We start from the raw sequence: 60,948 nt of genomic DNA, 5'->3' as shown, positions 1-60,948 counted from the left end.
GCTCAGTAGTTGTGGTTCGCGGGCTCTAGAGCGCAGGCTCAGTAGTTGTGGCACGTGGGCTTAGCTGCTCCGCGGCATGTGGAATCTTCCCAGACCAGGGCTCGAACCTGCATCCCCTGCATTGGCAGGCGGATTTTTTTTTTCTTCCATCTTTAGAATATAACATTTATTGCTTAGATGGTTTGATACAGAACAGCTTTTCTTCTCATTTTGAACTTGGAAGTACTATACAGCTGAACACAAAGCGGAACGAAAAGTACCAAAACCGAACTTGTGATTCTGTGTTCATGTGGTATAAACCAGTTTTGTACATAAAGTAGCAGCAGTTTTTAAGTTCCCTTTAGAAAAATATGAATTCTACACATTTATTATTGTTTCCTGTTTAATGCATGGGCTGAAATCACTAGGATCAACTTCCTTCTGGAGGAAAGAGAGGAACATAGGGTGGAAAGAATGGTGAAACTTTCTGAAACTGGCATCCGACCGTCACATAGCTTCCCCAGGGCTGGTGGAAAAAACAGCCCTTTGGGTTTTTTGTTTTGTTTTCACAGCCAGGAGTTTCATGTAGTGATTGAATCTCAGCATCGTGTCCATAAATCACAGAGAAAAACAAAAGAGAGAAACGTGCACCTCAAAAAACTTTTCAGAAGATCCATATATATATATATTTGTAAAAGCCCTGAGAGAAGGAGAAAGAGAATCAAACAAATGTATAGAAACAAATTAGCTGGACATGCAAACTAAGCTATGATTCACCCAGAGTTTAAACAAATCACAAATTTCACAGTTTAATACTGGGGGAGGGGACAGAACAACAAACAAATGATACATCTCTCAACCTCACTAGTAAAATGTGGCAAAACCTTATCCACTAGGAGGGTGCAGATGAAGGCTAAATAAAGCTTTCAATCAATAGTGATTGCTGCGAGCAGCAGCCCCGGCTGTGCTGCGGCCTGGTTGGCAGGCGGATTCTTAACCACTGCGCCACCAGGTAAGTTCCTATACACATACCTTTTGTTCGTTTGTTTTTATTTTTTATACAGCAGGTTCTTACTAGTTATCTATTTTATACGTATTAGTGTATATATGTCAACCCCAATCTCCCAGTTCATCCCACCCCCACCCCCCAACTTTCCCCCCTTGGCGTCCATATGTTTGTTCTCTACATCTGTGTCGCTATTCTGCCTTGCAAACCGGTTCATCTGTACCATTTTTCTAGATTCCACACATATACATTAATAAACGATATTTTTCTCTTTCTGACTTACTTCACTCTGTATGACAGTCTCTAGATCCATCCACGTCTCTACAAATGACCCAATTTCGTTCCTTTTTATGGCTGAGTAATACTCCATTGTATATGTGTACCACATCTTCTTTATCCATTCATCTGTCGATGGGCATTTAGGTTGTTTCCATGACCTGGCTATTGTAAATAGTGCTGCAATGCACATTGGGGTGCATGTGTCTTTTTTTTCTTTTTTTTGGGCTGCGTTGGGTCTTCGTTGCTGCACACGGGCTTTCTCTAGTTGTGGTGAGCGGGGGCTACTCTTCGTTGCGGTGTGCAGGCTTCTCATTGCTGTGGCTTGTCTTGTTGCAGAGCACGGGCTCTAGGCGCACAGGCTTCAGTAGTTGTGGTACGTGGGCTCAGTAGTTGTGGCTCACGGGCTCTAGAGCGCAGGCTCAGTAGTTGTGGCACACGGGCTTAGTTGCTCCACGGCATGTGGGATCTTCCCAGACCAGGGCTTGAACCCGTGTCCCCTGCATTGGCAGGCAGATTCTTAACCACTGCACAACCAGGGGAGCCCCGCATGTGTCTTTTTGAATTATGGTTTTCTCTGGGTATGTGCCCACTAGTGGGATTGCTGGGTTATATGGTAATTCTATTTTTAGTTTTTTGCTTCTGTTTTAGTTTTGGTTTTTTGGCTGCGAGGCATGTGGATCTTAGCTCCCCGACCAGGGATCGAACCCGCACCCCCTGCCTTCCAATGAAGGTGAAGTCTTAACCACTGGATCCAGGAAAGTCCCCATCTACTTTTTTTTTTTTTTTAATTTTTTTAAAAATATTTATTCATTTATTTATTTATTCATTCATTTATGGCTGTGTTGGGTCTTCGTTTCTGTGCGAGGGCTTTCTCTAGTTGCGGCAAGTGGGGGCCACGCTTCATCGCGGTGAGCAGGCCTCTCACTGTAGCGGCCTCTCTTGTTGCGGAGCACAGGCTCCAGACGCGCAGGCTCAGCAATTGTGGCTCATGGGTCTAGTCGCTCCGCGGCATGTGGGATCCTCCCAGACCAGGGCTCGAACCCGTGTCCCCTGCATTGGCAGGCAGATTCTCAACCACTGCACCACCAGGGAAGCCCCCCATCTACTTTTTTTAACCTAAATAAAAAGGAAACTTTACCTTGCCTTCTGTGACTCGAAAACCAATGTCACTTGCAATAAAGGCTGCAATAAAGAAAAAGTGAACCATGAAAATAAACACATAACTGATAAAGTAAGAAATGTCTGTGCACAGCCTCAAATCTTCCCATGCATAATTCGAGGAAACAATGTCCTAGAACATCAGAGGCTTTGTCAAACGTAAACAAATCTGGATGCTGGCTGAAGTGGTAAAGAGAGATTTTAATCAGTAGTAACTATTGCAATAGGGAAGAGACACCAGCATGAACTGAACTCAACTTTAATTTGAACAGAAATAGCTGGGTATTTTAAAGTGAAAATGAAGAAGGGAGGGAGGCATCTGGGGGCTCAGTAGAGTGAGAGAAATGAAAACTTACCAAAGGTCAAGTGTAAATGCAACTAGGCCAGTGGTGTCTGCTAGCTGGTATTATTGAAGTTAGAATTCTACTTTCTCACAGAGACTGGGAGACAGAGGCTCTTCCTCAGGTGTCCTCAGGTGTTGGCTGGAACAAACAGTAAAAATTTTTGGCAGCCTTTTCTCAGGCAGGCACTTTAAAGGGGGGCAGTGTTAGAGTCATCTTAGGGAGGCAGCCTTGAGCTATTAGAAACTATGCTAGTGGTTGTTCAAGTCTTTACAGGCCAAGGTTGAGGCCTAGTTGAGAAGAGGGCTCAGAGGAGCCTGGCTAGAGTTTCATAAAGGAGAGAATCTTTGTCAGCTTCTTCAGCTTAGATAAAAGTGAAAAGAACATAATGCATCATCGTGTGACGAGACTATGTGCCAGGTGCTTCAGGAGCTTATGAGGTAGATACTTTTAATATTATCCCCATAAAAAGGTTGAGGAATCTAAGGCTCAGAAAGGTTAAATCACTTGCCCAAGGTCAGGCAGCCAGAGGTAGCAACTGGAACCTAGGTCTCACTGGTTCCAGAGTTCATAGGCCCATTCTATGCCTATAGGCTCTGACCACCCACAAATGCCCTTCCTGCCAGTGTCACTGGTCCAGACTATTGAGTCTGGATAAATGTGTGGTGCAGGGCAGTGGTTCTCAGCTCTGGCTGCTCAGTGGAATCACCTGGGGAGCTTTAAAAGTACTGATGCTTGGGTTCCACCCCCAGAAGTTCTGATGCAATTGGTCTGGGGTGCAGCCTGGACACTGGGATTTTTAGAAGCTCCCAGGTGATCCCTATGAACAGCCAGGTTTGAGATTTGGATGATCACTGTGTGCTAGAAGCCTTCACAGTGATCATCCCATGTGATCCTTGCAAGAGCCCTGTGAGGAAGGCAGGCAGGCAGGCAGGTAGGCGGCAATGACCATGTCCTGCTGATGAGGAAACAAGCTCAGAGAGGCTAAGGCTCATATAGTTATTAACATCTGGGGATGGAATCAAGTTTGTGGACCTCCAGCTCTGAGTTCTCTGCCAAAGGTTACTGCTCTTCAGAGGTCTAATTGAGAGGGAAAAAGCAACGTCTCCAAGAACAGAAATGAGCAGCTTAATTTCTCTTGCAAGTTAAAAGTCATTTCTCACCCCCGCTGAACACGTGGAGGAGGGGATAGTACTTGCCTCAGCCACAGGACCCAAAATGAGGCCAAGGGATCCCAGACAGGTGAGCAGTGGCCAACCCTCCCTGACAGTGTACCATCGGCAGAAGTCAAGGCTGGGCCGGAGCAAGAAGACCTGCAGTTCTCTGATAGCGCTGCTTTCCACGCCCACGTTCCTGCAGTGGGTGGTGATCCTTGCTACCAGGCACCTACTTACTGGGAGCTGGGCACAGCCGAAGGAAGTCAGGGACCTGTTACTGTACCAGGCAGTGAGGGTCCTGCTGCAGCCTCCAGAACCGCTCTCCCACCCCACCCCCACGCCCATTGCACCATGAGCCTGGTCCAACCTTGGTGGTTCGGAGGGGAGGGGGCACTGCCCACCTTTGGGAGACCTGGGGGACGTCGCTGCTCACATCTAACGGGCGTCACTCCCCACATCTGGGGGACGTCAAGGGTTCCCAGTTGTGGGCAGTTGAGAGACCACCGTCCACAGCTGAGGCCAGCAAAGCACCACTGTACGTATCTGGAAGGGCTTAGGCTCACCTCAGCCTTGAAGATGCCCCGGGGGGCGCCAGCAGCTTCAGGAAATGGCCTCGGGAAATGCGACCCCAGCACGGTAGAGGGCCCCTACCCACTCCAAACCCCTCAAAAACGCAACAATCCGAGGCATGCCTCAGGGCGCATCCCGGACATGACCAAACAGAGGGCGGCCACACCCCCAGGGAGAGGCCGGGTGGGGACGGCGGGGAGCAGCCCTCCCAGTAGGGTTCCCGCCGACGCTGCCCTCCAGGCCACCCCATCTTCGAGCCAGCCGGACCCACGGACCCACGCAAGGGAAAAGAGCCGACCCCGGGGCGGCGGGGCGGCCGTCGGAAGGCGCCCTCCACTCCGAAGCCGTCTTCCAAGCCCCGCAACATGGCCCGGGGCGGCAGTCAGAACTGGAGTTCCGGGGACTCAGACGGCAGGCCGGAGGAACAGGCGACCGGGTGAGCCGGGGGGTGGCGCCGGGCCGGGGCGTCGGGGGCCCGGGCCGCTAACCCGCCGCAGCGCCCCAGCCCGTCAGCTCCAGGCGCCGCCGGAACCTCCGCGAAGGTTCTGGGCCTTTGTGGCGTCACTGTCTCCTTGTGGAACCTTCCGCCGGCGCCGAATAAAACCCGCCGCGGAGGAGCCGGCGGCTCGAGTGCGGCGGTGCCGGGTGAAGAGGGTAGTCGGGCGCAGGCGGGAGAGAGCCCCGGGGGGCGGCGGCCGGCGGCGGCGGCGGCGGCTGCCGTGACCGTGACGCGCGGGCGGGCGGCGGGGGCGCGCTGACCGTCCTGCCCGCCCCGCTCCGCAGAGAAAAGATGGTGAAGGAGACCCAGTACTATGACATCCTGGGGGTGAAGCCCAGCGCCTCCCCGGAGGAGATCAAGAAGGCCTATCGGAAGCTGGCTCTCAAATACCACCCGGACAAGAACCCGGATGAGGGCGAGAAGGTGCGGGTCGGGCTCGCGCGGGGCCAGCCGTCAATTATTCAGCCCGGAGCTCGGGGGCTGTGAATTATTGAAGGCGGCGGGGAACCCGAGCCGCGTTTGTTGGAGAGGCGGTCGTCAGGTGCCGCGCACCACGCCGCGGGGCCGGGCCGGGGCCGGGGGTGGTCCGAGGCGGAGGGGGCGCGGCGCGGTCAGTTGGAGGGCGCTTCGCCGAGCCCCAGCCTCGCCGGGCTGGGCATCGGGGCTGGTGCCGGGGCCCGAGGCGCCGGGACCCCTCGTGAGACCCTGCGCAGCCCATTCATTCCTCCCTTCGCTCCACAAGGGCTCCTCCGAACGCCGGGGAGGGCCGGGACTGAAACGTGGGGGCCCAGTTCTCCTAGGGTTTGCGGGCATTCCTGTCGGAAAGGCAGCCAGCAAGCCAGGAAACTGAGGCACACGCGACCAGAAGAAGTTGTGTACTTGCTGGGGACGACCGGGGTTGAATTATTTTTGTGCTCATATTCCCTGTTGATGCATAAGCCCTAGAGGTGAGTTTCTTTAATCTGAGTTAGTACCTTGGACAAACCCGGTGTCCTTCTTGAGAATGGCCGACTGGATTTGTTCTGTGTGCCTGTCTCCTGCCTGATCAAGGTTGTCAGATATTGAATAATCACCTTTTCTTGATTAAACAGGGACATGGAGATCTTTAACCCGACACATCATTTTATATGAACATTACAGGTTTTCTGTGACAAATGACCCGCAGTGGATCCTAAGTACCAATAATAATAGGCTGAAAAATGCTCTGCATCTTAGAGGCCTAAATTAAACTTCTTGATCCTGTTCACAGGAAAAGAGTCAACCAGCTTTTTATGCCCAAGGAAGCTCATTACCCACCAGAATAGGTGATTAGAAAGATCAGGCATTGATCCTTGGGAAAGCTTGTTGGCCTTCCCACTCCTCCTTTGACTTGCCATTTTCTTATAAAACTTGGGATATCCTAGATGGCTTTTGGGAGGTGGGGCTTTTGTGGTAGCTGATAGCAATGACACCTGGGCCACTTTTGAAGCCATAGATTACCTGTCTAGCATTTAGACTCGTGGAAACGACTGTAGTATCAAAATACCTGTCTGTGTTAGCTTTTCCAAGCTGGAGAAACCTGCCTAAAGAAGGTTGGCTGGGTGGCAACAGTGATAGGATATTTATATTTAGCCACAGGTGCCGAGTGTCGCTGTCACAAGTTTAAAATGCTTTTCTGGAAGACCATTTGTCTGTTACTCGTGTTCTTTCTCATCTATATTTAGGTGGCTTACTGTAGCTTTTAAAGTCACTGGCTTTCTACGTAGCGTTGGTGATTCATAGATGTGCTCCCTAAATTCATTGTAGGCTGTTTCTGAGAGTAGCCTTTAAGGAGAGCGCACCCAGGCTTCTAATTTCACGTTTCAGAGGCGGCACGTGGGAAAGCCTTCTGACCCTGGTTCAGGTCAGATCTCATGGCACTCTCCAAGAGTAAGTCATGGCTGTGTGCCATTGGAGTGAGTCTGCTCTTGGTGTTCTGAAGCTTTTTTTAAATTGGACTTAACCGGTACTACATTTCTGTAGGTGTTGCCCTGCATATACCTGCCTGAGCAGAGGTGGTTGATTTGTTCTAAACTAATATTTATTTATAGCCAGATACTGAATTAGTGTCACTTGAAGTGTCTGGCGGGTCCCTTTCAGCTTAGAGGTGGGGGGTTCTGTGATGTTCCAGGAATACTTTTCCCTTCCCACCTTCCATGAAGGGGATAAAACCCTTTAATTTAGTTCTCAGCTAAAACTTCTTCCAGCCTCTGACCATAGGCTGAACCACTGGCCTAGTCCTCATCCTAATTTAATTATGATTCCTTGTTTGCTACCTGTATTCCCTAGAAATGAAACGGTTTGAGGAGACTGGGGACACAGTTTATAGAAACTGCTGTAAAGTTCCCTAGAGAGGACTCATGCATTCATTCACTCACCGGATACCTGCTGTTTGGTCCTGCTGTGTGCTGGGCGCACTGTGTAGGCCTTTTCTTTTTTGTGCAAGTTTCTGTGTAGTTCTTGTCCACTGTATCTGTTCATAGGTGGAACCTTTTTATTTTTTCCCCCCAAGTTTGTCACTGTATTAATGTCTCTTCAAAAACAGACTGAGCCAGTCCGTTCTCCCTTGCTCCAGGGCAACTGAAAAGGCTGTTGGGGTGTTGGTCTTTGTTTTGTGGCCTGTTGTCCTGTGTTGCTAAGCATTGGGTGGCTGGTGTTTGTTGTCAGGTGTTCTGTATAGAGTCTCTACTTTTCTGCAGCTGGTTTTCTGAAAGACACACGGGCAGCGGGTCAGTAAGTGAGTCCCTTTCAGGGGCCGTGATGGGGGTATATTCTTGGCTATTAACCCCAGCCAGCTTTTGAGATGAGTTTGGTCTTTTGGCCAATTTTACTGTAACTTTTAGTTTGAATAATAGACTTTTAAGTTAAAAAATCATAAAAGAGAGCATAAAAGTGCAGAAAATTTCAGAATATTGAGGAAAACCCACCAAGTACACATCACCCTAACTGCTGTCCTTGTATTTCTTTCCAGGCTTTCTCCAGGGTGATTGTACATGGTCATCCTGGCACATAGGGTTTTTTTTCCTCACCACTGAATACTTTAAATACTTTCCCCAGTTGCTACATAGTCTCCAAAGCCACTTTTCCAGATGCGTAATGATCTTATTAAAGGAACTGTGGCAAATTATTACAGTCTGAAAGGTGAGCTGGTCAGAGTACTAGTCTCCAACTGTGAGATGGGTGGGGGTCAGGCAGGGACTGAATTAGACTCTGGAGTGCTGAGACCCACCCCTACCCCCAGGGTAGTGGGAGCCCCACCCCTTTGTGAGGTGTGGCCTCTGGTTGAATGCCCCAAGTGACAGGGCATTCCTTTTCCTTTTTAGATTAATCATCCATTTTGTTAAGTGCAAGAGTCTTTCAACTATCCAGGGTGTTTCTAGTGGACATTCTCTTGAAGCATGTTTACCTAGTACAGACGGGCCCAGAGACTCCCTGGGGGCAGCCTGGCCTGGTTGCTTTCGGATCTTCCCTACCGGGCACCTAATCCCTACACCTTATTTTCCTTCTGTGGAAAGGAGTAGTGGTGAACGATACCTACTTCTTTACAGAAATGGTGGGAAAATCAACGTACCAAAAAACCTAACTACCTTGAGTATGATTCTGATGTCTCTAAGACAGTTTTTTAAATTACCCAGTTGTTAGCTGTTATTTATTAGCTATCATTTATTATTTATTAGCTACTTATTAGATCTCTATCAGGGATCTGTAGTACAAGAGAAAACCTAGTGTCTGTCAGTTTCCATATTTGTATATTCAAAGCACTTTTTTTTTTCTGTATGTTCTGTATTTTTTTTTTTTCTTCCTAAACCATTCCCCTGGAGGGTGAAGACCCTATCTCACTTATTCATTTCTCAATTCCCAGAATTGAGCCATTCATATAACAAGTATTTACTAGGTACCTTCTACATGCCAGACAGTGTTCTGGGTTTGGGGATATGGCAGTGGACAAAGCTGACCTAACTACCTGTCCTCATGGAGCTGACACTGCAGTGGGGACACCATCCCAGCAGTAAGTGCCCTGGTTTTGGGGAACAGCAAGGAGGCCAACAGCGCAGGAGCAGAATTGCGGGGAGCTGGAGGCAAAGGTGTCATTTTGGGCTTGTAGACCAGAATAAGAACTGGCTTTTACTCCAAGTGAGCCGGGCCCCTTGGAGGGCTTGGGACAGAGGACTGACGTGATTGGCTGGCAAGTTCTGGCTGCTGTGCGGAGAACAGACTGAAAGCTGAGGTGAAGGCGGAGGATGGGAGTCCAGTGAGGAGGTTACTGGGCTAACCAGGCCAAAGAGGGTGTCCTCCGCCAGGGCGGGCGTGGTGGTGGTAGTGGTGAGAAGGGATGGATTTTGGATATTTTATATAGTGTTTTGATTTTATGTTAAAAACTTCCATATATCTGCAGAAAAGGTGAGAGTGGTACAACGAACACCTGCCTTTCTTTCACCTACCTTCACTGATTATAAATAGGTCACCACATTTGCTTTCCCTATATTATTATTATTTGCTAAAGCTTTTGAGAGTAAGTTGCATACATCATAACCTTTCAGCCCTAAATGTTTATCCTTGGGAAAACAACATCCTTGTACATAACCACAGTACATTTATCAAATTTAAGAAGTTTAACGTTGAGAAAAAAAATCCCATTTTTCCAGTTGTTCCAATGTCCTTTGTAGCAATTTTTTCCCCAGTGCAAGATCCAGTCCAGGATCCAATCCAGGGTCACACACTGCATTTAGTTTTCCTTTCTTTTAGTTTTGCAGAATATACTTCTATTTGGGTTTTCTGATTCTTTTCTTACAGTTGGATTCCAGGATACATTTTTGGCAGGCATGTGACACATGGGATGTTCTGACTTAGGGTACTGGAGATAGACATTTGAAGGTAGCACCGGAAGGATTTGTTGACAGATGAGGTGTGAGGGAGAGGAAATGAGGTTTTGGAATTGCTAATAAGTGAGCTGTGGGGGAGACTATGGGAGGGGCAGGACTTTGGGGGGGAGATCAGGACAGATTTGTGCACAGTGTCTGCAGCCTGCATGCGGATGGATGCTCACAGGATGTCTGTAGTTGAACTTTATGCTAGTAACCTAGGAAAGCAGCCCTCCTGAGCTGGAAAGCAGCCCTCATGGGCTTTATCCAGTTGTAGGTTAAGCCCTGGCCTGGTCTCACTACATCTTAGCTCCACTCTACTTCTTCCTGTCTGGTGCAGCCTGAGGAGGAAGAAACTCCTTCTTACTGCTCTGCATCCTTATTCTCTGCAGTGGCCCTGCCTCTCATCCCTTAGTAATGTTTGCCCTATGTATCCCACTCTACAAGGGGATTAAATGGAAAAGTCAGGTTTCAGATAACATATAGACCTGCTAGTTTGGGGGGTTGGGTGTAGAATCCCTCTGTCATTGCATTTATGTGGTGGGTTTGCATCATGAACAACTCAAACCTTCTCTTTTTAATCTCTCTTTTTTTCTTTTGAAGTTTAAGCTCATATCCCAGGCATATGAAGTGCTTTCAGATCCAAAGAAAAGGGACATTTATGACCAGGGCGGCGAACAGGCAATTAAGGAAGGAGGCACAGGCAGCCCCAGCTTCTCTTCCCCCATGGACATCTTTGACATGTTCTTTGGTGGCGGAGGACGGATGGCTAGAGAGAGAAGAGGTAACTGCTTTGAAAGACGTTAAGCAGTTTTATAGTTTCCAAATTGTTCGTGTTGCTGGAATCAGGACGGATCATGCCTTAAAAGGGTGTAGTTGTCATGTTTGGGGATCATTAGCTTTAGTTCATCGCTTGTTTAGTCTACCTGGAATCTCTTAGTGCATTTAGCAATTAATTGCCTGACACCTTCCCAACACCACATATAAAGGAGCAAATGGGGAATTCCCTGGTGATCCAGGGGTTAGGACTCGGTGCTTTCACTGCTGGGGCCTGTGTTCAGTCCCTGGTCAGGGAACTAAGATCCTGCAAATGGTGCGCCCCCCCACCCCCCAAAAAGAGCAAATGGCGGTGAGGAGAAAGGAGGAAGTTCAAGTTCATCTTGCCCTCTTTTTCTCTTTTGTTGGGGTCAGGTTCCATTTATGTTCCTAAGGGACATAAATGGCACCTCCTGTGGTTATTAGTGATAACCTCTGCCGAGAGTGCTCTTCTCCCCTCCTGCACGCTTCCTCCCATGCCTCCTGACTTGGGCCAGGGCCCGCAGGCTCTATTTCTGGCTGGTGCTCTGCCATGTGCAGTGTGGCCTCATTTTCTCAGCCTGCTCAGGAGATTTTCTAGGTAACAAAATTTACCCCTTGATGTTTGAACATCTTTGTAAAAGAAGCTACTTTGCCTCTCTCTTCAGAATGCATTAGGACTAGCAGCTTCGTCCCCAGAGGTGAATTGAGGGACTTAGCTCTTGGTGAAATGGCCCCAGGCCCCTGTTTTTGAGTTCTGGGTTTGTTCTTCCTAATTTTTCTACCTCTTACCTCCTGCCAGGCTCTGGACTGTCACCTCCAGTCTCTGGAGGTGTCTCTAATAGCCCCCTTCCCCTGTCCTGCTTACGGTTGATACTCTGCTTTGGACCTCAAAACCAGATAGATAACCAAGCCTATTAAAATCCTGGGTGAAATCAAAATAAGCTCTGCACTGAGGTTTAAGAAGGGTGGTTTGAGGTCAACGAGAGGCCCCTGGATAAATAAGGCTCTACTTGTTCCCACATTATAATTGACTTTGAGCTTTGAAAAGCTTGGCTGTCAATTCTGTGAATACAGTGTGCTGAAAATCACAAAGTGTTTATTAGGGAAAAATCCTTACCCTGTTTTCTGGGTATGTTGCTTGCTCATATAATTGACAGTGTGGATGTGATTAAAACCTTGGGTATCTTCTTGCCTGGCTCTCTCACTGTCTTGAGATGAACAACTTCACGCCCTTAATTAAGTCATCTCTCAAAGTTGACAGCCAATAAACAAGGACAGCATCTCAGTGACCTCGAGAGCCCTATGGGCAGCAGAGAGGGACCTGATACTGTGGGTCCTGACAGGCTGGCATGGTGCCAGAGCAGACAGACTCCCACCCTGAAGATGAAAGGCCCACTGTCCTGGATGCACAGACAAGATTTCCACAGATGAAAGAGTTCCCACTTGGCCACAAGACATAGAAGGGCTCAAAAAGTAAAGGACGTTATGCTCGAGGAAGAGTTTCAGTTAAAGGTCCAGAGACTGACTTCGTGCATCATCTATAAGGAAAGGGCTCCTTTCATGGGGAGAACCTAGTTAACCAATCTCATTGGTTAACATTGCCTTGGGTTTCCTCACTGATCTCTCATTCTCAGATTTGTTTTAGAAAATAAAGATGAAAGTCTTTGTTGACATCTATAAATGATTGAATAATTAGCTCATAGCTAGAAAGGGTATTAGTTCTCATACTGGCAAAGGGCCAGAAGGATGGGCCAGATGTAACAGAAGCAAGCATTGCTTCCCACAGGGAAGGGAATGAATGACACAGGCATACTTTGAGACTTCATACAACTAAAGGTCATATGGGTAGTATTTAATACAGTGGTATATTCAATACAGTATTACTAATTGGTCTTTGTTTTTCCCTCGGTAAGGCAAGAATGTTGTACATCAGTTGTCTGTAACTCTTGACGATTTATATAATGGAGTCACAAAGAAATTGGCTCTCGAGAAAAATGTAATTTGTGAGAAATGTGAAGGTAAGAATTAATGTCTGAATGAGTCTCATAGTTCTGGTCCCTTAGATCTGGAAACAATTCTTACTGTTTTACAATTCAGAGAAAAATAATTTATCTTTTTAAATGTGAAGGTCAGAGATTGCAAACAGGTAGCCTGAGGGCCAAATCCATTTCATTTGGCCCTGTACATTTTTTATTTGGACTGCACATTTATTTAGTATGTTGACAATTATTTTAAAAATATAAAAATCAAGAATGGTTCACTCAACCTAGGGGTCAGCAGACTTTTGCTGGAAAGGGCCAGATGATAGGTACTTCTGGGCTTCGTGAGCCATGCAGTCCCTGCCGTAACTATTCAACTCTTATTGCAAAAGGAGCCATAGACAGTAAACAAGCAGATGACATACCTGTCTTCCAATAAAGCTTTATTTACAAAACCAGGCAGCTGGCCATAGTTTGCTGTCCTTGATCTAAATGTAAATGTAATTAACGTAATTTTTAAAAATCTGATTTTTCAAGAAAAGTCAGATCTGGTGACTTGGTCACACACTGTCCCACAGAGAAGTGGCTGGGCTGGATAGCCACCCTTGTGGACAGGGCTGTTTTCTCCAGTCTCCACTGGTCACACGTAGGCATGGGTGTTCTTCCACCCTGGGGTGGAAGAAAACACATTTGGTGAAGTTAAAGCAATGAATTTGTCTTGGTATAGCCAAAACCACAAATGTTTGTGCTTACATGTTAACATCTGGATATTGTCTGCTTGGCTGGAATCATCCAGACTCTTCCACATGGCTTTTCATGATTGTAAATAGTCAGAATTCAAACCCCAGTGTCCAATTTTGTGGCTCATTATCCTTCTGTGGAGGCACCCAGCAGAGATGCTTCTAAGGGACGAGCACAGCCTTGTTCCTGTCTCCCCACAGGCGTTGGTGGGAAGAAGGGATCTGTGGAGAAGTGCCCAGTGTGCAAGGGGCGAGGGATGCAGATTCACATCCAGCAGATCGGGCCGGGCATGGTGCAGCAGATCCAGACCGTGTGCATCGAGTGCAAGGGCCAGGGCGAGCGCATCAACCCCAAGGACCGCTGTGAAAGCTGCAGTGGTGCCAAGGTCATCCGAGAGAAGAAGAGTATCGAGGTGCACGTGGAGAAAGGTGAGGCTGCGCAGCACTGGCGCCCCACGCTGGTGGACATGCATCTCAGGTGCTGATTGTGGGGCACAAGGGTTAGGTATCGGGGAAATGAGACACAGCACAACTGGTATTTAAATGCCGTTAGAATGTGCCGTCAGTTCTTCCAATTCCCAGGGCATCTTCCATGGACCCTCCCTGGCTTTGTTTCCATCCGTGTCACCTGCCAAAGTTTTCTTGCTTACAAAACCTCTTTGTAAGGTTTTCCAATGCCCTGGAAGTCACTTAACCTTGATTTTGGTTAATTGCCCTCTCTTGCCCTTCTCAAACCATTACTTTAGAGTCACTGGGAGTGTTATTCCTAATGGCTTTTGTCGCTCATTGGCCGTAAAAGCTTATCTAAGTCTTCGTAGCTGGATGTCCCTTTTCTCCACACATTTCCCCTCTGTTGCAGCAGATTCTCCCAAATCTAGCACCTTCCTCCTGCTGTTCATTTTGCCTGGGGCCATCATTTTAGGGTCTTTTTCCCTCTTAGTTGTTCCCCCTGATCATTCTGTGGCTTCCTAACCCAGCAAATGTATTTAGGTGAGAGACCAAAGTACACAAATCAACACCCAACCAGCACACATGTTGAGGGACTTGACACTGTGCCTGTGTGCCCAGAGACTTATCAGAAGGCCCCCAGAGCCCAGTGCTGCTTGTGCGTCAAGAAGCAGGCGGTGACCTGCTCACAGTGCGCTGCCAGCTGTGGCATCGCACGGCCAGGAGGGCGGGGGCTGCGCGGTGAACTTGCGATGTGGCGGCCTCGTTTCCCACTCTCCCTGCTGCACGCTTGGCTGAGGACCCTCGTTATGCTGAGGGGAGTGAGGCCTCTTGGTCAGTGGTAATCCCAGCCCCAGGCCTGCACGAGGTTGGGAGGTTAGATGAATAAAGAACCCCCAAAGGGCTCTCTGTGAGCCTTCTTCAAAAGCTTTGTCGGAAGTACGGTTTTTAAGAGAAATGGCTAATCAGAAAGGGATGATGTTTCATAGGTATGAAAGATGGGCAAAAGATACTGTTTCATGGAGAAGGAGATCAGGAGCCTGAGCTGGAGCCTGGTGATGTCATAATTGTGCTTGATCAGAAGGATCATAGTGTCTTTCAGAGACGAGGCCATGACTTGATCATGAAAATGAAAATTCAGCTTTCTGAAGCCCTTTGTGGCTTCAAGAAGATGATAAAAACACTGGATGATCGAGTCCTTATTATTACATCCAAATCAGGTAATGTTTCAAATGTGTTTCGTTGCAGTTCTTCTGTATGTTTGGCATAATGATGCTGGCAGCTTAGCCTGGTTTCGCATTCAAGGCTGACTTCTGTTGCACAAGTTAGTGTGACTTGATTTTCTCTAAATTTAAAGTCATCACTAGGGACTTTTGAGAATTTTATGAATTTCTTTTATAGTTTCCACGAAAAAAATTCAATTTTGGGGAAAGAGCCTCAAAACAGGAATCTTGGGGATCTAAATTTCTACCTGGAACCTGCCAATTTAACTTACATTTTTTAAAAAATTAACTTTTGTATAATAAAACACAGCTGATAATAGATGGTGTTTTTCTATCAAATGGTGATCTGTGCTGATTCATCCATGTTTCTCTAGCCCCCGTGTTGTCGATTACATGTGAGAGACATTTTAAAATAGAATTTTCCTGAAAAAAAAGACATCGTCTGCCAGCTTATCCTTGGCGGCTTCTAGAGAACTGCCCATCTGCACACAGGCACAGGAGCTTGAGGGAGCTGCCTCTGGACCCAAAGGGTTCTCAAAGGCCTGAGAGCTCAGCCTGCCAGCACGTGTGTAGATGCCAGGCTCCCAGCTCCCAGGAGGGCTAGTGTTCACTGCAGCTGAGTCCATGTGGGCCCCAGAGCACCTGCCTGGAAGGGGCTGTGAGGAGGCCCGGCAAATTGGAGAAGGGAGAGAGGCCAGGCTGGGGCCCTCAACTTGAAGCTGCCTCCGAATAGCACTTCAGGTCAGTTGTCCATGTCAAAGAATGTCTGGACAGGTGCGGTGGTGGCTGAGCCACCCAGACATCCGTGACCCCATCACTGGCCGTGAGCAGTGCCGCTCTGGTCCCCTCGCTGGCCACAGGGTTAGGGAGTGACTTCTCCTGTGGGTATCTGAGGTTTAGGCTAGAGGGGTAGGCTCAGAGCTGGGGTGGGAGGTAACCAGCCAATAACGCTGTCCGAGGGCAGTGTAATTAAGACCCTGAAGTCCAGTGGAGTGAGCCACCTTGCCTCCCCAGCCTCCATCCAGGGCTTTCCTGCCTCTGTGTCCATTTCTCTCTTCCCCTTTCTGGCCTGTTCTCTTTCTCTGCCACTTTCCTCTTTGACTTTTTCTGTTTCCTCTTTTCTGGGTGTAAGTGAAATGGAGTTATATATCCAAGTCTTGATCAGAGGTTTGTTTTGGGTTTTTTTGCTTTTGTTTTTTACTTTTTATTTGGAAACAATTTCAAACTAACAAAAAGTTGTAAAAATGAAAACAGTATGAAGACCACGCATATATGATTTGCCTATTGTTAAAATTTTACCCTGTTTGAGTTTTCATTTCTGTGTTTGTGTATAGATATACTTAAGGATTGAGGAAAAGCACTGCAGTATAATGAAAATATGCATGAAAATTTTAAATACAGCACCTTCCTTTAGATTCCATTCTGTAAGCCTCCCAAGGTACCCAATTCCTCCCCTCACTTCTGTAGGAAAGTTTGGGGATCATAGTTCACACAAAGCCCTAGGCCACAGGCTGTGAGTGGGCGTGTGCCCAAGACCCCTGGTATCATGTCCAAGACCCCCTAACATTGTCTCAGACCTGATTCCAGCCCTTCGGGGAGCATGAGCTGGGCAGCATCTTTGGGGTGCTGTGTAACTTCTCTGCGAAAGCTCGTCCTTGGCCGAGCTCCCTGGAGCAGGGGCCCCTGCCATGGGATTGGAGCCCAGTGTTCCTTGCTGCCTCCCAGCTGATCCCAGCCACAGGGAAACTGGGAGCCAAGGACGCAAGACGGGAAGTGAGCCCCAGAGGGAAGGAAGTCGTAAACCCCAAGAAACCCATTTCCTTGCTTAGTTATAAGGAAGGGCAGGGTGTCCAGAAAACCTTCTGCTGGAGATTTCTCTTGTGCTTTTTCTTTTTGCTCATTTATCTGTTTTTGAGTCCTTTTCTTTCACCTCTTCTTTTCTTGTTTTGGCTTATTTCTCTTTCCTTCATTTCTTCTTCTCTCTTCTGCTACTGAAGTGCCTTCCTCGCCAGAGGCCTTTAGGCTGTCTTGAGCATGGCTGAGAATCAGGAGATTAAAGAAAAAAGTGCCTTAAGAGTTTCACCAGGGTGTGATCCCCCCGACTGAAGGCAGATATGTACCTCACGGAAGAGCTGACTCACCATCTCTTTCCTTCTCTTACACGTGGTTGTCCACGCTTGGTCCCACGGTTTCCCTGCCCCCCAGTGAGTTAGAAGCAGAAGCCCGAGGAGTTGTGCTGAGAGCAACAAGAAGTGTGACACCTGACAGGAACAAAGAGACAGAAAAGCTATTAAAAACAAAACAAAGGCCATAACAAGCCCAGCAGCCTGGGGCCCTTTAGCTAATGGGCTCCTCCTGCAGTCAGCAGCTCTGAGGGCCACATGTGAGTCACAGCCCTGCACTGAATGACCCCCAAGGAGAGAGTCCTCCACAGCCTTTATTTTAAAAGCTCCCATGAGATACTTTAAAAGATTTCCTCTTGAGAGAGTTCATCCAGGGGAGTGGGATGCTGAATAAATGTTTGGGCTCCCCCCAACCATTTTTTCTGAACATTTCTTTCTTTGTCCATTTTCATTACTGAGCTGAAGAGCATACTTTTTAAAGAGACCCTTTTATCCCTTTTCTTTCCATGTTTGGAAGGAAATGATATTTTTAGATTTGGGGGCGAACCAAGAGCTCTGGGGGGACTAAACTCCCATGATGCCTTTTGAAAAAGTGTAGAATGTAAGATCCAGCAAGTGCAAGCCAGACCAGCTCCAGCCCACCAGCTCATGGAGACTGCCTGTGGCCGGAGCCACCTTGTGAGCCCCCCACCCAGAAGGCTGGCTCTCCTGCCAGGTGGGATCTGGCTGGACTCTGAGGCCATTCCTGCTCCAAGCTCTGCTGGAGTCTGTGAGGAGCAGACTCCCCTCCCACTCATGGGAAGGTTGCAGTGACAGCCTGACGCAAGAGGCAGGCTGACAGCTATCAGCCCTGTTTACCCAGACTGAGTGTTGATTCCCAGTTCACTTTTTTAAACCAACCTTATGATGGAGGCTTCAGCCCGCTCCTCCTTCAATACACTGCAGGAGCCCAGTGCGTGGGTCACAGAGGGTTCCACTCCCGCCCCCCTCCCTCTCATCCCCCTCACCCAGCCGGTTCCTCTGACAGGCATCATTCTGGTCGGGACCAGCTTTTTAGTCAGATGCCCCATGACCCCTGCCTTTGCCTGCTGCTGTGGGGGTGATAGTGTCTGCCCCAGGCTCTCCCAACAGGGGGACTGACCTCTCCCGGCTGCCCTCCATCTTCCTGTTTCATAAGTAAACCTTCTCTGCGGCAGGTGAGGTGGTAAAGCACGGGGACCTGAAATGTGTGCCCAACGAAGGAATGCCAATCTACAAAGCACCCCTGGAGAAAGGGACGCTGATCATACAGTTTTTAGTAAGTGCATGTGTTTTATTCTCATGGGACATATAATTAAATGCCTTAATTGGGGAGGGAAGAAACAACTGCTCTTTCCCACCTCACCCTTTACAGGTTACTTTTCCTGAAAAACACTGGCTGTCTCAAGACAAGCTTCCCCAGCTGGAAGCTCTGCTCCCTCCTCGACAGAAAGTCAGGATTACAGATGACATGGATCAGGTGGAGCTGAAGGAGTTCAATCCCAATGAGCAGAACTGGCGCCAGCACAGGGAGGCCTACGAGGAGGATGACGACGGGCCCCGGGCCGGAGTGCAGTGCCAGACGGCATGATGCGGCCCGGCGCAGCGTGGCCCGGCCGGACTAGCACATGATGAATGTAAAGTTGGCACAATGAAAATGGCATCGCTTTAATGGCCTCGTGTTTGGGGTGTCCTGTGTATGTGTTCAGCATTCTCAACTGCTGAGTGTCTTTTTGGTTTTTCTTTTGTTTTTCTTTTGGTTGTAACGTAAGTTATCGGTTTATATTTAAATGTTTTAAGTGTAAATCACTCTAGTCTGCATATGGAATCTGTTTATTTACATTTTCAGGATATTTTTGAGATGCCAGTGACCGCACTGACACTTTGTGCTTCTAGAGGCTTTGCCATAATTCAGTTCCACCAATAAAGCACAGCCCAGACAACAGCACTCAGCCCCCTAGCAAACCTCCAGGCATGAAGTGGGCGACCTGGCCCAAGTCTAGCTCTGCGGTTTCTTTCCCTCCCCACCTCCCTCATAATGGCAAAGTTACTGAGGGCATGATCTCAGGGCTGCTCATGTGACATTTCTGAATCTAGATTCTAGATGCTTCTCCTCAAGAATAAAAGCACATCTGTGGGTTGGGCTTGGCTGCAGTGCCTGGTTCACGCTGAGTGGGCTGCAGGGCCAACTTGGTGCCTACCTGTGTCCTGTGCCCTTGAATGCTTGGAATGGGGTGTTGAGTGTGTCTGATCATCTCTCTTGGAAGCTTCCTGAACCTTCCAGGCCTTGCGGTGAGGACAAACCAGGGTTTTAAATGAAACGCTGATAAAACTGTTTGCCTGCGCCCCCCGCACCTTGTTTTTTGTTGTTTGATTTTCTGTTGACAGCCTTTGCAGTGCTCTCCCACCAAAGTGCTTACTTGTAAAGATAACGAAACCATCCATGTCCGCAGCAGCCTCAGTGCAACGGAATCCACGGGAGATGCTGGTGGTTCAGCCCCGTGGCACAGCCAGCTTCCCTGTCTGACCAGTGATCCTGGATGACTTGAGGGTCTGGAAAGGCAGAGGACATCTCAGTGTTTTCCACCTCATTCTCCCAGATTGAACTCCCTTCCAAAGGATGGTTCCTCTCCTTGCACAGCCATATCACAAAGGGCTTCCTGCTCAAGGGATAATGTTTTAGTGAGAACTGAAGTTCTACTCTGGACCGCAGTCTGTCTGGACTACCACTGTAAATGATAACTTGTTGGGAGGGATATTATTCATTAACTCCTGGCAGGTAGACTACAATTTAAATTTAGGGTTACCTCAACCTTTAGCCATTACTGCTCCTTTCCTTCCCACAACAGTCGTGAAGAAAAACTCCTGCCTTCTAAGCTGCTGGGTTAAAGCAGAGGCCACTTTTCAGATCCACCCTTTTTGGGTATACAGTATCTGAGAGTTTGACTCAGACCAGGGACCTCCTCAGGAGGGCCAAAGGGTAGATGAGACCCATGGCAGGTAGGTCCAGCGGATGGACCAGGCTCCAGCTGGCTAGTGGGTGGGCATAATTTGCTCAAAATAGGTATAGGAAGAGCCCACCTGTCCCACTTTGACCATCAGTCAGGAAAGACATAAAACCTATTCTTCCAACTAAGCCTATATGAAAATCAATTGACAAATGGACCACAACTCCAGGGTGTTCTGTTTCTGTGCTGTGACTTCCTAATAAATTATTGCTAGAAAACTGTCTAGTTGATGATGAGGCAAAATTACATTCAGCTCCTTGTCATGTAAAGAATTTGGAGGGTGTTGCTTAAAATTTATTCCACCTGTATATTTGTCACTTTAAAATTAAAATTGAGCTGGTATGAGAGACAGATGGTTTTGTTTGTTTTTTAATTTTCTCGAGCTCCAATGACCAGTGCTAAGTGCCAGTTTGCCTCATATTGGTTGATATAACAGAATGAAGTTTCCACTCTTCACGGAGCTTATATTTTGGGGGTGGGGATAAATACAAACATCACGCAATGATGACAGCAGTGAAGAAAGAGTAATGGGAAAGGGACCAGGAGAAGGCCTCTACTGGGAGCTGACCCCTGAGCAGCTACCTGAAAGCAGTGAGACCTCTAAAGGTCTGAGGAAGAAACATTCTAGGCAGAGGAAATGGCCAGGGCTATGTGGTTACAGGAGAGTGAACAAGGCAAAGAGGCAGGAGAGAGAAGCGAGGGGCTACCTAAAGAGCATGGGCTTGATTCTAAGGGTTATGGGGAGTTTGGAAGAAAAGCACAGGACCTGACATGAATCGTATGAAGTTATGATCAGTAAAAAGCAACAAACTTTCGAGGGTTAGCTACTTAACACCTTTCCCATTACACGCAGACCATGTCTCAAGTGGGCCGCTGAGGAGAAAACTGAGGTACACGTACCTCCAGGCAAGAGGTCAACCAGAGTAAGTACAGGTTTGAGCCTGTAGACACTGTTAAGGCAGTAATACCCACCCAGCAAGTTACAGCTTCTCTAAAATTAATAGGGTGAAAAAGAGTGTGACGGGACATTTTTTAATCTATCAAATAGAAGAATGCCCAGATAGGACTACAGAATGTTCCCACCCAGTCACATATCCTGTTTCCTTCAGGATCCCATTCTGAAATAGATTTAGCTTTCCTCTTACAGCTTCTGCATGACTCATTCCTTGGAAGAGTGAGCCTGAATTTCTGTACTGGAAAGTTCAGTAAGTGCCTGGATGTCTTCATTTCTGAGGCAGATACTCGGTTTCACATAATGATGCTGATTCCTCTCACTGTTCTACCAGTAACAGGGCAAATGAAAAGGAAGCATGTTCAAGAACATGGGTGTTTGCATTAAGAACACTTTATGTTACAGTATGAACGGCATTTCCAATAAAACATGAAAAGATTTATACTGTATCTACAAAATTTAAGTGTTTGCTACAATAAATGCTGTATTTCTTTTAAACAAGCCAGAAAGGTAAGGAATGTCATGATCAATCTATACATTCTTTCTGCAGCATTAGCCTGGAAGATTGATGTTTAAATCGGACAATCGTAGATGTGAATTTCCTGATCATCTCCGACAGACACAATTTTTGAGCCATTTCCATTGTATTTTACTCCCCAGACCTGTAAATAAAAAGAAAAAACAATTCCACTAACACCTTTATTCTTTATGAACGAATATTCCGTACATCCGTACTCTATTCCCATTATACTGAATCTAGGAAAACACTGAGGTGAGGATGTTCCCGTGCCTTCTGCCTTCCTCTAACCAGGGATCTTCTGTTACTACTGCTTGATTATCATTCCACTCACCTCCCAACTCAAGAAAATTTCATTTCTAAACACAAATCAAGATATCTACAAACCTTTCAAAGACTCACAATCTAGCAAGTGACCTAATGTTGTGAAGATGGAACCCACAAGGGACCAGCATGTGGTCTCATTTATGTTTCCAGGAAGGAAAAGGCCCAACTACCCTGAGGTCACTGCCTACGGGGATCATTGCAAACTGTGCTCCTCACCTACCTCCTCGTGCTCACCACCCCCACGGTCAGTACTTCTCACTCTCTTATTAGAGGCCTATGAAACCTGCCTGTCCCTAGGAGCTAGACAACTTGGCGTCACACGTCATTGCTTTCATTTGCTATGTACTGAATTAACGGATTCACACCTCCTTCCCAGACAGAACTGATGTGGCAGGAGTTTCATCAGGTCAGCCTGTCACCCTACCCCTGAGTTGGGTGTTCTAGCCCTGATTTCAGTGTTGTGATTGGGCCAGGTGATGGCCTCATTTCCACTCCAAACGTCTTCCTCTGAGGACAGCACCACACACTGACCTTCACGTGCAAAGCAACACAGCCAGCCAGGACTTACTCCCTGAGTAAAATGTTTAAATCCAGTAGTGGAATGTCAAAATTAAACCCCCTCAACTTTGTTGGCAACAATTTAAGATTAAATGTAAAAAAGCATGAACAACTGTTAACTTCAAGCTGCATTCCAAAGAGATGCTATGAGATCACCATAAGAACATGTAAAATATTAAAAGACAACTTTATACTGCCATGGGTATTTTATTTTTTATACTACTTCTCCAAGGCCCTTGCTATTCAAAGTGGTTGGAACCAGCAATGCTAGCCTCACCTGGAGCTTGTGACAAACACAAAAACTCAGGCCCAGGCCAGACCCACTGAATCAGCATCTGCATTGTGACCAGATCCCCAGGGGATTCTCGTGCACATTAAAGACTGAGAAGCCCTGCACTAGAATGCCTTTATCATTTCACATTCATCTTGGAAAGATAAGACTCCTGTGAAAACAAAGCCTCTTTTCCCTAATTTAAAGACTGAAACAAAAGTTAGTAATATCACTAACTTCAAACAACCTGTAAGAATTTCTGGCTTCAGGTATATTCAAAGAAAAAAAAAAAAATCACTTCACTTCTTTGGGCCGCTCCAAAAGAGAAAAGTGATGGCTGTGGAATGGAATGGAAGCTTCTGAGGAAGCAGGTTCTTCTTGAGCCAGCCGTGGCCCAGCTGTACCCAGAAAAGGGCCCGGGCACGCCCCAGGCACCAGCTGCAGCATGTTTCAAAGAAGGCATTTAAAGGCTGTGTGGCTAGTACCTGTTTTCTGGCCTACACAGGGACATATCATGCCTTGTGGGTTGCTAGGCTGACAGCACGTCCTGAGCCTCTGCAGCCCAGGGTGCGCACAGGAACACGGGCTGGATGGACATCCGAGCAATCAGAGTAGCTCAGCCCCAAGGGTCGACTGGTCTTGACAACCCAAGCAGCAAGGTTAGGAAAAGGAATGAGCTTTGGCACAGTGGTCAGACAATGCTAGCAATCCAAAGGAATCTGGATGTTAATTATGCCATACCTGATCCTGGTGATCAAAGAAGGTGTGAACACAAGTCCTCGTTCCAACATCCCAAACTTTTACACTTTTGTCAGATGAGCTATTTTACAAAAGGGAACATTAGTATCAGAAAAGCTCTCAGACTGGTTTGAAGTTGGAAAGAACCTGATCAAAAATCCCACACTCCTTCACTCAGCCTACCTAGAGGTCCCCTTGGTGCCTGGGTGCACAAGTGGCCATCCAGGGCCCCAAAAGGTGGCCAAGGATGTTGGCATCCCTGGTTGGCTTTCCCCTCTCACAGAGCAGCTATTTCCCTGAACTTCTGATCTGCCTGGCCCTCATATTAAATGTTCTCATCAGGAGTCTCAGATGAGAGTCCTATATCCAGATGGGAGGGAGGCCTGTTAAAGCTTCAAAATAAAGGTTCTCAGAGGCTTCTGTAAACCTCTGTGCAATGCTATTAAGCCATCCATCTCCTGTTTTTCAACTGTCTTGGCCATCCTGGGCCTAAACAACATTGGGGTCTCAAGGCACAACATTTTACGAACAGATTTTCATATCTGAAGTTACTACTGTAACACAGGTACCCCTTAAGTAACTGTAGGTAGAAGCCTAGATTTATAAGGAAGAACTAAGAGCTGAACTGTTCAAAAGAATCCACTTTTCTTCCAGCTAAGGACAATTAACTTCACAATTTAAAAAACACTGCAGAAAACAAAGGCTATCTGAATTAAAAAAGGGTCTTCAAATTTTAAGGCAATTCATACAAGATGACCATCTTCATCTTCCTAACATTTTAGAAACTGGTAAGAATCGTAAGTACCTGGAAACAAAGTGTGTGTCATCAGGACAAAATGCAACGTTCAGCACCCAGGATGCGTGGCCACTCAATGTGCCAGCCAAGTTGGCGTGTTGTCTGAAATGGGAGTTTCAAATAAAATGGAGAGGTTAACTTTTGGAATACAATCACTGAAATGGAAGGTATACTCTTAATTGCCCGTTTAATTGGACCAAATCTGCTATCCTTATAATCACCACAGTATTAGTTTAAAAATGCCCTTTTCAATGAAGTAGCATCACACACTGCAGAAACAAAATTTTCAACAGCATTAACCCCAAATACGTCAATGCCACCAAGAGCCAAAAATAAGATCCTGAACAAGCAGAGCTTAAAAAGCTCAAAATAAAGAAGGCTCAGCAAGCCAACTCCTAAGATGAGGAAACAGAACCAGCAGGGGCAAGTAGGCCATCCCAGGGCAGTTGCAGGTTCTGACCCCTGCCCACCCAGTACCCTTTCCATATAGGGCCAGTGCCTTGTGTCTAAGGAATGTATCAAGATGTACTCTTTACAACAGATGTGGCTTGGATAGATCATTTTTAAGCTAACCAAGAACAAGACAGGTCTAATTACTACAGTCATTTTCACTTTTTGAAAAAGTGAAATGAAATCACTTGTGGCTGGAAAACAATCCTAAGACCCGACTGAGGCCAGCAGTTTCACCTCTGAACCCAGAAGAGTAGAGCAAACCTCAGTTAGGTACGAGGATAGGTGGCCTCAGTGGAAAGCAGTGGGATCACAAGAAGGTAAAAGTCCTAGGTGTTCATTCAGTAACAGCACCTTAGCCAAACCACCACCTCAGCTTGGGCTCCTCGCCTGCATTATGGGGACACTAATCCGCGCTACCTCACCAGTTGTTGGGAGGATGATGAAACTGTAGCACTGAAAGCCTTATTAAAGAAAACTGGATACTTAAGGAATTGCTACTATTTATATTGGCTCTGCTACTGACAGGCAAGCACAGTTTGAGAGAGGCATCTTCCCCCCAGACCCTAACACCCTCATTCAGCTCTAATTCCAGAAGCTGCAGTTCTAATTCCATGTCTCTTTGACAACTTTTCATCCTCCAAAAGCCCCCAAGTTTAAACTCCCGAAAAACTCTCACAGGCCCATAAAAGGACATGCACGTGGATGATCATGGTTGTGGCACCCACTGTTGGGAAGAAGTGTAACGTATGCACCCAGTGGATTAGAATGCTACCTTTGGAAGCCAGGAACCAGAGGCACACTGACTGAAGTACTGAGTCAAAGTATCACACACACGTCAAACACCTTATAGGGGAGACCTCAGGGGTGAAAAGGAGTGGGGACTGAGAAAGATAGGGGGAAACAACAAGAGAAAGGGCCCTTGCACAGGCTTCCAATGAAACAGAGCCGTGAACTGAAGATTAACTCACTTCTATACCTGTGGTCAAAAACCAACAACAAAAAAGCTCACTCATCTAGACCTGCTGCAAGCTGGCTTATGAACTGACAGCTCCCTAACTAGGGCAGAGAAGTACCTTCTAGAACACCCCTAGAAAATGGATGTTCTAATTTTTTACCATCACTCCAAGCCAGCTACAGCCCATGGCTCCATCTCCTCAACTGTACACTACTTACCTACCCAAAAGAATTTAAAATCACAACAGACAGGATGCCTGAAAAAAAGTAGCAGGTATGTGATCCTAGTAGGTAAACCATGCACGTCTTCCTCCATAACATTCTAAGCTCAAAGCAGGGACGCTGACAGGGGAGGAATGACTGGGGAGACTGAGTGTCTGGCAGGACCTGAAGAGAAGTCTTTCCTAGACCCAGAGAGGGAGCAGCACACTTGCTAGGGCTCCTCCTAATGATAAGAGACAAAACAGGCACTGGTATTAAGTGAGAAGCCTTGAATCTCAACAGGTAACTTACACATCATAGATCTTGATGTAGCCATCATCTGAAGCAGTGACAAGGAGCTGCGAATCCGGGGAGAAAGTCAAGGAGCGAATGGGCATAGCATGGCCTGAAATTCACAAAGACGCTTGTTAACTAATACAGTTTCCACTAACTATATCACTTCTAATGACTGTAAGTCACTGAGTTGCACTGCCCAGGTGCTTCAGTCAGAGAGGGTACTGACTGGACCCTTCCTTCTAATGCTCTAGAAACATGCACTTAACCCAGGCCCCTCCTGCTGGAACCATTTCTCCTCAGATCCCTTCCTTGACCAACTGGACCGCAGCACACATTGCTTAGAAGAAACTCCTCTGCCACAGATATGGCCAAACGTGGAAATATGCATCGTTTCTGATTTGCAAGGTTGAACAAATAGGATGCTATTTCCCTACCAAATCCTTTGTTGTAGGGTACAGGACACACTGAAGAGGTAATATATTCTCTTGGTTAGAATTCAAAATAGTACAAAAGAATACAGAGTAGAAGTCTCCCTCCAACCCTTCCCCTGTTCTAGTACCCAGTTCTCCTGCCCAGAGGTCATCAGTGCAAAGGGTAGCCACAGCACTTTCATCTACCTTCAAATTACTGACAAAAAGGAGTTATTTTCTAATCACAAAGTTCTTTAGAACGAAACATGACAGAAATAAGACACTCATATAGCTAGGATATATTAACACATAAATAAAAAGGCCTGTTCACCACAAAAGGCATTTAACACTGGTACAAGAACTAATATGTCTAGGTTATAACTAGTGACAAAACTGAACCTTAGAGGCATTTGAGATCTCCAACTAAGATTGATGTTTTGCAAATCTAATGCTCATTTGCCATTTAGCAGCATTTTAATGAAAGAATATGTCTTCCTTTGTGATCTGATAACCCAGTTTGCAGAAAATAAAACGATGAACCACACCTTCCAGCGTGTGCAGAAGTTTCCCGGTTGCAATATCAAAAATATTGATGATTCCGTCTATGGCTCCACTGGCCAGATACTTCCCATCAGGACTCTGCGCAGAGAACATATGGAGATCATTTGAAACTCCATATTGTTAAGCCATCCCCACCAAACACAAGCAATCTGCTGGCTGCAGGTCTAACAGGCTGACTGGCAAACCATGCCAGTAGCTGCCTGACAAGACCAATGCAGAACGTTTACCAAGGAATACAATAGGCTAGAAGAGTAAACTGAAAGAATCAGAGAGAGAAAAAAAGAGCAACGTTTCCTTACATATGCAATACTAAGAATGAATTTTCCTCTTGTGTCCAAAGAATATTCCTTTTTCCCACTTTCCACACCAAAAATGTTCACTTTCCCCACATGAGTTCCTGTGGCCAGATACTGGGAATCAGGAGAAAAGGCCAAAGTCCAGGCATCCACTGAACAGAAAAAAGAAGGAAAAAAACTATAGTGAGAAAAGATGTGACTTTAATTTTAAAAATGTTGTGAAGATATTAATTCTGTACCAATTTAGTTTAAGGGTGTCTTAAATTTTTACTAAAAATGTAGATAGACAGGACAATACCAAGTGTTAGCAAGGATGTGGAGAAACCAAAATCCTCATACACTGGTGGGAAAATAAAATGGTACAGCTACTTTGAAAAACAGTTTGACAGTTTAAATAAAAACACTTACCATAATAACCAGCAATTCCACTCAGAAATGAAAACACATGTCCACGCACAGACTTGTACCTGAATGCTCCTAGCAGCATTACTCAGAATATTCAAAAACTGGAGAGAATCGAAATGTCCATCAACTGGTAAATGGATGAACAAAACGTGGAATATCCCATAATGGAACACTCTCACTGCTCAGCAATAAAAAGGAACAAACTACTGATACCTGCTACAACACGGATGAACCTCAAAAACATTATGCTAAAGAAAGAATGAAGGTGTATAAGACAATACGATTTCACTTATGTGAAATTTTTCAAGAAGGCAAAACTATAGAGACAGAAAGCAGATCAGTGGTTGCCTGAGGCTGAGGGTGGGAGCACAGATTAACTATAAGTGGGCATGAGGGAACTTTTGTGGGGCACGGAAGTGTTCTAAAACCGAATTGGAGTGGTGGCTGCACAACTGTGGAAATTTACTAAAACTTGTTAAACTGTATACTTACAATGGGCTAATTTCAGAGTGCAATTATAGAGGTGAAAGTCTACCTCAGTAAAACTGTAAATAAATGAAAAGGTACCAGAAATACTCTTATATAAAACTGTAATATGACAAAGTATTTACCACAAATTAACAGAGAATAAGGACTGGAAAGAGGCACTGTTTGTTTAAAAAAAAAAATCAACTAGTTTTTAAGTTATACCACACAGCCTAATTTCAAGCGTTCTATTCAAATGTTATTTGTGTATCACAGTGCTTCTGCGTAAAAGTCTCCAGACTCATGGGCAGCCTGGGTAAGCACATGTACTTTATATTTCCATCTGGACCACTGATAATATTTTAGCGTTTCTTTTCTCAGCTACATGGGAACCTCTTCATAGGCAACCCCAAAGAGCTTTGGGAGCTTTTGGGGTCAGAGCCTAGAGGCCAAGGAATAATCTAGTTGTCCAGTGCTAGTCTAGGTCCCTTTGCCCATACCCACTCTTATATGAGAATGTACCCTAAGTCCTGCCCCTCCTGCACCTGCCCAGAAACAGTGCTTTGTTAGCTCAAAGGGAGAGGAGAGAAAGGCTCCTTCGCATATCACTCTCCTTATTCCTGGGGCAGGGCTCAAAGAGGTCATGCCCTTCTCAGCCCAGGGGAGAGTGAAGGCCTCTCTGAGCTCAACTCATGGTAGACAGGGGCTCCTAGCACAGATGGGTCAGCACCATATTCCAGGGTGAGTTTTAAAATAAAAATCTCTCACAAATTTTAACACACATATTCAAAGTAGTAATAAATAATTTAGCTCTATCACTTTTCTTATGAAATATCTGTTTTAAAAAGGAAATTAACTTCAAAAGTGCTCAATCAACCAAGAAGATCTGAAAAAGCTTTTATAATCAATCTCTCAAATAACTGCTTTTTAATATCTATCTTTACTCCTAAATGACTAAAGCATTATTCTAACAGGATTGTTTTCTTATTCCTATTATAATTAGCTGTTTACAGGAATAATAGTCACTAGAAAATCTGATTTTTATTCCTTGAAGTTTAATAAAATCACACTTTTGAATTATTTTTACATTTGCCTATTAACTGTTTAATAATATAGAACTTTTAGTGGCAAATATTCTTATACTCGAAATTGAAGGAATTTTTATTCCTCAATTAAAATGTGCACTCTAAAATTTACTTTAACATTTGCATAATAAATATTTATTTTAATCACTAAGTTCCACCTCATCAGCAAGAGTAGCTTTTCTTTACATTGGGACATCTTGAACCATCTGATGTTGAGAGGCCCCTATGCTTCCGCCTTTGTTCTTCTTCAATGTCAGTTTGCTGGAGCTACAGGATGGGTGAGGTGCCCAATGGAGGACCTTCCCCTCATCTTCCCTTTCTTCTACCTCCTCACTTTCTTCTTCAGGATCTGAGATTTTCTTTCTTGTCTTTTTCTCCTTCTTCTGTTCCTTCTTTCACATTCTCCAGGCATATTTTCAAGGCAGGTATAATGTAAATGTCCATTTCCCTACATTCATTAGACCTAGACTTATTAGTTTTACCTTCAGATGAATTCAATTCAGCTGCTCCTTAGTTGTCAATAGCAATGCTTGCTTTTATTACTCACCCAAATAACTGTTGTTTAATGGTCTGGTATAGTTTTAGGACTATTCCTATCCAAAAAGAAAATAAACCCAACCCTCTACTCGTCTCAGTATCTTTTTTCTTTCCTAACAGTAATCTTTCAATGATCATTTGCCACACATGGAACCAGTATGTAGCTTAAGGTACTATTTGTCAGGGAAGGCAAGTTGGATACAGACACCATCCTTTTCCTTGGAACCAATCGAGTAATCATTTCTTCAGCTGTGGTGTGCCCGGGGGGCCACAAAACCACGCAGTGACCTTGGCATCATGGGAGGGCTTAGGTGCCCAAGATGAAAAGGCAGCAACAGATCTGCCTCTTCCTCCTCTCAGCTATAAAGCAGAGTCTTAGCAGACTTTGTGGGCTAGTTTGGGGACACAAGTCCTCTGTAAGAGATGTCAACAGGGCAAGGACACATGCAAAAACAATCATCTGGGGAGTCAGAGTGTCTGGGTAGCTTTTTTCAAATACATATCCCAGCCCACACACCCCAATAACTGTGATTCAGTGGATCCACAATAGGGATTGGACATATGTATTCTTTAAAAAGCTGCAATAGTTAAGAATCAGAGTCATGGAACATTGCCACTGAGGGGAAATGAACTCAGTTTCCAGACAACCCAGAGTCCTTAAAACCCTGGGACCATCATTCTTTCCAGAATAAGTACAGCCTATAGGGTCTACTGAACATAACCAGTGGGAGACAAATCCACCTGGGCCTCCAATCAAGGGAATTAAGTTAAGGAAATCCCTGAGCAGCTCTTCGGTAATCAACCCACAGAGGGGTGTGCCAGAGAGAGACCGGGCTCTCTGCACTCTCTACCGGTCATCACCTATTACGGTAGAACAGGCTCTGCTCATGAATGCTATGCAGTCATTTACAAGTAAATATAAGGCTACAAGGAATCCTGAAATGTCATGTTGCTTGTTCCACATTAATCCAACCTACTGAAATCATTAACTTCCATTACCTCAGATATTTATCAAGGCTAATAATGGACAAGATTATGCTGTCCTATAGAACTTAAAAAAAAAACACAATGGATTTGTTTCTTTAGAAGTTTCAATATCTATCATATACTAGAAACAGGCACTTTAATCATAATTAGTAGAGATTACCATGATACAGATCTATGAGGACACAGTGCTTTATGTTCTAGACCTCTATAAGGCAGTGAATGTATCAATTCAGAATATGGCAAACAGAGGACCTCTGGACCATTCAAACACAAGTCCACAATCCCAAATCAGCAATTCTGAAACCCAAAGGCGATGAAAACTGTAAGTTTTAAAAAATAATTTTAGTACCAAAATTCATTTGGTAATAAAACCTGACCTGAACTGATGTAAGGCTATTTATAGCCTGTATATACCTCTCTTAGTGTAAATACTCATGTTTAGTTGCTGAGATATTAGTATTTGATTAGAGTGCTGCCCCCTGCCCCACTGAAGGTATTACATGACATACAGTTCATGCACCCATATTACCAGTCTCAAATCCAAAAAATTCTGAACTGTAAAATACATCTATCCCTAAAGGTTTCAAAAAGGGATTGTAAACCTCTAGTATCTTCTCTAAGAGTAAAACTCTTACCAGGTCCTGCATCTATAGACTTTATCTGTTTGCCGTTTTCCAAGTCCCAGAGACGAATATGAGCATCAAGAGAACTGGACGCAGCAATGGGCAGGGTGTGGCTGATGTCCACAGACACCACACCCAGCTGATGGCCCTCCAGACTCCACTGTAGGTCCAGCTTCTCATCACGCCTTCAATGGGGGACAGAGAAATGGATTTCTTCACACACAGCACATTGTACCTGGCATCTGAAATTCTGGGCCCCTGTAAGTATGCATTACCAATGGTCTGTGAAAAGCAGAATCAGAGAGGAAATCAAGAGCCACAGAACACCAAATGCAGCCAACTTTTAACCATGAGACTTTTTTTTTTTTTTCTTAAACTATAGGGCCTGAACAGCGAATAACAGGAAAACAAGTGAGAGAAAAATAATCTGCCTTTGTATACCACCATACTACTATTGCTTTCTTGCTTAGAAAACAGTTAATACTTCTCTGACTGCAATTTGGGAGCCCAGAAGTAAAAACCCCAATTTCCAAGGCTGCATGTTAGAGGAGAGGGCACTCACCATTTCCAGACCTTCACCAGGTCATCCAGGGATCCTGTGACCACCGTCTCAGAGCTTTCTTTCTTGTTTGTCCCCCAGGCAACTGACCAAATGGCATCATCATGGGCTAGAATGGAAAGCGCTTCATTTTAAAAGTCTTCATGCAACTTCTAAACTGAATGTGCTAAGATGAAGCTGAAATACTGTTACAACAATTCTGAGGTAATATCCACCTGTATCATTTTACTGTTTTGCAAACTGCTTTCCCATACAGCTTTTATTATACCTGTGGAGGCAGATATGAAAACTGGAGGTTCTGAAGAAGCCACTTGCCCCAAATCACAGGTTTAACAGGTGGGGCAGCAGTACCAGAGTAATCCAATGTCCTTTCTACTTTAACATGCTGTCCAACATGCATTAGTTTGGAATGGCTCTCATTTAGCTAAAGTGAAACCCACCCCAAAAAGAGATCTAAAGTTGCTAAGAGTTATTTCTTAGAGATCCTTGGAAACCAGTAGGCAGGTCAACTGTAAACAGTACAGGTCTGAAAATAAATAACTAAAACAGCCTCCACACATGAGTTGCCCTTTGCCACAATGTCTATTATGCTTAGTGGGCCAGTTATTACTTTAATCCTTTTATACGTATTACCTCAGCCACAACAACCCTATGAAATAGGTACTGTGAATAGTATCTTCATTTTACAGATAAGGAATCAGAGGCTTAGAGAAGCCTCGTAACTCACCCAAAGTCAAAAGCTAAGAAGAGGCAGAAGTGGGATTCAAACCCAACCTCTCTATTAACTAACGTCCACTTTAAATTCTAAGTCTGCAAGTTGCATATCTGGCAGGCCATGCTGGTGGGTCTGCAGACCTGGTGCAGGAATATAAAATGTGACAAGTGCACAAGGAGGCTTTCTTCATACCTGGCAGCATTTCTCCAGGAACACCTTTCCAAGATATGAATACAAGGGCATTCAACTTAAACAGCTGTGAGTTACATACATGGCTTCCATTACAATCCCCACCTGACCCAAGCCTGCTAGCTTGCCAGCCAGATAGCTGCATACAAGGTAGCTGCATACAAGGTAGCTGACTGGCATGCCTGACTAGCTACTAGTTACCTATGCTAGCTAACCTGAAAGAATGCTTTTGGCTTAAACTTTAGACTACCTAAATGTCACCTACTTAAAGTGGAAGAGCTTTTATTAGGCATCCCACAAATTCCTCCAGGCTTTACCTAACTTATCCAGGCTGTGGTGGAGAAATGAGATACATGTGAGTAGTCCACGCACATACTCCTTTTCAGGTATGAAGTCCAGTATCACCGGCCAGTTACCTTTCCAGACTGAACTCTGACCTGCCTCCTGCTCCCATTCCCACCACTGCCTCCGCCGCACAGCCCCCAGCCCACCCCCCACACTCAGTAGTCTTGACAGAAATTCACCTCGCTGTTACTATATCCTTCACTTTCATTGAGGGTCAAAGGTCCTCTGTGAGAGTCCCTGCACTTGTTGTAAATGAAGGAGCCTGAGTAACAACTCCCAAGAGAACTTCTGAGTTCAGGGCCAGGCTCAAGTTTACCTCCCCAGATGAGCTGGCATTAACAGATTTATGAGACTCAAAGCGTTTCCTTCTTTCACTTTGATAGCTGGGAAGCTCAGAGTTCCTCAGGTAGGAAAGCTTTCCTCAGCCTGGAGTTCTCCGGTCTGTCATTTGACTCCTGCTTTTTCTTTTAAGTTAGTGGCTTGGTTTTTGTTGTTGTTTGTTTTTAAGTGTATTTGTTTTCAGCTGCTTCTGCCAATGTTTCTGCAGAGTACAGTTGGAAACTGCATGTCTGGTCAGCATGACAAAAACCTTAAGGCAGGGACAACAGTTTTTCATAGGCAAATTTGCTTGAACAGGCAAGCTGCTTACCTTGCTCTTGTTTGAAGAGAATACTGTACTAAAAAAGAACAGAAGACACATTAAACCAATGGTCAGATTTCAGATGTGTCCCATCCCTTCCCTAAAACATCCCCTGGCACCCAACTCACCACCCTGCCCCTCAGTAGATATAGTCACCACAGTGTTAGCTACTTCCCCTGCCTGACCTCTTCGGAGCTCCTTGATTCCTGCTCATGCAAGGTTTGTAGAGTCATACCAGAAAAAAATTAGTTCTTTAATTTTAGACAAACTATAGTCTCTTCTCCCTAACCACTATTACCCACCCAAAAAGGAGAGAAATAAATTACGTGTTTTTTCCTGCTCTGACCACCAGGAAGCTCAGAGTCCAGTTTGCAGCTTAATTTTTGCAGCTGTATAAAACCACACAGTCTGCATAACCCGTTAACTCTGTCCCTAATTTTATTACAAAGATATGTTTCCTTTTCTGATCTTTGTTTCTTTCTCGTTTTTGTGTACAAATTCTTTTAAGCTTCCTCAATCCCTTTGTAAACTGTGGTATAGACTTAGATAAAATAATCCTCCTCTTAGTGTTGTGCATTTTACTAGTGCCACCTACCCCTCTGGTGACTAGGTGCCCAGGGTCACCCTACTCCTCAGGAGAAGAGCAGGAATCAGATGCTAGTTTTCTGACTACACACCCAGACAACGTACTGGGCTCGAACCTGCCAAAGAGACCAACTGATATTCTTTCTCTCCATAGGCCTTACCTGGTTGGTCATTTCCTTAACCAAGGATGAAGGGCTAAAGGCCAGACAGCTCTGTGGAAACAATACCAGGGTTTCAGTAAGGGGGTGTCATCAGGACAGAGGGGGCTACAGAAGGTTCCCCTTGATCAAGAAAATAAGGCAACTCTTTGGCAGAGTTGCCCGGACACTTTTCTGTGGATCAGTCCCAGGGGCCCCCTTCACAAGCCCTAACAGGTGGCACGGACTTCTTTCTCAGCTAATACCTATCACCTCCCATGTTTTCTTCTCCTCAAGTTGACTACAGAGAGGGACCAGTCTCCCTCCTTTGCTGCTCTTCAGAGAGATAAAACCACAGGACCTTTTAATTTAAAATATTATTTATTCAAAACTCAACAAGCAAATATGGGGGAGCAAAGTTCTTAGAGTCCATGTGGGGATCTCAGCCAAAAATGCCTGTAAGAGCCAGCAGGCATGTAAATGAGGACATGAGCTAGAGGGAGACACATGTCTCCCAAAAGGTGCTGAAGTCTTTAAGGACTTAGCTCAGCTAAACACAAACTTAACCATAGGAGTAGATTTAATTTCTCAGGCTACAATAAGGGTTCTCAATCTTTTTTGTGTATGCTATAGACCCCTCTAGCAGCCTTGTAAAGCCTATAAACGCCTTCTCAGGATGTTTTTTAATAAATAAAATAAAATACATAGGATTAGAAAGGAAACCAAGTATGGTCCATTCTTGTTATTCCAGGCAGTTATGTTCTATAACATCACTGAACACCGAATTAGTGAACACTGATCCACTGCCCCTAGGGGAGACACTGCATTAGGTTCCTGCAAGACTCTGGTAACATTTTTGGCAACCTTGTTTTATGCATGTTTCTCAAAACTACAATGAGGTATCACCTCACACCGGTCAGAATGGCTATTATCAAAACATCTAGAAACAATAACTGCTGGAAAGGGTGTGGTGAAAAGGGAACCCTCCTGCACTGTTGGTGGGAATGTAAATTGACACCACCATTATGGAAAACAGAATGGAGATTCCTTAAAAAACTAACAATAGAACTACCATATGACCCAGCAATCCCACTACTGGGCATATACCCTGAGAAAACCATAATTCAAAAAGAGACATGTACCACAATGTTCACTGCAGCACTATTTACAATAGCCAGGACATGGAAGCAACCTAAGTGTCCATTGACAGATGAATGGATAAAGAAGATGTGGCACATATATACAATGGAATATTACTCAGCCATAAAAAGAAATGAAACTGAGTTATTTGTATTGAGGTGGATGGACCTAGAATCTGTCATACAGAGTGAAGTAAGTCAGAAAGAGAAAAACAAATACCGTACTCTAATGCACATATATGGAATTAAAAAAAAATGGTACTGATGAACCTAGTTACAGGGCAGGAATAAAGATGTAGACATAGAGAATGGACTTGAGGACACGGGGTGGGAGGGGGAAGCTGGGGGCAAAGTGAGAGTAGCATCGAAATATATACACTACTGAATGTAAAATAGCTAGTGGGAAGCAGCAGCATAGCACAGGGAGATCAGCTTGGTGCTTTGCGATGACCTAGAGCGGTGGGATAGGGAGGATGGGAGGGAGGCTCAAGAGGGAGGGGATATGGGGACACATGTATGCATATGGCTGATTCACTTTGGTGTACAACAGAAACTAACACAATATTGTGAAGCAATTATACTCCAATAAAGGTCTATTAAAAAAAATAAAGACACCTTATTTTACATTGGTAATTCATTAATATTGAACTTATGGCTAACAGCACCATAATGCTTGCCTATATGAAGTTTATCTACACATGTGTTTTCTCCATAAGGCACATCACAGTCTTCCTGCACTTAGGAACACTAAGAGAGTACTTTAGCACTGTGCTTGGGGGGGGCCATTTTAAACACTGAAATCACCAATAAAAGCACAAAAATACAAAAATCATGGCACTAACAGACTGAAAAAAAGACACTTGTTTACAGCATGAGATCTGAAACAAGAAGGCAGAATGTTTCCTTGTTCAACTGCAGCTGAGATTGTGTGTCAGTTGACTCAAAATTTTCACCACCTCACACATGTCCAAGAAAGACCACAAAAGCACTGCAAGTACTGATTTGGGGCCTACAAATAAATTTTAGCATGTAGATGAATTTGCAAATACAGAACCTGAGAATAAAGATCAACTGTATATCGAAATAAAATTTTACCAAATACAAAAATTAAATTTGTGACAGCATAACATATGTGATTCTTAATTTACACATTACATAACAAGATCTAGCAGCAAGTCTAATAACTACCATAATTTCAAAGTTGTCATGAGCTTACGCAGTATGGTAAGATATGAAATTATCTGTAATTTCTATTGGTGACAAAGTCAACCTGTCAATACTGTGGTTTGTTGACAACATTCATAATTGAAAGAAACACTAAATTTCAGTTAGAGGTTAGAGAACATAAGGATGCAATTTTTCTTCTCATCCAAGTTCATGGCCCCCTCAATTCTATCCATCGACAGAGGAGACCATACAGCTAAGGCATCCAGGTTCAGGTTACTTGCTTTAAATTTGCAAACCCAAAAAGGCTACCGTGAAGGTTTTCCAAGGATAAGAGAAAAAGCAAACAAACGATTTGTAAATAATCTTTGCCTGTGAAGATCTCAATCAAGTTGGTAGTGCTTAATTTGTGACCCAAGAACAGGGTCTTGGCCAGGGTAGGAAAGACAGGCAGGAGCTCAAGCCAGTTTTGCTGAAATGAACGGTATTACAACTCTGCTTGGGCACCAGCCCTCTGCCCAGTGAAGCAGAGGCCTGCCCTCTCCCCTTCCAAATCCTGCCTCACATCCCTGCAACAGAAACAAATCCCTGCAACAGAGAGAAACAAAAGAGTAGGAAGGTTTGCAGGAAGCCAACTCCAAGAAGCCAGCCTTCTCAAGACAGAGGTGTGCTTCTATCAATGAATGCACGTTTGAGGGTGTACCATGAGTCAGGCCCTGTTTTACATTCTACACATAGGTTAGCTCACTGAACCCTCTCACCCCACTTAGTAGATATTCTTATTATCACCTCTACCTTCCTGATAAGGAAAGTGAGACTCAAGAGAGGTTAAGGAAGCTTCCTAAGGTTAGCCTGACAGTAGAAGGTGGATACAAACTATAGTATAGGCTACCAAGCTACACTATCTCTTAAATCAGTTTCTTATCCTCTAAAAATTTAAGAGCTAAGAGGACCCCAAAGCCCTCTCTTGCTACCTTCTCTCTTTAGAGAACTTTCCTCCCACTTCCTAGGCAGAATTCATTGCTCCCTCCTCAGTGTTTCTAAAGAACTTTACACATGTCCCTATTAAAGCACTCAGGCAGGTCAGTAACCCATAACACTGCATGGTACTTGAAGCAAAGATAACTCAGCCTGTGCCTGTACCTGTCCAGCTCGCTACCTAAGAAGACAGCGTGGCCCACCACTGGAAAACTTCGGTTAAGACAGTCGTTCCGTCTATGGACACTGAGACCTTTACTGCAGAGAAACCAGCCCTAATCTCGAGGCTGCACAGAACACCCTCAGGATGCAAGATGAGGCAACCTACCCTCTCCCCTTAGGCCCCGCACGTCGAGAGGCAGCCAGGGTAAATGGAGTCACGGAAGCCACCACCCTCGGGCCCCGCAGCCTGGAGCATTCCTGAGCAAACCCTCTTAGAGGCAGCCTCGGGCCCACCCTCGCTCACCCGCCCTCCAGCCCGGGCCGTTAGCGGCTGCCATCCCCAATGGCTGTGCGGACCAACTCACCGCCTCACTGCCCGGCCGCACTGCCCTGTGGTTCGTCTGACGCCAGTCTCCGCGCGACCGCGACGCGCGGCGATGGGCTCACGAAGGGGCGGGGCATCTCGCTGGTCCCCAGGGCGCCGCTGCATGCCGCAGCGCCCCCTGCCGTCGCTACGCCGCGCACGGGGCGGACGAGGAGGAGAGGAGGAAGGGAGGAGGGGAGGAGGGGAGGAGGGGAGGAGGGGAGAGGGGGAAAGAGGCCACGTCCCGGTCACGCTGGTTTCCCCCGGGGGGCGGGGCCGCTGGAAACCTGCTTCTGGAAGAGCAGTTTTAGGTTTCAGCAACTGAGCTCTTGGCCGTTTGGGTTCCAATCTCTTCATTTGTAGTTTGAGATTCAACTACACATGATGACTGCAAGAGTTCTGTTGCTTCAAAAATTTTTCAGTGAAATACAGCTTTGTTTTTCAAACTGCAAGTCACAACCTGTTACTGTGACGGATATCAGTTTAGTAGGTCGTGACCAGCATTTTAAAACAAGGCGATGGAAGGGTGGAGGCACGCACCCCATCCTCGCAAAGCTGCCCGGCTGCTCCTGGCTGCTGGTCACTGCCCAAGGCTCTCTGGGCAGTAGGGAACAGATATTTGGGGGAGCGGAATGTCTGGGGGCGGCCCCTGAAGGGTTAAGCCTTCTTTCAGCTAGTCGTGGGAGAGAGTACAGTCTCTCCTGATTAAAACTGGTTTAGAAGTCCAAAACGATTCTAGTAGGAGGTGATGATAGTAAAGTATAGTCACAGTGAATGCAACCCTCTGAAGTATCCACGTACTCTTACCCTATCTCCACCCCCACCCCAAGTTAGAGTTTCCCAGTATCTAGTTTATTAGGACCATCTTGAGTTCTATGAGGACTTCAGGAAACTGTTAAACCGTATATCTGTTGTCCATACAACTGGATAAAGTTCATCTTTGAGGTCTTTCTGAGGAGGCTGTGTGGCCCAGAAATTTGCTGAATACACTCACAAGTCTCCCAGGGCCCATTCTCTGGTCCTCAGTCATCCCTTCAGTGACACCTCTGTCCATGGAAACTTCATCCAGCCCCAGTGGATCCCCTGCATGTCATGGGTTTAGAAAATTTGGTTCAAAGTGAGCAGGCTTCAAGACTTACCTTGAATTGTCAAAAGTCTTAGGTGGCATCTCGTAAAAGTCAAGTTATCCCTGTAACCATTCTGGATCTATTTGACCACAGGGCATTTGCCTCTGAAGCTAAGGAAGAATGTACAAATTATATCCTCAGGCCAGGAAGCCTGTCTTGAAACTGGAGGTAATTCCTATCACATTGACCTAAGTGCTGAGTGGACCCCAGTGTTCAAACAAATTCCACAGAACCTAGTACACAGAAATCGGGCCCTGTAATCGCTGGCATCCAGGTTCCTAAAGTGTGGAAAGGACTTAACATCGGTCCCCAGTGCAGTGGCTTTTAGCAGTGAAGTGAGGAGTGATCCACTGCCTCCCTGTGCACCTGATTGCCAGTTTTGGCCAATCTTAGTTTTTGCCCCTTTATTTTTATTGGCAGAGCTTGTGGGTTTCTCTGGATTTTGAATATAGACTGATTATTATGTGATCTCTCCCTAACCAGGATAATTGGGCCATCTTTACTTACTCTTAGCTTATATAAAGAAGTATTTTTGAATGCTCCTACTTTAAGAATGGTGAACTTTTGTCTAAAAAATATGCTTACAACTATATAGTTAAATGAATTTTAATTTGTGTGATTTGGGCTTATGTGGGTTATTTTTTTCCCTGCACATTAACTGTAAATATTCCACCTCTAAATTAGTCTAAGAGCACACTGATCACTTTTATGCCTTTTATCTGTTGTCAGAATACTAAGGCTTTCTGCCTTCTGTTTGCTTGCTTCCAAATCTGCCACTATTAATTTCCAATTGAAGCAAATTGTTTTGGGTATTAATTTAATTTTTGTCAGCCACTATAGTTGTTCTGAAAGAAAATTCAATTAATCATCTCTCAAAAAAGAAATATAATAGATTAAGAAAAAATAGAAGTTGTAAGAGTGTATCATGCACTTAAAGATACGTCATATTTTATTTAAAAACTTGTTTCACATAGGCAGGTAATGGATCACAAAGGAAAATGTATTTCCTGCTGTGGGTTGTGACCAAGAAGTTTGAAAATCATTGCAATAAAGGCTTTCTAAAGACTTTCCAGCTCTATAGTTCTATAATTGTGATAGGAACTCCAAATCATTCATTCAAAAAGGATGTATTGTGCACCTGCTTTCACTTCTAGAGCACCCCTAGAGCGCCAGGCACATGAGGTCATTGGCCTTAGTATCAGGACTGCGAAGCAAGGATAACTGGCCTTTTTTGTGCCACGAACATCTTTGGCATCTCATGAAGTCTCAGCATAATGTTTTTAAATGCGTCAAAACAAAACACATAGGATTACAGAGGAAACCAATTATATCAAAATAGTTATCAAAATATTTGTGAAATAGTAGTATATGTGCTTCTTTATGAATGCAGCAGGTCTAATAACTTCTGTAACTTCAAAGTGGCAATACGCATAAACAATATTTCAAATGATCTGCAACAGCTGTAATGTGATAAGAAAATATCTGTGATTTGTCTTGGTGACAAAGCCACTGGTACTGCTAATACTTTCAGGGTTTATTGCCTACATTCATTATTAAAGGAAATATTAAATTCTAGTTAGAGGTTAAAGAAAATAAAGATATAATTATTTTTTACCAAAAATCACAGATCCCTCAAAGGCCTGTTGCAAAGCAAATCTAGAGAGAATTGCCAATGCAACTGCATGCCATTTAAATATCTGTAAGTTGTGATCCTGCAGATCAGGAGGGATGGAAAGAATTTTAGAATAAAATCAAGTGAAAAATCCAAGCTCACTGTGAAATAACTCATGTGTATAGCCTGCCCCGAAAAGCTCTGCAGAGCACAGGGAGGCCCACCCTGAAGGGCAGCAGCCCTGCAGGGATAGAGCTGTTCCCAGAGAGTGGCTCACTGTTTTTCCAGCCAGTCAGACCCAGAGAGAGGCTGAGATAAGTAGAGTGATACAAGGTCACAGTGTCCCAGGACTTACCCTCGACTCCTCTCCTCTCCACTCTAGACCTCTTCCCTTCACTCAGAGTCACAGGTCCGAGCATTTCAGAAGGGAAGGAGCCTTTAGGGTCTACCCCACACCTACCTTCCTCTAGACAACCCATCATGGAGTCATCCGGTCTCTGGTTGCACACTTCCAAAGACAGGGAGCTCACCACCTCCTTGAGAGGAAGGGCTACTTCTGCTCCAGTTCCAGGAAGCCTTTGTTGACTTCCTAGAAAACACCAGAGTCAGTGGGTGTGGAGTGGGGCGCAGGTGTAGGTCCTGCTTTCTGCTCAGCACAGGCAGAGGGGTAGGCGTCTGCGGGCTGTGTCTGCCCTGCGTGGGGCTCTCAAGGAACTCCACATGGGCTCCCTGCGGTCCTCCTCTGAACCCCATCTGGCAAAGCCTGATGTCAGGAATCCCACCCCACCTTTCTGCTGTTCATTCCAGGCTCCCCACTGGCTCCCACAGCGGACCCCAACTCTCCCCCTTGCAGTTCTCCCTTCTCCCGCGCGTTCTGCAGGCTGCAGCTCGTCACATGCAGGCTGCAGCCCTCTCCTTCTATGGCCGCTCCCCTCACTCCACCCCCAAAGACTCTGCCACTCTCGGATCAACTCGCACCTCCTTCTGTCTTCCTTGCTCCCACCAACAGTCTCCCAGGCCCTTCTTGTTTTCAGGTTGGGCACATAGGGGTTAAACAACTCGGGCTCTAGGGTCAGAATGCCTGGGTTCAATCTTGGCTGCTCCACTCTGCAGCTCTGGGTAAATTATGTAACCTCAGTGGGCTTCATTCCTTTCTCTCTAAATTGGCGATAATCATGGTACCTTCCTTTTAGGTTGATATGATGATTAAAAGAATTAACATATGTAAAGTGCTTAGAACAGTGCCTGGCACATAGTAAACACTCAATAAATGTCCGTTATTATTACTCTTACAATTATTTTCTGGAAAGTCATAAACACACAGTTCACCTTTAGGAAGGCCCTGAAAGTCCCAAAGTCTCCTTCCTTCACTGGCTCCCTGGACAACTAAGGGCATTTGCATCTCTGAAGCTGATAGCCAGGGCAACCCCTAGACATCACCCAGAAATGATCTACTCTGTGCATTTCCTCACAAGGAAACTTCTAGAAAGCTATGGGAACCTTTCCTCCTCTAAAGCAGTGTCCTCACATACCCACCATTTAAAAACTTTTACCATGCACCCCCCCATATGTATATATTATTTATAAATGATGTGTATGTACTACGCTGCTAATACATTTGCATATCTTATAGACCAAATACAAAAATAGAATTTTTAAAAGGTGAAAAAAAATATAGTCAGAAGGTCTAATATTTTCTTCCCATATCCCAGTGGATGGTCTTGCTCACTAGCTGGGGTACACAAGTCCCACTTTGGAGATCCCAACATCTCCAAATTTTTGTTTTGGTTTCAAACATTTGGAGAGCTGCACTGGTGAATGTATGGATGGAGCCACGCACTGAGAAACACAACTGCACAGAATACTTGTGATCATGCTGCATAGGGATTATACAGAGAAGGAAACTGACCCTAAGAAAGGTAAAGTGGCTTCTCCAGGCTCTCTCAGCCGGCAAATTGCAGAGTAAGGTTGAAACCCAGGTCGAACTGGGAGATGGTTATTTCTTTTTTTATTCCCAATTCCACAGTTTTAGGAGAGGGAAAGGTGGGGAACAGGAGGTCACAAGAAGGACAGGGGTGGCTGAGAGGGTGGGGACAGAGTTCTTATCTGGCCAGAGGCAGGAGTCTCAGTTCATATCCAAACCCATAGGGAACCCATTGCTCCCTCTCCAGGTGGTCTGGGGAGGCTGAGCCAGGGAACCTCCTGGAACTGGCTTCCTACTCTGCAGCCAGGGTCCCTGGGTAGGCCCCACCCAGTCTGCTGAACGCAGTCCAAAGCTGCAGGCCCCCAGCTCGGGGCATTACCGATGTTGGCCACAGGGTGGCAGTCACTGCCTGCCCATGGTAACTTGACCGGTTCTGCGGACAGGGATGGAGCAGCTGATACCTGCTCTCTTGGGCTCCTCCAGACCCCAGAGGCAGAAACTGCCTACTGTTCGGTCACTATGGGACCCCAAGCAAAGGGACTCTTAGGCCTCAAATTCCTTACCTAGATAATGGAAGTCATAATACCATGGCCTAAACTGCTAGTGGTTTTCAAAGTGTGGTTCCCAGAGCAGTCGCATCAGCATCACCTGGAAACTAGTTCAAAATGCAAAATTCTCAGGCTCCAGACCAGACCTGGAGCTGGGCCTCGCAATCTGTTTAAAGAAGCCCTCCAAGGTGACTATGATGCAGGCTAACATGTGAGAACCACTGATCTCAACCAAATGAGAAGATGGAAGGGGAAGCCGGGTACCAAGGATTATTGTTAAGCTCCTTGGAATGGGGCAGTGGTTCCCACAAAACCTGGAGTGAGGAGGATGGAAACGCCATATCCTTTGGGGGCCTGGAGACCGAGCTGTGGGATTCCCCTTGGTAATCCCTGCAGGTGCTGGCTAGGGAGATCCCCCAAGGGAGTGAGAGCAGATGGTAGAAGCAGGGGAGAGAGAGCCTGGGGAGAGGCAGCTGAGGCCCTCTCACCCTCCACACACACCTGACCTAAGGGCTGCAGCCTGCGGGCACAGCCTGGGAACTGAATGGCCTTGTGCCCAAGCACTAATCAGGGTGGTTCTGTTCTATTTGATTCACCAGCTGCTGGCCAGGGGTTGACTCTCATTTCTTGCCCAGGGCTTCTATACCAGTGTCACCATCTTGGCTTGTATGGGGTCAGGTTGGGAACATACAAAGGCATCAGATGGAGCTCCTGCTGCCAAGGAGCTCCCAGTGATTCTTGCCAGGCCTCTAAACCATCCTCAACAGGGATCAGCCTTCGAATCAGAAAAGCCGTAGCCCGTCGGCTCCTCCCTACACCAGATGTCTAGGAATTACATATCCCCATTTTATAGAAGAGAAAAGTTGGCACAGAGAACAAGGTTAATCCAGAGCACCTGAAAAGCCGTGGCAAAATGGGAACTAGAACCCAGGCTCCCTGAGGCCCTGTGCAGGCTGCCTCTCTGACCTTGAGGGCTAGAGCCCCACCTCTAACCACCTGCAGTGCCCACACCCCTCAAGAAGGGGCAGAAGCCAGGAGTGGACTCACCCTAGACTGGGAGACTGGGTCACACACCCCGGGGAGTGCAGCTGTGCTGCGGGAGGGGCAGGGGCTGGGCAAGCCCAGCAGGACATAGAATTTTGCCACAGCTGGGGCCCACACCTCGACTTTCCGGGCATTGTTGGCATTCACCAACTGACATAGAAAGCAGCAAAGTCAGGCTGTAAAAACAGGCTGCTGAAGAAATGGAGAGTGTTGGAAAGTGAGCCAGGGAGGCCAGAGTGGTGGGCCTGCCAGGAGGAGGCTGCGTGCCCCCAAAGGGTGGTGGGAATTGGGTGGGGAAGCTGTGAGCCACAGCCTGCAGAGAATGAGACGGGACAGGTTGGTAGGTGAGGGTGAGGAGGAAGGTGGAGCGGGGTCTACCTAGATGATGAGAGCTTCACAGGAGCAGGAGGAGGAGGAGCCAGGGCTCCAGCGGTGTGCTGGTAAACGTGTAACAGCAGGGTCCTCAGGGAAGGAATCTAAACCTGGTTCATAGCATAGGCCAATTGCTGTGGTGTAAATATAGCTCCTGCGGACGATTTCAAGTTACAGACCTGATGTCACTGACCAATGCACAGAATCCGCTACAGTAAGCTGGTATGCGTGGCTCCAGCACACCCCTAGCGATTTGTGACCCAGGGTGTGCAAGGGGTGTGAATACCTTACGGTGTCCACTTCAGAGGCTGCTGGGAAGGCGTATCCTCTGGGAAAAGCAGGGTTGGAGTAAGGGACTGTGAAAGAGTTGAAAATATGGAGACTTCTATTTGCAAGTTTAGGGGGAATAAGGATTGAGAGCAGGGTGGGAAAGGCAGGATTGCAAGGAAATGCTGAGCAGAGGGGCCTGGACTTGGGAGCCAAGGGGGCAAACCAAGCCCTGGGAAGAGAACTCACTGCCAGTAGAACTTGAGAATCCCTTCCCCTCCACAGCTTAAGCCCAAAGTCTCTTGCCAGGACAGACCGGTGCTAGCACTAAGCCGGAAAGCTTGGGAAAGCACCAGGTATCCTGTATTGAATGCACTTCTGAAGGACAAAGAGAATTGAAAAACAACAAACAAGGGGAACTTTAGAACAGCCTCACCACAAAGCTCCTCCCTCCTAGAGCCCTAACTCAGAGAGGGAGCTAAGGTCCAAGCCGCACACCCGAGAGGAGTTTCAAGTGCATTCCTGTGATGCTGCGTTTCCAGCTGAAAGCACCAACATTTTTCCTTGTCTGCCACTGAACCAAAATTAAGAGCAGAAGCCTTAAAGCATGTGGAGAACTTGCTGTGCGGTTATGTCAAAAGTGCCCCAAGAGGCTGTGTGGCGTGGCAGACAGAACACGGAACCTCACATTAGGAGCTGTTATTATTATTGCCCTTGTTATTGTTATAATTCCTATTTCTGAGCACTTACTGCGTGACAGGCGTGAAGCTGGCATTTCACCCAAATTGTCTCCTTTAACCACTGGAGGCTCTGGAAGGGAAAGTTTCTGGCTGGCCTCTGCCAGAGCCCTCTCTGGGCCTCAGTTTCCTCATCTGTCTGTCCAAGGAGACCATCGGTTCTGGGGCACCTTCCAGTCTTAACGTTTGGTTCCACCTCAGCTGTCCTGATTGAGGTGTTCTGCCCATTGGTTTGCCATGCTGGCTGTAAGCTGCCTGTGTTGAACACAATTAAACTGTATTCTTTACTGTGCTGGAGGCTTTCTGCACAGCCCGCCAGGTCCTATTAACCCCAGGTTTCAACCAGCTCGGCCTCTGTGTAAGCTGATGGCACCTCCCCTCCCCCCGACTCTCCACTTCCACCTTCCTGCCTGGGGATCTGCTCCACATTCACCAGGAAGGGTGGGGGAATTATGGTAGTGGGGCAGCCCTGACCAATGGGGGGGTGGAAGCTGAGGGGTAAATGTTCTCCCATCATCCCCTGAGGGAAAGTTCTGAGACACCTGTTACATGGTGGCCCCAGGGGTCAAATGCCAGCCGCACTGGGGGCCAACTCAATAATGCACCCTCGATTTGGCTTTTTCTTCTTCCCCATTTCACCTGTCTCTCCCTCCTGCTCCCGGAGATCACATTCCTAAATCAGCTCCCCAGTTGGGAGTCTGCCTCAGGCTCTGCTGTTGGGGGGAATCCAGGCTGAGTTTCCAAGGGCCCATGGCTGAGAATAATCTACTGTTTTGATAAAGTGGAGTAACTCCGTGTGAAGTTCTCACTCCCCTGCATTCAGAGATGCTTTCTGGAGGGGTAAGAAGGCCTGGGGAGGGACTTCCCTGGTGGCGCAGTGGATAAGACTCTGCGCTCCCAATGCAGGGGCCCAGTTTCGATCCCTGGTCAGGGAACTAGGTCCTACATGCATGCCGCAACTATGGAGTCCACGTGCTGCAACTAAGGAGCTGGCAAGCCGCAACTAAGGAGCCCGCCTGCCGCAACTAAGACCCGACACGACCAAATAAATAAAAATAAATATTTTTTTGAAAAGAAGAAGAAGAAGGCCTGTGGAATGGGGGAAGCTCTGAGGAGGCTTGCTGCGCCCCAGGGAGGGGGTGTTAGGAGAAGGTCTGTAGCCGGGGGAGGTAAGCGAGGAGCCTGCGCTGGCAGGTGGGGGTGTCGACCAAAACCCATCACACTGGCGCGGGGGGGGCGGGTAGTTGCTCCTGGGGGTGTCCTGTGCCTGCAGAGCTGAGTTCTTCTCTGAACAAAGGCCTAGATGGAGAGGAACTGACCCAGGTCCTCCATGGACCTCAATTCCAGAATCAGGGAGAGCAAGGCTGGGGAAGGGGCTCAAGTAAAAGGGGCCCCAAGCCAGTACATATCAGCTGTGAGCCCTCAGTCACGAGAGCGCAGGTCCTGCCCAGCCGAGGTCTCCAGGGGAGAGGCAGTATTCAGGTGGGGTGAGGAGGCTGTATTCCCTGGAATAGCTAAAAGATAATAGCATCTTTGACCTGCGGAGACCCGGGGTGGGGGTGGGAGGGGTGGGGGCCTGAGCCTCCTCTGCAGACTTCTGCAGGGCAGTGCTGTTCAGAGGAGTGAATGCGGGCTCTGACCTCGAGGTGGGGCCCCGAAGACGTGTCTGGACCCACAGTCAGAAGGCCCTTTGTCACAAGCACGACCCTTCCGCAGGACAGGTACTGCCTAGGAGGGGTGAGCCTCCTGTTCCGGGGGATGTATAAGCCCTAGTAGCGAGCTGCCAAATGCAGGGCTGGCAGAGCAGACCCTGGGATCACAGTGTAGGCTCCAGGCTCTCCCTGCTCTGTGTGTACTGCCCCCTCCTCCCCAGTCACTTTGGAACTGCTCCCGTTCCTGAGCTGCTGACAGCAGCGCCGCAAAAGGCTGAAAGAACATTAGAACCAGGACAGGCTCTAAGCCTGGCACTCCTCCATCCCCCGTAGATCACCAAATCCACACCAGGGTCTCCCCGGGCACCCCAGCCAAGTCGGCACCCAGATCTTGGGGCCTTTTGCTGTGCAGACCTGTAAGATCCAGGCAAAGTCCCCACCCACTGTGTTTGGGGCCCTCAGTCTGGGCCTTGGCCTGCCTCTCTGGCCTCAGTGCTGGCTCCCCTTACAGTCAGACCCCTCTCTCTTCGCTCACTGGCTCCTTCTCTCCCAGTCTCCAAATCCAGCTGGTCATTCAATGCCCTGCCCAGCCCATGCAGGAATCCTTCTCTGAGGCCCCCTCAGGGGCTCTTTTTGTGCCTTTTCCTGCAGACCAAGGAGTGAAGAGAGACAAAGCCACTCTGAGGGGAAGGTGGAGGGAGGGCAGTAATAGGATTGACGTGCTCAGGTGATGGACCAGTGGGGTTTCTGGGTGCTGGAGGAGCTCTGCCCCACGAGGTGACCTCGATCCATGACCTAGCCTCAGGACAGGGAACCAGAAAGGTAGAGTGGGGAGCAGGGCTCAGGCCTGGGGCTGTTGAAGTCTCCATGACAACCAGGCTGAGACTACCAGGGGGTGGCGAACCCTGTGGAGGGGGATGGGTGAGGGATCCCTGCGGTGGGAAAGGGGGGCTGGAGGCAGAGGTTCAGCAGGGGAATGGAGGGGCTTCAGCAAGTCCTGCTGGGAGGTGGGCTGGGCAGCTCAGAACGGCGAAGCCACACTGTTCCCCTCTGCGCCGTGCCTCTCTCCGGGGCCCAGGGCCTCCCGACTCTGGAACCCACGCTGACCTGCCCTGCTGGCTGGAGCTGGGCCTCTAGAAGTCCATCCCTCCCTGTTTCCTGGCCCCTCTCTGTCCCTAAGCCAGAGGAGTGCCCCCAGGCAGCCCGATGTCATGACACGCACCTTGGTGTCAGGCTGGGTTCTAACCTGGGCTTGGCCACTACTGAGAGAAGTGCCTTCAGCTATTTACGGCTCAGTTTTCTCATCTGTAAAAGAGGTGAGAACTTCTTGGGGTTGTGATGAAGAGTCCGTTAATGAGGTAACTGTGCGACACTTAGCACAGTGCTTGCTTCCCAGAAAGCGCTCCATACGTAGGCGCTATTAGTGGTTGAGTCATTAGTTTTTGTTATAATCTTTCATTTTTCTGAAAGGCAAACTGAGGTCTAAAGAGAGGGCAGGACTGACCGAGACCCTACGGCGGGCCGGCCACAGAGCGGGATGTGAGCTGAGCCCCTGATGCCTACTCCGTCAGCAGACCTCTGTCCCTCTAGGGCAGGTCCTTTGGCTTTCAGTGAGGGGCCAGCTATGACTTCAAGGTTGCGGGCACTCCCTCCATCCCATCTCCCATCCTCCCCATCTGCTCTGTATCTGCTTTTAAGAAGGGCCTGGCCTTCAGGGGCTTCACCAAGGAGGGAGGCCAGGCCCTGGACTTTAGGGAAGGTCCGGGCCCTTTGCTGGCTCTGTGGGAGGGTGATGCTGGCCCTGCCCTTCAGAGGATGGGGAAGCCCAACTGTGCACCAGAACCCTACACAGCCTCCTCTGGGACTTGTCCAAGGAGTGAGGGGAAGGCTTTGGGAGGGTCGTCAGGAGACCTGGGTTCTGGCCTCAGCTCCGCCACCCACCTGCTGTGTGCTTGGAGCACATCACAGCTCTCCCTGAGATCCAGTTTTCTTAGTCACACAAATGTGGGCCCTCTGCGGTGGCCAAGGTCTTAGTCAGCCCAGAGGGGTACTGAGCTCTGGCCTGGCAGGGGATAATTCTGTCCTCACAGAAAGCGATGGCTCCTTGGGCCAGGCCTCTGGGGATGGGGCTCCTGCTCTGCAGTGGCTGCCTCCGCAGACCCCTTGTCAATTAATTTGGCAGCTCACCGTCCAGGAGCAAGTGGTCTTTGAGAGGCATAATGTATCCGTGTCAAAATGAGCTATGGGACTTACCATGGGGCCACGATCACTCCTCCCCGCTGCATCCCCTCCCCCAACAGGCTTGCTTTGTCATCCAGTCCCTGCATTTGCATGCGTCATTGCCCAGCCACACTTTGGTCAGCTGGTGGCCACAGGGGCCTCGTTGGAGGCCCATTATCGGCTGTTGGTTGTGAGGGATGATGGAGGGCAGGCCCATCTGCACACACATTAGGCCCTTTGTCTCTGGATGTGGTGGGGAAGATGAATGAGGCCTGTCGCTAAGCTTCTGCTGCCTGGGGGACATCAGGGACCTGGGACAGACCTTGGGCTGGGTACTAAGGGGAAAGTGGCCTGTGCTCACCTCCGCGGACAGAACAAGATCATTCAGGCTTGAACAGAGACAGCTGGAAGGAGGCAATAGTGAAGAGGGGCCCCAGAAAAGCCATCCGAGTCAGGTGGGGTTTCTGCTTGACCTATGCCAGTGCTTCCTCCATTACAGCTGATGCTCGAGCTGATGGAGCTGGGGTTCCATTGGCATCATGTTAAGTCCAGGCTGACAAAGTTCTCAGACCAGCTGATTCGAACTCCCCACTCTATGGTGGGGGAACTGAGGCCTGAGAAAGCCAGGGACTTGCCCAGGGTCACTTCAGGAATCAGCAGCAGGGCCAAGACAAGAACTACTGTGATGAACTTGCATAGATACCCCCACCCCATTCGGCACAGATCCAGCTCAACACACCCTTGATGACCCTGAGACAAGTTCATGTTCCCAAGGGCAACAGAGGGCAGAATGGAGCTTTTGTGCATTTTTGGGCTTTTAGGGGTTGAGCCTGAGGCTGAGCTGGCCTCTGGATGTGGGAGGCTGTCTTGTTTCAGAGGTTTAGGCAGGGCCAGCAGCCCAGCAGAGACGGGAATGGAGGACCTGAAGCCGGGGGAGCTGCTTCCAGGCTGCCTCTGTCAGCATGCTCCAACTTATCCATCTCCCATGGCTCCCCGTGGACCCAGGGCACAGTCCTAACTCCTTGGCCTGGCACCGAAGGCCCTCTGTGATCTACCTCTGCCCACCTCCTGTGCCCATCTCAGGAAGGCATCCAGTCTCAATGCCACTGGCCCTGAAGAACCTTCCTCTAGACTCACAGTGCACTGCTGCAAGCGCTGACATACTGCCTGGTTTTGAAGATCGTTTCCATGCCTCTCCTTCAACTGAATTATGTATGTTCTATGCCTGGCCTGGGTCCCCAGTCCCAACATCAGCGCAGGAGCTCAATGAATGAGGAATGAATGAAGCGACCAAAGGCCCAACCCTTCGGGAAAGCATTTCAGGGATACTTGCCAAGAGCCTTCGCATGGCCCTACCTCTGTCTCAGCAATCCCACTCCTGGAACAGTTTCTCAAGGAAATAATCTGAAAACAGAAGGGAAAAAACCTTCAGGGACACAGATGCTCATGGCAGTGCTCCTCATGGTGTTAAAAAATGGGCAAGTCCTAATTGTCCAATAGAAGGGTATTTGTTTGTTAAGTAAATTAGTGTAAGTCCATATGATGGAATTATCCACACTGGAGATTCTGAAGCTGGGAGGAAAAGGGAGGAGGAGACAGGTATTTAATTCTGGAACATTTGAATATTGTAGAAGTGCATTATGTTTGAAGTGCCACCTTTTAATCTACTGCTTTTCTACATATGCATGGATGATACTTTTCTGGATTATCAATTCTGTTCTACTGATCTGTTTGTTTACTCCCATGCCAATTCCCAGGGTTTTAAAATACTAAAGCTTTAAGATAATATTTTATGTCTGGTGAGGTAAGTTCCTCCTCTTTGCTCTTCCTTTTCAAAGCTGTTTTGGTGATCCTCATATATTTATTCTTTCACATAAATTTTAGAGCCAGCCTGCCAAATATAAAAAATCCTATTAGTATTTTGATTAGACTTGAATTCATAGAATATCTTGGAATAGAAAGTTTTATAATATTGAGTCATCCCATTGTATTATTTTTGAAAATTAAAAACAAAGTAAAGCAAACACCATACTGCAACATGGAAACTGTTTATGCTATACAAGTAAGAAAACAAATATGGTTCATAATTGTATGTACTATGTGATCACACCATAACAGATGTGAGGGGGAAACTGGAAGGAAATACAAAAATGCAAACAGCAGGCATTTTGTTCTTTTCTCCATTTTCTAATTTTTCTATAAAATATTTTAAGTTTTAAAATATGTGCACATATTTTTAGAAAGAAGGATGTTGACAAAGTAGAACATATCCCCAAAAGGAAGACCAGGATGAGGAAGGAACTCAAATGCATCCCATCGGAAGATGTTGCAGGTGCTGGGGACAGAAATCTTGGGGAGGAGATGGCATGGTCCAGTCACAGCCTCTGGCTGAAATTTCTGCATTGCTGCCATGGGCTGAGGCCCAAGGCCACCAAAGGCAGAGCCAGCTGAACAGGGAAAGGTGGATGAACAAGGGCATCTCACAGGCTGTGCCACTGACCCTCAGTGGCTTGGGCTGCCTTGCGGGGGCACCCCTAGGGATGCAGGCAAAATGCACATGTGATGGGGAGGATCTGCCCTAGGTGCCTGAGGCCTAGTCCAGCCTGGGGATCTGTGAGGCTCCAGACATGGAGCTGCGAAGCCCCTCTGTGCCCACACCACTTAATACCTGGAAGTGGACTTGCCCATTGGAGGGTCTCTGGTGAACAGTGCTAAGGGCTGCTGTGGGTTGGGGAGAAGAGGTCCAGGGCAAGTAAACTCAGAAAACAGCTCAACAACCCAAAGCCACATCTACACAGGGGCCAGCAGAATCCCATCCCAGTGACTGAACCACAAGACAACTGGGCAACATGAAACAGCCCATCAATTACTGATCTCTTCTGTCGCCCTCCAAAAAGGTGGCAATGCCTAGATGTCGTTTCCAAAGGCTCTTCACAAGTTATGCACAAGGACTTGCTTCCCAGGATGTGAACCTGTCAGGGCAGGCTAGCCTGACCTGCTTTTCAAAGTGAGCCCGGCATGTGAACAGCAGGACGGTATTGTCATTTTCAGGTTCACAGTCCAGGTGTCTAAAAAGTGGGCAGTGCCCGTGTTCCCATCCATTGTCTTACCTAACTTTACAAACAACCCATCGAGGGAGGGGTTGGTCTCCAAACTGTATAGAGGAGGATGCTGAGGTCCCTTGAGAGGGGAAGTGACTTGCCCCAAACCCCATGGCAGGAGAGGGATACAGCCTACATCAAACCCGAGTCTGCCGCACGCGTCCACCCACAGACTTCCCGCTGACCCCACAGCATTCTATGGTTTTGAAGTGGTTGAAACAATAAATTTCCCAAGCAGACTTTTTATTCTCCCACTCAACGACCCCGCCCCCCATCCCCACACAGAGGGTGATGCCTCCAGGACAGCCGTGTCAGCTGTCAGGGGCGATGGATGTGTCAGGGCAGAGAAAGAAGATGTATGGGCCATTGTTAATGAGTTAGTGAGTCTGATACTCCCTTCATGGACTGGACGGATGGCTCTAATGACTGCTGGGCCTGGCCTCTCTGAAGACCAGTAGCCTAATCACTGCTATCCTTCATCTGTGCCCCCCAAAATGCCTGTGGCAGGGAACCCCCACCTCTTGTAAGATCCACTCTCCCCATCTCTGAGGCATCCATGCCAAATAGGAACAGAGGTATCTGAGGTTTGTCAGGAACAAGCCAAAAGCAGAATCAACAATGGCAGCATTTCAAGGAGGGGGAAGGGCAGGAGGCAGGTAAAGACCTCCTCAGCCTAGGTACCAGGTCACCTGGGCCCAGAAGAACCTCCAGTTTGGGTGAAGGCAGGAGCTCCATCCTAAGGGTCTCACTCACCTCGTAAAGCCAGGTGCTGCCCTGCTTCCTGGGATCGTATCAATATTTTTGCTTCTCTCTACCATGGGGAAAGTAGGACACAGAGACTGATCAAAGGCCTCAGACAAAAGCCCCTGACCACCACTACCACCTGCCCCACCTCCCAGGGGAGGGACATAGATTAGGAGCCTGATAAGCTCTTCAGATCCCAGGGCCTCCCACCGGATGCCCGAGAAGTGGCATTGATTGGAACCGGGCCCCAGATGCATGGGGTTCCAGCCTCCCCCTCTCTCTTCTCCTCCTCTGTCCTGTCCAGTCCCTTCTCCAGGGCCTCTTGGCTCCTGGCCCTGAGGAGCAGGGCAGACAAAGGCCTGGGAAGGGAGGGAAGTATGCAGCCCCCAGAACAGCTGCTATATGCACATGACATGTATACTTGTGGAGTCAGCTGAGAACCAAGCTAGAAAAATCCTCTCCTTCAATCATCATCTTATCTACTCATTGGGATCACCAAAGTCCACTCTGTACCGTGCCCTGGGCTGGGCACTGGACCGGAGCTGCTCTCAGACTTGGGGGGAAGACAGATGTATAAATATATAGGACAGCGCTCTGAGAGTGGTATGATGGGGGCTGCCGATTCCAGAGGCAAGGGTCTGGGAAGCTTCCAGAGTTGGGGAGATGTGAGCTGCGTTTTGAATTGTGAGAAGGGAGTCTTGCCAGGCAGATAGAAGGGAGAGCAGTGCAAAGCAAAAGAAGTGAAAAGGGGGAGGCCACAGGGGAAATGAGGCAAAGTGGGATGGAGGGACCCGGATCACAAAGGCCACTGAGGCCAGGCCGAGGACTCGATTTCGAAGCTGGGGACTACTGCAGAAGGGTTTCAGGCAGGGGAGGCCACAGTCAAATCTGTGAGCTGCTGAGTGAAGACTGACTTGAAACTGGGAGTTGCTGGAGACTGCCCCTAGAGAACGAGGACAAGGCCCGGCAGGGGCAGCGGCTGAGGGCACACAGGGAGGTGTGAGGACAGGGAAGGCCCGTCCACAGCAGTGTCCCCAGGGCATGTTCCCATGTGTTGGATGGATACCCCACAAGGTCAGCCCTGTCTGGGTTCTAAGGGAGGTGCAGGGGCAGCTTGAGACAGTCCTCCATGATAGACCCCAAAACTGAGGATGTGCCCAGACAGCCAGCTGCCTTTGGTCCCCACCATGTGACCACCAACCCCCAGGCTGCAACGCCCCACCCCTACCCCGGGCAAACCCAGTGACGTTTCCTGGCCTGCATTGTGTCTTAAGAGAAGTGCCCTTCCTTGGTCCCCTAGGGTGATAACTACTGAGCAAATCTGGGAACTGAGGTGAAAGAATGAAATTGTTCATTTCTAAACTCTGTTCCAAAAAAACTGTCTAGCTGAGAGTCAGCAGATCCACAGTTAGTCCCAGCTTTGACTGTGTTCTAGGCAAGTCCCTTTCCCTCTCGGGGCCTGAATTTCCTCATCTGTATGGTGAGAAAGTGCGCTCTCCCAGCCCTGACTGTGTTGCATTCCTCAAATGCACATAGAACTTTACGGTTTCCCCAGCATCCCATTATCCGGTGAGTTTAATAGAATAGGTATTAATGTATGCACAATGTATATGTTAAAACTGAGGCCTGATGACCTATCCAAAGTCAGGAAGCACATGGTGGCAGAGCCCACAAAAGAACCCTGGTCTCCTGCTCCCCCATCTGACGCCTTCCCCTCAAAGCAATGCCATCTGCCCCGTTCACACTGGTGGGAAGATGCTTGGTAACTGTTGTCCAGTTTTCTTGTGTGTGTTTGTTTCTGGGTGGGGCTGGGGAGGAGGCATGCCTTCCCTTGGGGTCATCCCCTGCTCCCTAGAATAACTGGCCTGAGTCAGGCCTCTGCTCCTGGGGGGCCCTCCTCAAAAACCCATTAACTAACTGTGGTCCAAACGCAACGTGAATCGTGGCCTCTGATTTCCACCCTGGGTTCTGTGGAAGGGAAGGCCGGCTGCATTCAGCCCTGGGGCCCCCAGGTGCTGCTGAATCTTGCAGGGGCGCAGGGTGTGGGCAGCCCCCGGGGGGACATGGGAGAAGTTAAGCTGCCAGGCGCCTGGCTTTGCCCGAGAAATGCTGCAGGCGGAGGGGGGATTCAGCTGAGGTAACAATGAGGCCATGAATCATATTTACAAACGCTCCAGTGAGCGGGAGAGGGACATTAATTAAATATTCGCATCCTGCAGGGCCTGGGGGAGCCCTGAGGATGAGGACAGGAAGTGCGGTGCTGCCGGAATGCGGGCGGCCATCAGTCTCCTTCAGCAGCCCAGCAGGTCTTATTATGATGATTAATTTTCAAGTTATCAGCAGTAATGCAATCACCCTCATATGCCAGGAAAACCCTCTTCATCACTCAAAGCCCAGGCTGGGGCAGACTTGGGAGGCAGACGGGAGGCACTGAGCTTGTCACCCGGGTGAAGAGAGAGAAGCAAGACAGTGCCCCAGCTCTCAGGCTCAAAGGCCTTCCTGAGAGGGGCCATGTGATCTGATCCCCCGGTCCAGTGGAGGCCTGAGGCCCAAGGCCCCTCAGCTGGGACTCCCAGGGCTCACCCAGCTGCCTCATTGTTGGGGAGAAGAGAATGGATTCTCCTGGACATCTGGGAAGGCTGAGGCAGCTGTCCTGCGCCCCCCCCCCCCCCCCACCAACCCCGGTCCCCAGGAGGAGCTGACTCAGGCTCCTGCAGGAGCCTGGGGGCTTCTATAGACCCACACACCCCACGTCCGTCAATCTCAATCAAGGAGGGCCGCAGGGAGCTGGGGGCTGCTCCGGCCACTGAGGCATTGTCCTGGAGACGCCTGGCTGGGGGATGAGGGAGAAGGAGGTGGGTGTTGCTCTCATCTGAAAAACCATTAATCCCGCCACGGTGATTGAGCAGGCTTTGTGCTGCGCCTGCACGTGCCGCGCAAGGGGCGGCAAGAGGTGATTGATCAGGGATGAATGGGTGTCTCTCCCTTTATGGACTTTCAAAGGCACCATTTGGCATCCTGAGCAGGGCGATCGATCAGAGGCAGCTGACCCCCCTGTGGCTACCTCCAGGCAGCAGGTGGATGGGCCCACGTGGGGGATGGTTGGGGACCAGCTCGATCACCTGCTGCGCACTGTTAGCCAGGATGGGGGCCCTTCCCGGTGCAGGGCTGTTAGCCATCAATTTACCTTCTCTTTGCACTGAAAGGGAAGCTGGGACAGTTGCTGTGTTTTCTGATAAATTATAGTCAACTTTTCCCCAGCCTTGCAGCCCAGAGGATCCCAGCACTTGTATAAATCAGACTAATGAAAGCTGAGGTTGTCATCTTCGAGAGCAGGCATTCATTCAGTAAACGTTTATGGAGTGCCCGCTGAGTGCCCGCGCCTGCACTGCACACTGGGGCCATGGAGACAAATTGGACTTGGTCTCAGCCTACAAAAGGCCCACGGGGCAATGGGGCAGGCAGACGTACACCTGCATTTACAAGAGTCGTCGACAAGGTGGCCTGGTGGAAGGAGTCTGGACTTTGGGACCAGCTCCACCACCTCCTAGCTGTGTGGCTTTGGGCCAGTACCTCAGCCTCTCTGAGCTTTGGTTGCTTGACATGAAAAGCAGCCATGAGGACACCTACCTCACAGGATGGTTCTAAGAATGAAATGACAATGTGGCAGGGGCCTAGCCTGGTCCCTGGCACCTGGGGGTGCTCAATAAATGGTGAGTTCCCTTCCTTTCTCCTCTGCTCCCTCCACCTGTGGGAGACTGACCCAGCTTCCTTCCTCTGCCTGTAGGAGGGCAGAGGAAGGAATGCTTGACTCTGCCTGGTATGGACAGGGAAGTATTCACAGAGCAGGAGGACATTGAGGTAAGACTTCAAGAAGAGGGATTAGGGGAAAGTGGAGGGTGTAGGGACATAGGGTATGGAGGAGAGACAGGGATACCAGGAAAGATCTCATGCAGGACGGAGGGTGCTGGGAAGAGCTGGGAAGTAGGCAGAAGACTGAGAGGTACCTGAGAGACTGGCAGAGTCACAGCGGAACCTCGGATTTGCACCGGCAGCATGCAGGATGGAATGGGAGAGTGAATCGTCTGTTGTGATGGTTCTGGGCTGGGCCCAGGCCTGAGGATGGAGAGGGGCTGGACTGAAAGAGAGCATCACTGGGAAGTGGGGATGAGAAGAGAGGGCAGCTGAGCCACAGGAGGGGCCATCTTGGCAACAGTCTCACAGCAGGGACACACATGACTGGACAGGGCTCCTCAGAGAGGGCCCAGTCTCCACTCCTGAGAACACATGCCCCTCAGACACAGGCTCCCAGGCAGGGAGATTCACAGACATATACAGAGACAACCCACACAGAGAGAACCTCCCAGAGCATGCAGATACAAACGCATAGAGACTGAGCACACAGAGATGGACACACAGAGATGTATCTGTTTGCAGACACACAGTCGGCAGACTCGCAGAGGAAGCGTACACATTAGCACAGGCACGGAGCATGTATATCCAGATAGTCAGAACTCCGCTGGAAATAGGGTGACCAACTCATCCCGGCTTGTGCAAGACTTTCCCATTTTACCGCTCAAAGTCCTATGTCCTGGAAACCCTCTCAGTCCCAGGCAAACCAGGACAGTTTGCCACCCTAACACGGAGACACACAAGACACACAGGTGTCTGCACACACGGAGACATAGACACACCTGGGCAGGCACACCAAGTCACACACAGAGCAGAGAGACACAAGGCAGGCAGACACACCCCAGCCCACCCCAGAGACCAAGTGCACACAAACACACACCCAGATACAAACACACAAGGGCTGGCACATGTGTGCACGCACACACACACACACACACACACGCACCCCTACAGAACAAAAGAAATGCCAAAACTTAAACCACTGAAGCAAAGGCCAAGCAAATTTAAGAAAGAACAAAAACAACCATTGAATCAGTGGGCTAATAGGACATGGGCCTTGCTTTAGTGTTAAAGATATGCTTCAGGGAATGGAGGAATAGGAGTGAGTGGACCATGGCAGGGCCCCATGCCAGGATATCTTCCGAGCAAGGGCATCTTCTCCAACCTGACTCAGCTGGCCAATGCGGCCATTCACGGCCAAGCCCATGGGGGAGTGTCCTGCACACAGCTCACCCCGTGAAGCTGACAACACCTTCCATCCTCACAGGACATGGGCAGGATTAAGTGAGCAAAAGTGTGTGAAGCACCAGGCATAGTGCCAGGCACACAAGACATTATGCTCAATACATCACAGCTGTTGTGACACAGGTCTGCAATCCCTTTTTCAAAATTCTGAAACGCCAAACATTCTGAAAACAGAACATTTCTTCCTAACTTACTAGGAGGCATAACCAGATCCAAACTAACATGAGGTCATTTATTCTTTATCCAATTTCGTGTGACTATGCATGTTTCTCTGTGGTAATTTTAAGGTGCTTGATTATGGGGAATCATATTAATTTTGAAAATCTGCATAGTTCAGCACCTGAAACCCATCCGTTCCCAAGGGATTCAAATAAGGGATCTTGGACCTGTGCATATACGTACACATTCGAATTCAGATAGATGGTTTGTCATTACGTGTGCATGCATGCACTGCCTAACATAGTCAAAACCCTTAACAGTGTACAAAGCACAGGCTTCTGTCTAACAGGCATTGCCCTTAACAGTATATGTTCACATACATTATCTCATGTGATCCTCCCAGAACCAGGGGAGGTCTACGAGTATCAGCATTATTATACCAACCTCAGAGAGGTTGAGTGACTGGCCCAAGTTCACACAGCTAGTTAAAGAGGCACGAGTCTCAAACCTTGGTCCTCAGGACTCCAGAGCCCGTGTTCTTTCCCTTATACTCCCTTACCCCCAACTGTCTCAGCTACTTAGTGAAAACCATTGATGGGCATCAATGGAAGCAAATGAAAAGTAATTTCAACCTCAAGTCCAATATTCGCACCCTGAAAGCCCCAGCTGCCTATCACATTGACTAATGTCCACAGTGCAGGGGGTGGACTGGGACCCCCTGCAAATTTGGGAGCAGGGTCCTGCCTCCACTGCCTCTGCTGGTCCCTAGATGGTTTCCAAGAAGAAATGGTTTCCCTTCTACCTTCATTAGAACCATCTGGTCTTCGGAGTCAGCTGTAGCCTGTTTGCCTTTCCTGAAGTTCATCAGAGTTGGACATATCTTGGATTTCACAGCAGGGGCCCAGAGTTGACCCAGTGCTTCAGGCCATGACCGTTTTATGACAGCACACATGACAGTGGTTTCCAGGCCCCAGGGGAGAGACTATACCACTGACTCTGAGCAACAGAGTTTTCCAACAGGGACTCAGACACCCACCTGCAGGTCCCAGCTCTACCAAGAATAGTCATGGGATCTTGGGTAAATCACTTACCATCTTTGGGCTTTAGACAATATTTCCAAGTCCCTCCCAGGACTTAAATGCTACAGTCCAAGGACTAGAGCCTTCTCAACTCACCCGAACGGTGCCCTGACCAGGCCTTTCACTGGTCAGGGGCCATCTGCAGGGACCCCTCCCCAGACAGCCAGGGTCATCTTGGGGTTCTCTAGCTGGACCTCCCGGCTCTAGTTTTGTTACTTGCTATAAAAGTTTTTTGATGGGAAGGGGAGTTGGTGTAAATACCTACAATAGGGACTTCCCTGGTGGTCCAGTGGTAAAGAATCCACCATCCAATGCAGGGGACACGGGTTCGATCCCTGGTTGGGGAACTAAGATCCCACATGCCACAGGGCAACTAAGCCCGCGTGCCACAACTACTGAGCTCACGTGGCTCAACAAGAGCCCACGTGCTGCAAACTGCAGAGCCCATGCACCCTGGAGCCCGCGTGCCACAACTAGAGAAAGAAAATCTGCACACCACAGTAAGAGAGAAGCCAGCGCATCACAACGAAGAGCCTGTGCCGCAGTGAAAGATCCCAAACGCCTCAACGAAGATCCCGCATGCCGCAACT

At 47.8% G+C, this 60,948-nt stretch overlaps 2 protein-coding genes and 2 long non-coding RNA genes across 8 annotated transcripts; 1 reads left to right on the top strand and 3 right to left on the bottom strand.

Annotated features, from left to right (window-relative positions):
- Nucleotides 1-2,054: 2,054 nt before the first annotated feature.
- LOC137772492 (uncharacterized) lies at nucleotides 2,055-5,199 on the bottom strand. Of its 2 annotated transcripts, XR_011075486.1 has the most exons (4): nucleotides 4,484-5,199; nucleotides 2,779-2,904; nucleotides 2,403-2,446; nucleotides 2,055-2,314 (listed from the first exon to the last, which is right to left on the bottom strand). It is a non-coding gene; the product is annotated as an uncharacterized lncRNA (long non-coding RNA). The 2 variants fall into 2 exon arrangements; XR_011075485.1 differs by having other exon boundaries at nucleotides 2,779-5,199.
- DNAJA4 (DnaJ heat shock protein family (Hsp40) member A4) lies at nucleotides 4,655-20,556 on the top strand. Of its 2 annotated transcripts, XM_068556401.1 has the most exons (8): nucleotides 4,764-4,926; nucleotides 5,274-5,412; nucleotides 10,473-10,653; nucleotides 12,581-12,685; nucleotides 13,588-13,815; nucleotides 14,823-15,053; nucleotides 18,376-18,476; nucleotides 18,573-20,556. In XM_068556401.1, the coding sequence occupies exons 1-8, from the start codon at nucleotides 4,856-4,858 to the stop codon at nucleotides 18,786-18,788; spliced, it is 1,272 nt and encodes a 423-aa protein (XP_068412502.1). In that variant the 5' UTR covers nucleotides 4,764-4,855; the 3' UTR covers nucleotides 18,789-20,556. The 2 variants fall into 2 exon arrangements, with proteins under 2 accessions (XP_068412511.1, XP_068412502.1); XM_068556410.1 differs by lacking the exon at nucleotides 5,274-5,412 and having other exon boundaries at nucleotides 4,655-4,926.
- LOC137772498 (uncharacterized) lies at nucleotides 13,073-17,312 on the bottom strand. Its single transcript, XR_011075487.1, has 2 exons — nucleotides 17,198-17,312; nucleotides 13,073-17,094 (listed from the first exon to the last, which is right to left on the bottom strand). It is a non-coding gene; the product is annotated as an uncharacterized lncRNA (long non-coding RNA).
- A 667-nt stretch (nucleotides 20,557-21,223) lies between the features above and the next one.
- Nucleotides 21,224-38,678, bottom strand: SKIC8 (SKI8 subunit of superkiller complex). 3 transcript variants are annotated; one of them, XM_068556419.1, is made up of 11 exons: nucleotides 38,617-38,678; nucleotides 34,833-34,883; nucleotides 34,096-34,123; nucleotides 32,201-32,306; nucleotides 31,651-31,823; nucleotides 27,540-27,688; nucleotides 27,225-27,318; nucleotides 26,285-26,378; nucleotides 24,374-24,466; nucleotides 23,572-23,650; nucleotides 21,224-21,819 (listed from the first exon to the last, which is right to left on the bottom strand). In XM_068556419.1, the coding sequence occupies exons 2-11, from the start codon at nucleotides 34,842-34,844 to the stop codon at nucleotides 21,730-21,732; spliced, it is 918 nt and encodes a 305-aa protein (XP_068412520.1). In that variant the 5' UTR covers nucleotides 34,845-34,883; nucleotides 38,617-38,678; the 3' UTR covers nucleotides 21,224-21,729. The 3 variants fall into 3 exon arrangements, with proteins under 3 accessions (XP_068412520.1, XP_068412537.1, XP_068412527.1); XM_068556436.1 differs by lacking the exon at nucleotides 38,617-38,678 and adding an exon at nucleotides 38,556-38,575; XM_068556426.1 differs by lacking the exon at nucleotides 38,617-38,678 and adding an exon at nucleotides 38,418-38,505.
- Between the last annotated feature and the right edge of the window lie 22,270 nt (nucleotides 38,679-60,948).

The sequence above is a fragment of the Eschrichtius robustus genome, chromosome 1 (assembly GCF_028021215.1).
Source record: "Eschrichtius robustus isolate mEscRob2 chromosome 1, mEscRob2.pri, whole genome shotgun sequence".
Classification (NCBI taxonomy): Eukaryota; Metazoa; Chordata; class Mammalia; order Artiodactyla; family Eschrichtiidae; genus Eschrichtius; species Eschrichtius robustus.
Note: the sequence above shows the minus strand (reverse complement) of the source record. Positions and strands in the feature narration are given on the sequence as shown.

What these genes read in the sequence shown, in the direction of transcription:
- DNAJA4 (XM_068556401.1), top strand. Translation starts at nt 4,856, where the DNA reads ATGGCCCGGGGCGGCAGTCAGAACTGGAGTTCCGGGGACTCAGACGGC. An exon ending in ACCCGGATGAGGGCGAGAAG is followed by an intron (nt 5,413 to 10,472) that starts GTGCGGGTCGGG and finishes TTTCTTTTGAAG; the next exon opens with TTTAAGCTCATATCCCAGGC. An exon ending in GATGGCTAGAGAGAGAAGAG is followed by an intron (nt 10,654 to 12,580) that starts GTAACTGCTTTG and finishes TCCCTCGGTAAG; the next exon opens with GCAAGAATGTTGTACATCAG.
- SKIC8 (XM_068556419.1), bottom strand. An exon ending in TCATTCTTAGTATTGCATAT is followed by an intron (nt 27,319 to 27,539) that starts GTAAGGAAACGT and finishes TTCTCTGCGCAG; the next exon opens with AGTCCTGATGGGAAGTATCT. An exon ending in TACATCAAGATCTATGATGT is followed by an intron (nt 24,467 to 26,284) that starts GTAAGTTACCTG and finishes CTCCCATTTCAG; the next exon opens with ACAACACGCCAACTTGGCTG.